A 64745-nucleotide genomic window follows, 5' to 3' on the forward strand; every position below is an offset into this window, starting at 1 on the left:
AAAAAAAAAAAAAACGAGTCCGCTACGGACCATAAAATGGCTACACTTCGTTCTTATCGCCTGTGTGTGTATATGTGTTCCGTTTTTCGAGCTTCGTATTGGTTATTATTGTTCCCCTTTGATATTCTCGATCGAAGAAACCAAGGGGCGGCGGTGAAACACTGTGGTTGGCACCGAAGTTGGGGCTATGGATAGACGAAAGTATTAAATAATGATATTCTCGTCCGATTGATACAAGCAAAAACGCTCTACGGCTTGGTAAGGACAGTGACCGTTTATATTATTCTATGGTAATATTTATATATATAATATATATATATATACTTCAACGTACAAACTATATCGTACCTTAATAACTTCTAACGCTGGGTGAGGGGCGGGCGAGGGGGTAGGGGGTACAGGGTAATTATTTACAGTGCCTAGGACCATTTCACACGGCCCACAGGATTACGCGCGCGGATACCGTTCCAAAGAGTCTCTTCGTCCTCCAATAATCTCTTTGTCCTGGCACTAGACGCGATAATACGCGATCGTTAACGGTGACAAGTATCTCCACATTCCTATCAACTAGTTATCAACATTTATACATAATACAACCAAGTTCCTCGTACGCACGTACGCGCGCGCGCGCACTCCGCACCACTCGTAGGATTGCGTAACGTCCTTAGGTCCCCATTTTCTCATCAATCGTTTTTATCCCCCTGGTATTGGTGGTTGTCAAGGATTTTATTGTTTAAAATCCAAAGAAATTTCCGGATATTTTTTTTCGTACAGTTTAATACGCCAAGTCCTGCTAAATAACACGAAATAGATCCTATTTCAATTTTTTTACTCTCACAAAGATCGATGGAACCTGGATTTTATATTTAATTACAGTGAACACAACCGAGAAGAAACTTTACTCTATAATAAATCGGTAAATAATTTTTTTTTTTTTGATACATTAGCCTATATATTTCCATAAAACGCTCGCGGACTACCGATCAATTTGGAGTACGATCGAACAAGAAAACAATCGAATACAGTGACTGATTCGTTCACAAACTTCTGAAATAACAATTCGGTGTCAGAACTTGTACGCAATTTCTATTTATATATTCCCCTTAATATCACTTTTCTCATCATTTTGTAATACATTTTCCTTAACTTTGAAATAAAATTCTTGGTAAACAATCTGGTCAAACAGAAGTGACAGCCCTTCGTGAACAAACTTTTGCGAGTCACTGTAAATTGATCCCGATATACACTTTGTAATCGTATTCATAAATTTTTTACGGCGAATTCATCGGCGAAACGAATTTTTCTGCGACAAATCTAAGGAGGTCAATACGGGGTTTCGACAGAATGATCATCCTAACGTTCCGCATTCCTACCGTGATATCGGGTGCACCGCCGGTGATTCCAGGATCTTTTACGCAGGAAGAAACGGTTTCTGCCCCCGATCTACAAACAGCTTTCGTTTCGCAAAAGGATCACTGCCGTGACAGTAGGCTCGTCACATAATGTACCAGGGAACGGTTTCTTCGTGCATGAAAAGCGCATAAGGACGTAAGGTGGTATGGCACGGTACCTTAATCATTAAACGAAAAAGAGAAGAGGGAACGGATCGATCGAGCCGTGGCTCAAAACCCTGTGCACTCTAGACCAGCTTCACCTTCCAAGCAACGAAATCTGGAATATAAACCATCGATTGATCCATCTCAAATGAAAAGGACACGAGAAATCGGAATGCCCGAGGAAGAAGCAGCAGAGTTTCAAAGCCGTCTTCCTTCGGACGATTCAACCCCTCAACCTTTCATCAGTCGATTGATCAATTTCTAGGGTTCGTAAAAAGACGTTGACTCGCGATATTCCAATTTCCATGTTTGCGAGAGAAAATCACGTTACTGGCATGTATGTATATGTACGAGTGCAAAAGGTTCTTGTGAAATATCGTAAGACGTGTCGACGGAAAAGGGATCCTAGATTCGCCTGGTCTCGATACGGTATATTTACAGAGACGCCTGTAAACGGACACGTCCGGTGACCGTTAATTATTTGTAATTCGTGGTACACCCCTGGCGTTGTCGCGTGAACGGAGGCAGTCGTCGATTATCGGAATATATTGATAATAATAATATTAATATATTATAATCAATATATATATTAATATATATATATTGATCGACGAGGCTCGTATTTAAACATTTGTCGATCTTAAGGAGCGTGTCCAATTATCTTCCTTTTAAACTCAATAAACATAAACATATTATTACCGAATGCGTAAAAGTGATAAACATAAGGAGATGCTTTGCTAACATTCACCATGAAATCCATAACAAAACAGGTTTTCACGAACTCTGTTTCCGTCTGCCACCAACCACTGGACACGAGCATTACGCAATGTATATATGGTTCAGTCAACGTGAGAGAGCTCGGCACGCGTCACCCTACCTCTAATCCTCTTAGCTGTCTGCGAAGGTCTCAGTAACTATTATTTTATCTACCATGGGGGCGGGGGACTTGTTCGAACCCTTCGCCGCCAGTGCTAACAGAGCTAAAGGCGAGTTTACACTTTGGATGTGCATCACGGATATAATTTCTATCCACAAATCCATTCAATTTATCAAAAGCAGAGTGGCTGAATCTTATTCGTGTTGAACATCTAAAGTGTCATATTGTAAATACGCGTTAAGCTGAATCCCACGTGACCGATCTACACAGCTGCCGAACCTACAACCTACTTTCGATATTTAGTGCTAAAATCTTGAGTGCATTTATTGCTAACATAAACTCGTCTTATGAACGAAAATAAATAAAAGCACACACATATATATGTATATAAGAATCGAATCTCTAAGGAACGACATATAACATTATACGATATTTTTGGTTCACTCAAGAACAAGAATAGGCCTCGATTTCTCGTATATTTCTGGGGATTACTAAATTCCCTGTTAGTTTCACGAGCGAATAAAAAATATTTTTGCAACAGAAATCAAATAACATAATACGAGACGTGACGGTTTCATACGAGACTCGATAACGATCCAAGATAAATCGACGAAACTGCTCGTCCGTATCGCAAACGCGTTCGTTACCAACGACAGTCGGCGCGTGTGTGTGTCGTTACATTAAAATAAGCATATAAAATTATAAAACTATCAACAAATGTACACATCAGTAGAAAACGTCTATGAGAATAATAAAAACTTCAAGGAAACGAGAAGGGACGCGATCGACTTTCGGGTTACCGTGATATTTTGTTTTTGTTTCATTCTTTTCGTTCTTGTTGCCGTGGACTTTGTCTCGATAAGTGTTCGGCCAACAATAAACGTACACCGTGCCGTAATGATTCGATTATTGTTCGTTCTTACTTTCGAATCAATCGGCAGAGCGTTCGACATAACACGAATAAAATTCGATTCAATAAGCATAAAAATTTCTCGGATCTCCGAGCCAAGAATTTCGTTAACGAATAAAATAATAAAGACTGTATCAATAACATAAAATGTATAACTATACTATAAAGATACTATTTCCGTTTCGTTAAAAAAAAGTTCCGTCTGAGCGATCCCCTAAGATGGATGCAAGCAATTGGATCGTGGTGACGACATATCACGAATAAAACTGATAATACTTAATAATAACGATTCTAACCCAAAAGTCGACGGTTGCGACGACGTCATCGATAAACGTAGATTGAGCTTTGGTCGACGGGGGGGACCAGTCCTACGACGAGAACGCATTTGTGCATAGAAAAGTAGAAAAGAAACGAAGATAAACGGGAGAAGGAGAGAGAGAGAGAGAGAGAAGAAAATTGTTGGCGTGTAAATTTTTGGCGCATGTCTTCACCGATGTTCACATTTCGAGGGTAACTACTTTTCCTTCCGTGTATCGACTTTCAAGTCCGAAAACCACAGATATACATACATATGAACGCATCGACGCTACATAATACAGCTACTTTGACTGCACTTTCCTCAAATTCTTTGTGCTATTGCTGCTGAAAAAAAAACAGTATTTTCTCGTTACAAGCCACTCTACGCCGAAACATATTTTCTCATTCACTTTTTATTCCCCGGTTAAACAAGTCGACAACGATAGTATCGTTAATAAAGTGACCGGGGCAGTGAGCCTTGTAACGAGAAAACACGGTACTGTAGACTCGCGATAACTGCCTGCTGGATAAATATCGTTAAGAATGCCCCGTGTTCCAGAATTTCCATATACACCAATATGACTTATGCACACCATACGATGGATATTCTGGTAAAAAAACCCCTCTTGTACCAATCTCTACTTACGTCATTGTGTTCCCTACGCGGCTATTTTTTCCTTAACTTCTGATAACGCTGCTCTCTTTCGTCAGTAATTTGGTTGTATGATGTTCGTTAATTGGCTCCCGATAATTACCCGTTTCCTAAAACTGCCCGGTTCTGGAGCCCCAAATGCGGATAATTATCGCGAGTCTACTGTACTTTATTTTTTTTTTGTGTTTACTTTGTTGAAATATCGTCCAAAAGGGGTCGATCTAAATATTCTTCGGCAGTATATCACCATTCGTTACGCACGAGCTAAAACCCTGAGATGCGAATTCGCGTTTAGCGTGAATAATTAAAGACTTCTCCCTGTGGAAAAGACGACCGAGTGATGTCAGAGGTTTTCGCGTGTTTTTCCTTTTTTTTTTTTCTTTAAAAGTGTACCCTTTGAGCACGCAATAAAATCGTTTTCCGTACAGTCGCCAAGATCAACATTCATATCGAGGTTGGCGTCGGTGCAATTCGACGAAGTAAAAAACGCTCGTATAAAAGAAGAAAAATTGACAGAGTTGTCGCGCAAAAGCGAACACGGATGACCCGGGAATTTTCACACGATTTTATCGCGCGCTGCGGAATATAATGTTCAATAAATAGTCTCTACCGTATAAAAAGTGTGAGATATTGTGCGCGACGCAGCTAAATACATCATCGAACGTTTGTACGACCAACTCGGGATTTCACTCGGTTATTCGTTTCGCGAATCGTCGTTTCGGCTCGCCTTTACAATACAGACAAACGTAGAAACTGTCCCGGAACGAAATCCTATTTAAAAAAATTAGATACAGTCAGAGCGATGATAACTAACCGTGTGTATGTATGTATGTATTTATGTAAATGTGTGTCTCTTCGGCGGCGATGCATTAGTAAAAATTGTCGACAGTTAAAACTTTTCACGTTTACGATAGAATATAGATTATGTTGGCTAATTGGTTACCTTTACGTAGTAAAAAATCCGTTAAGCTACACGAGGTCTACGACAAAAGTGTATCAAATTCTTTCCTCTTTCTTTTCTTTCTTTCTATCTATCTTTCTTTTTTTTTTTTTTTACTTTTTCTCGGGAATAGACACCAGACAGAGTTGTGTATACATGTAATATAGTACTCCCAGGATGATCGGTCCGGTTCGTAGCAGAGCATGGCACCTCACCGACGCTGCCGTTCATCCGGTAATTAACATCGTCCGTTCTCCACTGGTAAAAAAGCTCAGGACTACCCCGTTTCCGAAGTCGTTGATAAAAACAACCAATGATACTATTACATCTGTCGTCGTCGCTTCGACGCTCGGCTAATACGACGCACTAAATGCGCGTATATACTTCGTTCTGGCAGTCTGTCGATTTCGATGGTGTCCGGGAGGATCAAGTTCGAGCGTGCGCATTCGGTTAGCTGCGCAGATATGCGTTTCGTTGGTGGTAAGTATAATGTTACGGTTCCGCGAATCAATCTCTCGTTAACCCTCTCTGATCATCGATAATGCTCTGTGCGTATCGTTTCAAACGGTATCTTTATATCATTCTCCCGTAAATCTCGTAGTTACAGAATCGGCTATTTGTGCCGTTCATTCCGTCGACGAGATAGTTTCCCATGTGGAAAAAGAAGAAAACAAAGACGATCGGACTTGCGCGATCGTCCTTTGGACTGTGTGTGTGTGTGAATCCTTATTCAATATTAAATAGGAGCTTGTAGCTTTGACGGCGAGAGCGCTGGTAACCGTGTGACTTGGGGTCTTCGATACGCCTCGAAGTTTCTCTTAACCCTTCGATATACGTAAACGCTACAACGAAGAATTTCAGTACACGCGCTCCTCCTACTCCTGTATCTTCTCTTAGAGGAGAAGCAGAAAACGTTTAGGGACGACGTTCGTTTTAAAAAATACGTAGAGTCCTTGCGATACGTTCCGGATTAAACCTTCCCACGCGGGTGGATGATCGTTGTCTTCCTCGAGGAAGAACGTAAATTCCAGTTGCAGCAGCTTGCGACCCCGGGGGCTCTTCTCGAGGACGATAGAGGGCGTCAGGCGCTGAAACGAGAACGAGAACCAACGCGCGACCGGAGTGTACGATACCAGCCAGGTATACAAACGACACCGTTCACATGTTATACGCGACGTAGATGGGATCCAATTGGTCCGCCAGGAAACCGTCCCGTAGGTGCATACGTTGCTTCTCGCCACGTGAATTTATCGGGACCACACCGGGGTCCACTACGACCACCACGCCCACCACTAGGTGATGCTCCTCGAGAACGGCGCTGGTCACCAGAGCGACGAGATCCAGAGCTTCGCTCTCGCTTCCGTCAAGCTCGACCACCACTACCAGCAGGTTGGTCCATGTGAATACAGCGCTGCGGATAAGTAAGAAAACATCGTTTGATTGGCACTCGAAAGAACGAACAGTGTACAAGAGATGTGTTCAATATAGATGCATTATTTATAGACAGCGGATTTTATGCATTTATGTGCCTATTCTCTTCCCTAGTTATAAACCGATCTCTGGAGCGTCCGTTCACTTACCATTCTGCTATCTTCTTGTGACACCTCATCACGCTATTCTCGATATCGATCGGGTGGTATCTCATTCCCCGTAGCAGTATAGCCTCGTCGAGAGCGCCCACGACGAACACAGCGTCATGTAGCTCAGCGTCACCAGGAACGAGATCTGCTTCCGCCGCGGTCGTGTCCCCGGGAACGTCGCTGATAACCGATTGTTGAACGCTTTCGGTACGCCTCAAGAAACCAAGATAACCGGTCCTCGCGTAGACCTCATTCGTATTTCCGGTCACCAAGCGTGCATTGAAGTGATCCGCGTAATCGCTCTCGTCCCCATAGATCGTGAAGTAACCGCTTGCGTTGTGAGCAGACTGCACCCAAATCTCGCCCAAGTGCGAGTCCCCGCACTGTCCCTTCGTTTCTGGGTTGGCGATTATCACTTTTACACCGGGCAGCAGTTTTCCTGATTCCATCAGGCACAGAGAATGGGGGCTGCCCCTTTCGACCAAGGACACGCGATCGTTGCGCAGGGCTCGAAGATCAACGTACACTGTAGACGGTTCTGGACTCGATGCACCCTATTTCGAAAAGATTCATATGCTTATGACAGGAATCCTTCATACGAAATGTACCAATACGTCTTAACAGGTGAAGAAGTAATTTTTCCTTTACGAACCTGTAGGCAAATGGCCGTGTTCACTCTGCAACCGAAAGAGGTCGACACGGCACGAGGACTGAGACCCAAAGCGGAGAACAATTTACTGAAGCTCGTAGTGAGGGCGATTCGCGGCCTTTCCTCGGCGACGACCACGCACGTCCTGACGCATGCTAAACTAACGCCTCGCGCCTTCAGAGCGTGAACAGAGGATCCGAGACCCTTCGTGCATAATTCCATCACGCCGTACGAGCAGAATGTATCCCTTACTCTAGACTGGCTAACGGCGGACAACCATAATGCTGGATTGGCTTCAACCTGTAAACGCGAGGCATGGAGTGAAAAATATATCCGTGGAATCTTGAACGTTTGAATATTTCTGTGGAAGACGAACCTCCGATGGGGGTATAAGTATGGAATGATGCCCGCTGTATATACTGCTCAAACACCACAGGGCGAATCCTAATCCAGAATACGGGTCCAGGCACAGAGCGATGTGCCTGGACGGATACAGCTCGCAGGCGAGTTTCATGGCACGGCACAGAGACGTGACAGCCGCGTGGGACATTTTTATACCGGCCAGCATACCCGTAGTCGAGACGCTGAAGTCCAAGTAGGCCAGCATCTCGGCCGTCGGGGCTCGATACATAACAGGTAGCTTCTTCTTTGGCATGTCGTCCATATCGAGAATCGTCGGCCAGCTCTTCACGTCGACCACGTTGTTCGCCTCCTGTGAACAGTTATTCGACGCAATCGTTCGATTATATTTAAGTCATTTAATACATTGGCGCCCGATTGTATGGCTGAACCTTAACTGGTTCCAATCGAGTATTTTAAAGCATGTGTATGTATTATTTTTCGTTCCTTTTTTTTTTTTATCACCATTGGTAGTGACGTCACTAATTGGAGGTTAAGTTACCACCCCTGACGCAACAACTGACGCCAACGTGTTAAGGTGGATAATGGAAACTAACGTTATCCTTGGAAACAAGCATAATAATCAACAGTACGACGATATGTACCTTTGTTTTCAGAAGTTTCAAGAGGTTCTGATTGGTGAGGACCAGTACGGATTTACTAACGTCCACGATCATGCGAACGGTCGGCAATGTAGTTTGAAGATTCTGGGGATGGGGCGGCCTGATCGTGACTGGCACCGCTCCAACGTACAGGCAACCGTAAAACGCACATATCAGGTCTGTGCCAGGAGGAAATATTAACGCCACGTGATCCCCAGTATTGATCCGTCCCCGATCCAACAACAGATTCCCGATTCGCTCAGCCTTCTTGTGCAGCTGCGAGCAGGACAGTGATGTCGCCACCGCTCCCTTCGCGTTCAACGATGTAAATATCACATGATCGGAGGTGCTCACTGCCCGCCATCGAAGGATCTCCGAGATGAACTGGTACTGAAATACACCATACGAATGAGAAACCACTAAATAAGTAATGGGACATTTGTAGGAAGGAGAATGACAAGTACCTGTAGATTCTCGAGTGTTTAACCAAGAAACAGGGGAGGAACTGAACAAGGGAACAGAAAGAAGAAAAGCTCCAGTACTGTGAAGCTTGTTGAATAATACTATTTTGTCCTCAATCGTGCCACAGTACTCTATATCTACCAACTTATCGTTCTCCTTTTTTCTTTTACGCAAAACTGCACAGAGACAAACCTTCTTAGCGTTATCACTATCCTCGTCCAAGACACCCATATCCCGTCCTTGGGCGGAGGCCAGTCTATTACCCTGAACAATGTTGCCCACCATGACACTGGCCGGTCCAACGTCTGCAACAGAATCCCCCGCTACACGCCCCCGCACCATTCCGTTAGTAAACCAACACAAACACTCAACCCAATAATGAGTAGCTCACACACTCTCCCCTGACTGAGGCCGGAAAATCAAAGCTATATATATATATATATATATAGAGGCTCGTGAATTGGTTCGTTATTATCGGAAAGGTGATTAAGGCGCGTCCTTGTACATAGACGCGCACGGAGCATTCCATTGGACTGTGCATACACGGTAAAAAAAAAAGAAGAGGAAAAATAATTGGGTGCTTCTCAAGAAAGTACGATGCGTCAGCGATGTGATATTAATTATCGAAGCGTGGAACACTGAAATGGGACATATTCGATTCAGAGTTCTGTAAAGGTTTGTTTACAAATGTATCAATTGTATGTACAAGAGCTGATCGAAAAAATAATCTCACATCGCCTGGCACGATTCGTTTTTATAACGATCTGGATCACTACGGGGTGTGTCGGAGCTCAGCCAAAAGAAAGAAGAGCGTAAAATAATAGAATAATCATGCTTAAGCGTTATAAAGTAATTGTGGTATACAGGGTTGGGTTAACAATACATGATATGCAGCAAGAGACGGTTATATACTTTGTACATCTGTGCTAAGTCGCTAAAAGCCTACTGACTTCGAAAGAGAAGCGCAAAGAAAAATAGTGTTGTTACGTTTCCTCCGGTGTTAATAGGGAGGATTCTCAACGGAATTAAGTCCGTACAACTGCTCATTCATTCTCTCATTAATCATTCTCATAAACATCCGAGCGGACACGCGATCCAAGAGACCGGTGCAAAAGTCTCGTTCTCCCACGAGGGTGTCGCGTGTATACGATTTTTTCCCGAAAAATCTTTTCGCCGCGACTTGAATCGAACATCTTTTGCCGATTTCTTGGATCTCCGCTTTGATTGGAATGCGCAAGAAGTATAACAAAGACAAAAGAAATACAAGAAACTGTAAAAATGTTATAACCAAGAGAAAGAGAGTTGTATATAAATCCTTGTACTTGCTGACATTCATGTAATTTTCATTTTGATTGTCGGTGACTTTTAGATCGGTAATACCTGGTTTCGGGGACATTAGGTACTCGCGGATGAAAGCGCGACCGCTTACCTGAATGGATTTCGCGTGGTTTCGGTAGATTGGTAACGCAAGTGTGCGGACAAAGCAGAACATTAGCCGGGTGTAGGGTACCCTCTAGAAATCGTCGTTTCGTTTCAGACAGGTGTATACCGCCTAGAGGCGTCTTCGGCAGGTAATTCGGCGGGACTAGTGCTAAACAGTAAATACCAACGGCGTGGATCGAGTCAACCGCTTGAAGGACACGTGACATCCATTGGAAACTCTAAATATGTAAAGAGAACACATGTTGGAATTGGTTACATGTAGCGTCGATCACGTGGTTACATGTTAGAGGGTCTTTTAGACGAACCGGTTTGGTAGTTTAAGATGAACTATAAGAATATATAATCATACTTCAGGTCTCGTCTAAAAGCCCGATAATATTTGGTCACGAATACGTACTTCCTCCTCGCTGCAATCGGGTCGTTGTTCCGCAACGACGCATATTCTTTCGTCCCTCAGGACGCGTACGCTGAACACAGCTATTCTTCCGCGGTAAATGAACTTCATCGGCTCCACGGCTAGAACCGTGGCGATGATATCGTCGGCGTTGTGCTTTCTTCCAGTGACTGTCATCAGACCGTCGCGCGAACCGCAGACAAACACAAGACCACCGGGGCCCAGAAAGCCCAACAAACCGGATCGAGTGTACTCAACGTCCCCGAGCGGTGTCCCGTCCGCTTGAAGCGGGGACACTTTGAAGGTGTTGTTCGTTAACCCTTGCAATCCCCAGTACTGGTTCCCGGTCGTTGAACTGTGCACGCAGATCTCGCCGACCTCGTCAGTCTTGCAGATGAACGGTTGACCTTCCATTTTGATCACGACCACGATACCTGAACACGATGAAGAACATTTTCAATACATTCGATTCTGTACAGGATACACTTTGATGCTCGTGTGCCTGTGATTAGCGAAGGTCCTTCCAGGCATTTAGTACCGGGAGAAACAACAACTCACTTGCAGGCATGACCTGACCGCAGTCCTGAAGCGTGAGGGAAGTCAGGGAGTTTTCTTGATCCACTCTGACAACCCCGTAGCTCAGTCCAGACATCGACAGCACCCCTCGACCGGTGGCGTTCACACCGGCTCGACCTGGTCGCCTAACGGATACAGTCAGAGCCTCGCTGGAGGACGCGCAAGGGCACACCGCGTCAGGACGCAATCCTTTCGATTGGAATACGGAGAGAAACTGATCGCACGAGGATAGGGACCAAGGATTCGCCCCGTCCGCGACCAACAGCAGCCTGAGCGACGCCAAAGAGATGTCCTTGTGATCTTTTGTGGCGAGCAGACCCCAGTGTAGATCACGCGACTTCACCACCGCCACGCTCGCCCGGTGCTTCGTGATCATTTGCATCCAACTGGCAGGATTCACTTTCATCAGAGCGTACGGAATGAATATCACGTGCATTCCGTTCAGGACGCAGGTCAGAGTGCTGTGCCATAGGCCGACCTCCCGTTTGAAATCTAACACGCAGACCGCGTTCTCCCCTTCTGTGTAGCCGCAGGCTTGCGTTAGGGCACGACAATGAGTCAGCATCGCGGACCTGGTCACCGTCACCCCCATCACCGAGCCATCTTTATCGGTGGTGTACTCTATGTACGCTGGTGTGTCGTCGGTCAAACGGGGCGGCGGTAGCCAGTCTTTCGGGGTCTTGCCTAGATGCCCGGTGACGAACCAGTGCAGCTTCGGCCATCCTTTGAACGCCACCACTTCGCCGGCCGCGGTCTTCGGCAGCCCTTTCAAACAAGCTTCGCTGGTCAACGCCACCTGGGGATAATTTTAATGTGTCAGACGTAGAGGTTCGGACGACCTAATGCCTGGTTTACACTGGTAGAGTAAGTGGTAGATTCAGTTTCAATAAATAGCTATTTTTAACCATGAACTTGGCGGAATATTTGTAAAGATCTAGGGGTCTTGTCTCGCGTGAACAGACCATCTGCGTCTTGTCATGATTTTTCTGCGCGAGACAAGATCTAGATCTCTACGAAAATTCGCCAAGTTCATAGTTAAAAGTACCTACCCCTGGCAACTCTGGCTAGAGTAGCTAACGGTAGTACCCAAGAGCGAGAAAGATAGTCTTTTAGCTATCCTTTTCGTCCTTGAGTACCAACACTAGCTACACTACCACTTACTCTACCAATGTAAATCTAGCCTAACAGATCCCATTAGCAACCACGTTGCTATCGCCTCTGCAATTTATAACCCACCTGAATCCCGCAGCTGCCCAAGAGAAAGCCGATCTGCTGGGAGCCAGCATCCCGTCGAGTCAAAGGTACCTCGATCGGCACCGGCACGATGCCCGCCTGAAGGCAACCGTAGAAGGCGCACATGAAGCTTATCGGATCGTTGTTCGGGTACACCAAAGCGATTCGGTCGCCGGGCTTCAGACAGCAATCCCCGCTGCGACTCAGAGCCTTGTTCAGCAACGTATAAGCGATTTTGTGCGAACGGCTGAGAAGCTTCCCATAGGTGAGCATCACGCAGAACTTGCCGTTCGGATCGAGGACCGTCGCCACTGGTGCTTTACACGTTGCCGTGCCATACCTAGAAACAAGGAACACGCATTGTTAACTCCTTCGAATATATATCTTATGAAAAGACGGCATGATTTGCAAAAAATGTATTTGCTATTTAAAGTAAAGTTTAGGTAAAACAAGAGACACTCGTAATTTTAACACATTTTAGAATATTTTAGAGCCCAAAGAAAAGACAACAACAATCACTCGAAAAGAACATGAAATATGTGGCAGTGTATGTGCGAGGGTTGCTTGATAAGGCAGTGACTGTTTCTCGACAATAAATGGCGCTCAAGTCGCAAGAACAATTTTGTCATTTTCTAGTGTTAAGTATTTTCAATTTATTAAATGTGGAAACTTGAATTTTTCTAATACAATGATATTTATTCTTGAACGAGCAAATACTTAGAAAACAATGATTTAATTTCATTAACTGTTTAAAGGCCACAACTACTGTTTTTCACTATGTATTCTCAAATAAAACTGTGCCCAACACTGGCGTCCATAAAGGCGTGGCCTACCGCCCGGGTAGGTGTGGCCTACTGCCCGCCGGTCTCAGTTCACCAAGACAGCCTGAAACATTGCCCCAATGGCAATTGTCGAACAGCCACTGCTCGACAGACCATGATACAATTCGACAACAGCGGAGGTCATGGAACCGCCCTCCGGTTTTGGGGCGTTTGGATCCTTCGGATTCGCCGCGATCTCGAGCTCGATGTCATCGTCCTCGTAGAACTCGGGCAACGGTCGACGTTTCGGCCGTTTCAGGGTGTTCAACAGCTGTTGGATCTTCGCGGAGACCTTCCAACGGCCGGTGGTCCCGGTGTTGTTCTGATCCTCGACGACGTGATACCGATTCACACGATCGGCACCCGGCCTGCGCGTCGACTGTTGCGCCGCTGGTGTGTTGCTTGTGTGCGTCACGTCGGGAGGCTGTATGTTGCAGTAGGCATGGGGCGTGTATTCAGCGATGTCCGTGATGTCCGCGCCAGGAGGTCTCCTGGCCGGTGGTCTCGGTGGCGGGGGCGTGTCTCGCGCCGAACCGGTGCTGCTCGTGTCTGACAGTCCTGTGCCTGAAAGCCCGTTGTAAAGTCACCTTCGATCGAGAAGTCTCTGCCTTTAAACGTGATAAGGTAACATACCCGTCGGACCACCAGCGCCTGGACTCTCCTCGGTGACCACGCTGTCCTCGTCGCTGCTCGACTCGCCGCTGTCACGGCGCTCCCGGTCGGGGCTCCTGGCCATTACGGAGGTTCTCTTCGACGGCATCGGCAACGACGGCTTCGGACGTCCCTGCATCGCCGCCAATGCCTGCTGTACCGCCTCCTGCCGCACCTCTGTGCATTCAGACGTCCAACGATCAGTGCCGCGGGAACAACAAAACGTCTAAACCCACCATATTTCTCTCTTCTTTCCTTCATTCGCGACTCGAATAACGAAATACACGCAACGGTAATCGTAGAACCGCCCTCGACTTCTGTGTATCTTTGATCTTAACGGCGTTGGAAAGCTTATTACGAGAGGTACACTTCCGCTAGGGGAAATGGTAGTTTATGGGGAAGGGCCTTCTACCACTTGGTATCGGAAATGGCTGAAATTTGCGTCGAATTAGCATTTTATTTAACTTTTTTTTTTTCAATACTTGAAATAAATTTACCTAATGGTAAGAGACCCTTCAAATTTGCTCGTGAGGGTACATGTTGCTATTCACCTTCTGGTTTCACTCTTTAACGCCCAACCCTTCTTTCGAGGAAAAAAATTATTATCACGATTGGTTCACTCAAAAATCGTCCCAATATCACATCTGTATTTTCATAATAAAACCCCTGGAAATATGATTTTCTATATGTGACGTCAAACTGGACGTTAAAAGGATTAAATGTACGATGAAATTTAACATGAATCCCGTTCGGTTGATAGACGACCAACGTCCCTTCAGGAAGCCAAGATCTCGTCAGGCCATAAGGCGACTGACGCAGCAACGGTCAACGCGTTCGCGGATTTAACGGTCCCGTAAATCGAGGGGCTCGCCGCGGGTGCATCCAAGGAACAATTTATTCCAGAATTTTTTTCCAGAAAGCACACCGTATCGAATAATCTTATTCCCGTTGCTGCACGCGGGTGCCTCGTAATAATAATACCAAATTTCGATGAAAAGTTCGGAAAAGAAGCATTCGCCAATCGAATCCGAAAATTTATATTTCTTGATCGACATTAACACGTCCATGGAAATATTTTCTCGCGTCATATAAGATAGAAAGTTACGCCGTTCGTTGTATTTGTTGTTCTGATTTAACCCGATAACTGGTAAGTGGTATCTGGTATAAAAAAAAATATTTTTTTTTAAATTTAACCCGATTTACCCCGATTAATATCGATTTTTTGGTAGCAAAGATCCGTAGTTTTACGGATTTGAAGTAGATCTTCACATTACCAGTTGGGAAATTCCAGTGTTTCTACCAAAAATAATTAATAAACAGAAAAAAAAAGTTTGTTTAATATTGATATTTTTTACTACAAAATAACGAGATACAACATGTATGTCAGTCTTTTAATTTTTAAATAACGATTTAAAGGGTTGGGGCGTTAAAGGGGTAAAACATTTATTGTTATAAATAAAGTGTTTGTTGAAAATAATACCGTTTTTTTTTTTAAAGAAAAAACATGACGAAATTTAATATACTCGGAGCAGTTAAACGAATATGGAACAAACACTCCTCGTGGACGATGTTGACCGGTAACGGAAGCTTTTTAAATCATCCTCGGACAAATGTAAACCACTGGCCAAGCAGCAGAACGAGGCTGGCTCGCCATGAACACCATCAATCACTTGAACTGACCGCTATTGCCCCATCAACCCTACCTCAACACCTAAAGGTAGGTATATGTATCTCTGACCAGTGTTACTTTCATTTATTTCTTCGAACCAGAGAAACCACCACGGGAATGGTACTTATAATTGTCACGTGAAACGAAACAAGTTGTACGATAACGATTAAAACGGACTTTTTTTTTAAGGATGGAACTAATAATGGTTGCGTCCTTGAACATTTTTTTACCGAAAAATGCCAAAGTTATTGAGTCCACAAAATGATAAAAGAAATTTATGTTTAATAGTGAACATTAAAAACAATATTTTTAAGTTAAATTTCGTTAAATAACCCTTTAACGTCCAGTGTGACGAATATGTCACATCTAGAAAAGCATTGTTCTAGGGGTTCTGTCGTGAAAATACAGATGCAGTGCACGTATTAGGACCATTTTTCGGTTAACTAATCACCACAAATAATTCCGTTCCCCACGAAGAGGTGTTTGGGCGAAAATAAATTTAGAAAATAGGTCGGTTGAATATCGATATTTTCGACTTCAAAGTAACAAGATACAACATATATATCAGTCTCGTCATTTTGAAATAACGATTTAAGAATCTGGACGTTTAGGGGATAAAAAAATTTGTTTTAAATTTTTTCTTAAAAATACTATCAACTTATTAGACGAATCAATCGTGTCCTATGAATTAAATTCAGCTAGATCGCTATTCTGGCCCATTGCGGAAGCGTATTTACGTGTAAAATCGTGCGCGCGCGTGTACGTTTCCTCGAGGATTGGCAGACGCGCTAGTTAGGTATGCTCGTCCTCTTCGACCGGTAACGGTGCGCCGCCAGGTGCGAGAATGCCTTCGCTCTGCCTCTAGATAAATGAAGCTTCTATCGGGGGACTTTTATGCATGGTTAAGAACCGTTCGGTTTTAATTCCGTTCCGACGAAAACCATGCGAAAGAAGAATACAGTAACGCCTCGATGAGTGCGACGTACCCTTCGGTACGAACAAAATGTTCGTAACAAATGTTCTCCGAAGTTAATTCCCCTCTGGAAAATGACAAGTAAGTCTTTCGAACGACGATATCGAATGGTACGTACCCAATAGCGCATATATACTTATTCGAAACCGTTAAAACCCAACAATCTGGAAAATTTTTTTTACTATTTGCGTTCATTACTTCGGGGAAAATGTTCAAAGGGGGTGGAGAATACTGTGATAACATCGATCGAACGATTAAGGGAGGGACAACGAATCGAAATAAATATTTCGTCGCAAATTTTCACGATCGAGGGGGGGGGGGGCAGGCAGAGCGGAGGGGAATCGGCGAGGGTTCGTGCAATTACAGGCAACACATTCCGGATTCACGATCTCATGGTAGATCGTTCGGTGCATTATTCTCGGGGAAAAGCCAGCTTGGTTTCTTTACCCGTCCCGCGGCTATACATATATTTCGCTGCGCGACTTACCGCGGCGACTCCCTCAAGAATTAACTACGTCCGCGCGCGTTACCCGTATACAGAGTGCGGCATTAAGTTGACAAATGAAAATATCAGAAAAAACGAAGCATTTGATAATAAGAAACTACTTCAGACAAAAGTTGTTTGGTTTTGAGGAGGAAAAAGAATGATATTATTTCTTTTTAATCTGGTAAACGTTTTGAAGGTTATTTGAAGGTCAACTCCCTTTTTTTTACACGAATAGTTATACTTTTTGAACAGATTATTAATCCACGCAAAAAGATCAACAATTTTAACAGATAAACAAATATTCCTTTCGTATCGCCTGTTGTTCGTACAACCTTGAATTTAACACGTTCAATGCGGACGAATTATTATAATTCTAACCCTAGTGACGTAAATTTTCTATGCTTTGGTTTACTTTAAAACGGTCGTAAATTCACAGTTCAATGTCAGAATTGTTAATTTATGTAATTTTATTTTTATCCAATATATATGTATCGACTTCGTCACCTGAAAAGCACCATCTTTTTTTGTTTGAACACCCTGTATTTTTCGTATACCCGTACCCGCGCGCGCAGGAAACGCTTTATCAAAGCAGAAAGCACTCGCGCGCGCCGAAAGCACATTCCTCGCACTCGCGGACCATGTTTCCGTGTGCCCCGAGCGCTAATCGAGCTTAATGCTCCCGCAATTACACGGAGTTACGCAAGCTAACGATTTTCGAGTGCCTCCAATTAGAATCTTTGACACTTGAATTGGGCCAAATGATGCGGAAACGTACCAACCCTCAAAATGACAAAAAAAGTAATTAAACACAATATGGACTTCCATAACTGTATAATTTTTATTTTGTAAAAATAGAACCAACCCGTAAAACAATTCTTACATTATACAATTATCAAAACTACCAAGCCATAAGGAATGTAAAGAAGAAATTAAAGTTAATCATAGAAAATTTAACATAATATTAATTATACTACTCACTATTAAATAAAATATTAAAAAAGATTGTAAAACTATTATTATTTAGTGTTTGTTTTTTTTAAATTCAAATGCTCAAACTAAATTTACTTCACTTCAGACCATTGAGGGTTGCTAGCTTTCTACATAACTTGGCCGAATCGACAAAACAGTGGATCGAAAGGTTGTTTAACTACTATTTGTTCGAGTTGATGTATTCTTAATTGAAAAATACGTTCTGTTTTCTTGTGATCGAAGCAAAACACGGACACGTAAAATGAAATCCTGGTGAAACGGCAGCGTCGCGTTTTATTGATCGAGAATCTGTCGCGTCTAGTTTCTACGGTTGCTGGATTTAACCCTTGGACGCCGACGACGATAACGGCTTCGTTATTAATTCGTCCAGACAATATTGGAATACATATCCTGTAGTAATTCGAGCTCGAGAAAGCTCAGGTGTGCGTAATATTTAAGACGAGAACTAAACATCGAGTTTAATCTTTTAGATAAGTAAAATAACAAAACAGAAAATTCCTTCTTTTCCGTTCGAACATTGTCCTATAATTTTTAAAACAGACTAAATAAAATAAAAAGCTTCTTTAAACAGAAAGCAAGGGACAGACAACTAGACTGTAAAAAAAAACAATTAATTACAATAAAACAATTGAAGCAATTTTTTTCTCAGGGAATTCATTGTTTTCATTCTAATCTTGAATCACTTCGGCAAAATTATTACAAGTTACAGACAACCAGTATTTTTATATACAGCGGGGGCCTCTTGCACAGTAATTTACCAACTAATAATATCAGTGAATTTACAATTTATAAAGTTGCAACCTTTACACTTCTGTTAGACGAACAATTTTTCGCTATGCCAATCGGTACAGTAAATCTTCGATTAACGCGCGAAACTCGGGACCGCTTTAGAGCAGTTATCGCATATGTACACGATTTCATGAATTGAATTTCGAGACGAGTCTCCAGTGTGAAACGTTCAAGCAGTGGGGATAAAACAGAAGTAGTTAACATAGAGATTTTTCCGCGCAGTTATCGAGACTTTACGATAATTTCCTTTTGTCGCGGTGCATATAACCTCAAAACTTGAAACAGGACAATCAGCTGACTTGTATTTCGTAAAGAGTACTCGTACTCTACTTGATACCTTAAAGAAACCTGTCACTGTTACTTAACAAAATTTACTAAAATAAATTCTGTAAAAATCTCATCGATAAGATTTAGGTTAAATTGTGTGCAAGAGGGCCCCAGCCGCATGACAGTACGAAGCATAAGCAGGACAAAAGAACGAAACCGCGATAAATATTCCTCGTTAGAATCCGCACAATTAAAGTCGTATTTAAACGTTGTCTCACGACGGGCAGACAATCGAAAACGTAAAAAAACCCGTGAAGCAAGAAGATGAAGCCGGTTTCCAACGAACGACCGCGTCGAGGACACGCAGGGGGATCCTCATGTTCGGTCCGCGAATCGTTTTCTCTCCGGTACTTTGAATAAATGAAACACTGCACACACGGGTGTGTGTTTGTGTGGCTGCGTATGTATGTGTGTGCAGTAGAACCCCGGCGGTCCTCCGAGGGTTAAGGACCCGTTAACGCACCACATCCCCTCCCCCCATTCCCCGTTTTTTCGTCCCACCTGGACCGTTTTTCGATCGTGTGTATTGTGTTCTAGTGATGAGCGATACAGCACCGATATTCGAAATATCGATACTTTCCAATTCAAATATCGATATTTTATTTCGAATATATTTTTCAGTTCAAATGTCGATATTTTCTTTCGAATACCGATATTTTTCAATTCAAATATCGAAAGTTTGTATCGATATTTAATGTGACGATATATTCCCAGTATCGATACTTAACCTTTTGCCGTAACGTAAGAAACATGGGCCAATCGCGAGCTTCCCATAAACCTTGCGATTGGTCGACATCTTTTGCACACTGTTACCTCGCCAATCTGCCTCCGTAAATATCTGCTTGAATGAATGATTTATTTTCATTTTTCGATTTTATTGCTTCCAAATGAATTACAAGTATCGATACCGATACTTTCGATATTTTACTCCCGATATTTTGGCTATGAATACGTATCGATACCGAATATCGATACAATTCAAATATGTATCGCCATCGCTAAGTGTTTACCCCAGAGCTTGCTATAGTGAATGTACTCACCGGAATGATAGCGGCTCTCATTGCGCGTTAGTCTGCGATTGCCGCGTCTCGCAGCCGCCGAGTTCGAGTTCCCGGTGTTTCCGGTCGAGCCGCCAGATCCCGGGGGACTAGCGATCCCGCCAGGTACTAGCCGGCCTCCTGCATGCAACACAACAACAACAACGCCACATAGACAATGAAAGGATGGCTACGAGGATCGGCAGGGTGTGTGTGCCTGTGTTTGTGTGTGTGTGTGTGTGTATGTACTACGCGTTTTACCAGTTCGTCACCGACGACAAAATTCTGTTTTCTCTGGCGCTGGTCGAGCCACGCCCGAAGAAACGATTCCAATAGAGTATACACTAAGGTCCGAATTTGTGGCCAGATCAGTGAAGACTGAAGGATGGTGAACCGAGGACTAGTGCTACGCGACTCCATGTATTATACTTTTATTTCCTTTTTTTTTTTTTTTAAGGGAGAGTGAACAGGGTGCATGTGGTGGTGGATTGGAGAAATGTGACGGGAATGATTCTGCTTTAGTACTAACCGATATTTTCCAGGGTTTAACGCCTGAGCTATGAATTTATACGTTTCGGGGAAAGGGGAGAAGGTAAACTTCGAATGTTTAAACAATTTATTAATTTAATTATAATTATGAAATGTTAAATGAACCTCTGACTGATTTCAAATACTAATTTCACCTCTAATTCCCTTCCTTATTTAATAGGGATCTATGATTAATTTTGTATGATTTGTAGATTGATTCTTTGGTTTCCATTTTTTAAGAGAATTGATCATTATGATTCGATTCGACAATCGATTCTTTGAAGTGAATCGAACATCCATAGGGTAAGTTCCTGCCGTGGACCTATGCATCGATCTGGAGCTCACTGTGTAATATATTCGTCGTAGGTTACTCTTTCGTGAGACTTTTGTCAGATGGTTTATCGTCAGAATAACGGAAGTTGAATAGACATTTAAGTTAAGTTAACAAAAGCATCGAAATATTTTTAGTAGCAATCAAATCACGTAAGAAAAACGTTTCCTGGCTTAACAAAGTCTCGTATAACATTTTTGTTAAGGAAAAAGTTGCTTCAAATCATCCCAGGAACCCCTCATTTCCAGGAGTCGCAGCTGTTTTGGGACACCCTGTATACATACAATTATGCTTGTTTGAATAAGTGGAAATTTCGTCCATTTATCTCGAATTTATTAAAGCCCTTATCGTAATCGAACGTTTACCGGGAACCTTGTTTTACCCACGGAACACGGACACGCAATCGCGACCGGTCAACTGCAATGAATGTTTAAATGGGAATCGTTTTCTTTAGGCGCGGCCCGAACGGCGCCACCGACGACAACGATCGGTCGCGTTCCACCTTCGGAAGCTGCGACGACAACGACGATTTCTCACTTTTATCGATTGTTCGTAACTCCGCTGTGGGCGCGGGGAGGGTCGGCCGAGGAGGTGGGTCTATGACGCGACGACGTGATTCGATTCGATTCCATCGACAACATCCCCTACTTAATTTTAACAGATTTCAAATGAACCTCAAATTGGAATTACGATTCTAAATCGAAGCAATCAATTATATATGTCACAGTAAAAGCTTGAAGTTTAGTAAATATTGTTTATTATTTATTATTTGTGCATTACAGTGTATGCATTTACGTACGATTTTAACAGAAGTATGAACTGAATATAAGAATATATATTATTTCTAGTAAATGTATTCATTTACTAGATATTGCACACATTTCCTACAGCACGCTAGTAAATGTCGAAAGTATAATTTTTTAAAATAAAGGTATATTTAAAGAACAAAAATAAAAACTGTATTTGATAACTTAGGGATCTTTTTTAAGAAAACTGGCCGTTTTTATATAATAAATATAGGCTTCTCGACACTGAACATTAAATATTTCATAAACTAATGGTCATATGCGCTTGAAACAAATATCATTGGCTTCAGAATTTCAAGCTCTATCACTGTGTTAAGCCTCATTAAAAACTCAGCGTTACACCTAACGATCCCTCCGTGTCAATGCAGAATAGCCTTCGAACACTCATCAAGATTTTACTGTACTCAACGAAAACACCGTAACAATCTGATTCTTCGGTACATTTTTCAGACTGGTCGTGAAATCATTGATAAATTATAAAATGGGAGAGACACGAAAAAGAAAGTGAAGAAAAAAAAACAGACAGTGGATAATCTTATCATAAGCCATCTCGAAGAACGTTATCACGAATCCTCGGAGATTATCATCCGTACCGACAATAGAAGGGTAAATTTATCTGGATCCCGATCAACGGCCGAGCCACGGGACGACTAATGGCCGTACGTGAAAAAAAAATCAAGGTGTTCGCTGGGTAGATCCATGACCACATATTCTCGAGTCATGTGCAGAGTCGCAAGAATGCCCGACAAATAGCCGGCTCTGCTTCGCGATATTCTCGACCGCGAGCCGAAGGTGGAGCACAACCGGTCCCGGGGGGCTACAAGTCGAATTACAAAAGGTGTGTATCTAAGGTGTAAAAGCGTCTCTCCGCTCGAGTCGGTACACGCGAGGGACCACAAGCAAGCGAGCAGCTACAGATCAAGAAACACACGTGGTGTCAACCTCTTCGAAATATGTGCTGCGTTTCGACGCGTTTTCTTCGTGGTTGTACGTTCTACCGTTTACTTGTACTACTACTACAACTATACTACTACTAGCACTGCTCTAAATACAGTATTCGTGAAGTTCAATAACTATCGACGTACTCTTATGTATTTCCTGTCGAATTCGTTTCAACACAGGACTGAAAGAAGGGTTAAGGAAAATATTAAAGGGTGGTCCATTAACGATACTCCCAGCAAAGCAGAATCTACGCGGATAAATCGATAATTCGACGTGCCACAAAATCGTTTTGTGTTTTACAAAAACTTTGTGGGGCCCAAAAGTTGAACTATATTTAAGTATACATAAACTTCTGTAAATCAGACAATTATACGGAAAATTTCGTTCCAGTAATTCGACATGAACAAGGATAATGTTTTACTCTACCGTAATCCGCACATAACGCGAAGAGGTTGAATCACACACGTACGGTTCGATCGCTACTGATGAGAATGAAATTACGGTTTCACGATGGATTACTGAGATTAATTACAAGATGAATCGTGAAACGTGAAATGATGATGGCTTAAGGCTACGAGAATCCGTTTCCGTGATCCTCTGCGATTAGTATTACACGCCTTACTTTCGTAGAGGAGATACGGATCGGACAAATGAGAAATTCGGGGTGAAAAGCGAACTGAAACGAAAACCGAAACCAATCGAACGAAATCCGTCGGTCGATCAACGATTAGAATTGCTTACTGTAATATGATATCTACGGTGTGTGGATGAAGATCTAATATCGTGCACACTCCACAACACAAGGCTCGACAATCGTGTTGTTGAACAATTCCGGCACACCTATTTACACCATCGAAAACCAATTGTCCGCTAATTTTGGAACTAAATACTTTGACGTTTTATGTACAATTTTCCATTCGGAAATCTGACTTCCTGTAACACGAATTCTCTCATCGAAGATTTACTGTACTGGTAAGTCATTTTGACTTGCTTGGTACTTCTGGCATTAATCGCGATTATTTCTTCGAGGAAAAGTTTGTTCATGACCGTGACGATGCGGGCGGATCGGATTCTCGATAAAATAGAAAAAGGAAGACAAAGAAAAATTCGCGAGCGAGTGGCGTGAAGTGCGAGTAGAAGCCGCAGCCCGAGGGTTGCCCCGCGCTTAATTAAGACGAGGACCAACGGCATCGCAATTATCCGACGAGTGCACGACAGTCTGACAGCTATTCTCGCGGCCCTCACCCTGTCCAGACGCTCGCTCGCTTGCCTTACTCGTCAAACTTTTCTTTCATTTTTCACCGCCTGCAAAGACAACTATTTTGTCGGAGACGCGCGGTGTCTTCTCTTCGCTAACGAACGCAGACTAGTTTTCCACGACGAATACTCCGACTAGTTTTCCACGATGAATACTTCGACTGGTTTTCCAAAACGAATACCTCTCTCCGCTCATTTTTGCCACGGGACCCCAATAACAAAATAGATTTATTTACAGGAAGTCCCTTTCGTTACATGAAAGTATAAAGATAAATTACAGGATATAAATACAAATTATTGGTCAAGTCCCAATAAGACCGAAATAGTTCGCGGACCCAACACACAGGAAGTCAGATTTCAGCCTGGTTCCATTTTCTAGATCGCATGAAGCTCGCGGTGTTCGACCGATCGAACCGAACAAAAATCGAACGGGTGGGGGATGAACGAAAAAGGTAAATGGAAACAAAGAATCGACAAACGAAGGAGAACATGAATGCTACGGTGGGTAAATCGAGAGTTCACACACAGACAGTCTAAAATGCACACACACCTGGTCGGTGTAAACGTACCCACGACACACCCCACAAACTAATGCTAATGAAACGGCACGTTTTCTAAAGACCACGAAAAATCCGTGTGCACTAAAAAAAGAAAAAGACAACAACAACGCTCTGAACACGGTGTGTCTCGTGGTCTCTAATGGGGATGATGATCGATGATCGGCGATGCGGCTTAGGCAGAGATGATACATGTCCCTTATCAAGGGAAGCACCCCCAATTGTCCGACTTCGATTTTAACGGAGTTTTGGGAGATGATAGTATACAGGTTCCTAATGATGTATGAGAAATATTAGGTGTAAACACCTGATAATTTTAAGAATATTAAGCAATTAAAGTTACGGACCTTCGAGACATATTGTGAATATATAAGTCAAAGTTATTGAAGTTGTGTTGGAAAAAAAAAGTAAAATCGATCCTAGGATTTTCGATATATCAGCCACACAACCTTTTACTTCGATAAGTTTGATATTCATAGTGTAGTTTCAAGGTACCGAAAGTTGAGGTAACTTTGTCCCAAGTCAGAAAATGATAACTTCCGATTTGTCAGTTCTACAAATTGTGAAAATTAAGTGAATACGTGAAAAGGTATTTCACGTAAAAAATACCTTCGGAAGAACTGCAAAACTAAAAACGATCATTTTTTAACTTTCGGACAAAGTTACCCCTGAATGAGTCAAAGTCATCCCAACCTACGGTACGTAACTTTAATTGTTCGTATCTTTAAAATTATCGTCTGTCAAAAATATTTCCCACATATCATTAGCAACCTGCACACAATCATTACACTGCGGATATTTACGCAAATTCAGAGTTCCAGACATTAATGTATAAACAAGAAATTCCCATAGAAATTTAGCTCCAGTACTAGATCCCTTATTATATTGACAGTAATATATAAATCCCATCAAATTTTCTTAAAACCTTCATTTCACTCCATTTTCCATGTTAAAATTTTCTGTAAAAGCATAAACATCCGCAGTATAAATAACTATCATCAAAAATCAAAGTCGGACAATTGGGGTCTCCTTTCCTTGTTCAGCATCAGCGCCCACATAGCTATGTATACAAAATACTCTAAATTCGCTAGGCGTGGTACACGAGGCAACAATAGAAAACAAAACTATATATATACATATAATATATGTATATACGATGATTCGTGCAATGCGTCTCGCGCGCTACCTGAATGATAGCGCTTCTCGTTGTGCGTGACACGACGTTGCGTGCGCCGTGCACGTGGCTGTGGTCGGCCACCGACACCGACTCCGACCCCGCCGACACCAACACCACCACCTCCACCACCACCACCGCTTCCATACCCCGTTCTCTCGACCCTTTCGATACCGAGGACGCCGACACCTCCACCATCGTTTCCAGCCCCTGTGCGCCACACACGACACATGTGTGCATATATATGCAAAAAGCCACCCTTTCCTCCTCCAGACTCTCTCTTTCTCTCTCTAACACATTCTCACCCTCTCTCGGTATTCTCGTTCCGATTCTCGAGAACACGAGGGGGCAAAACCGTCGTCGTTTTCCACTCCGCGTTTACGCCAGCCACCGCGGTTATATTTAATTATTAAAAATCCCGTAGGGGAACGGATCGCGACTCGACTGTCGAGAAATTTGCTTCCTCTTCGCTTTCAATTTTTGTTGAGAAATCTTCAGATAAAGAAAATTCAACCTGGAAAACAAGAAATATTCTTTTAAGTCCTAACTCCGAAACATGGAATGTTTCTTCTTTTTTTTCTTAATGGTTGTATCTCCAAATAGTAAAAATTAAAAGTTTATGTTGATAATTAGATCAAATTTTTGTTAAATATTACAAACAAAATATGTAGTCATTTAAAAAGAGAAACATAGATGATCTTAAAAATTTCGAGAGAAAAACATTTGGAAAAAAAAACGCCTGCAAGATAGTGACTAATTAATACCATTCGAACTACGTGTAAAATATTTTTTGCATTTTCACAATTAAAAAAGATATTCGGGGGGTCACACTTAAATGAAACACCGTGTATAAACCATAAACAATTTACAGAAATAAATATATAAAAATCATTCCCTAATTAGCTACAGATTACCAATAACAGGTCATTCCACGTGTGTTGCGCGATAAAAGGATAAAAAAAAGACACACTGAAGGACGATTCTGAACGCGCAACTCCACTGTTTTCTAACAGTGTTGTTGCTCGATCGCTAGCTCGCTCGCTGCATAGGAATGCTCCCGTAATACGGTTGCGGTCACGGTCCGCTCGAATACGATTCGACGCTATTAGAATAGGCTAATGTTCACGCGTACGTCACGCTCCACGGAATTTAATAACGTTCGAAGCGGACTGCGGTCGAACCGTGACAATATCGTGACCACCAATGTAAATCCCGAAGCTCGGTCCATTCTCAGTGCCGTACACCCGCGTGAATAGGGCCCCTATAAATACAGCTTATGGGGAAATTTCCGTTAATTGCATTGAAACACAATTTGAATGGGACACGAATCTATATTTGTCTCCAATGAACGTTCAAAGCAAGATGGCGTACAGATTTGTTAATAAAAATTTAGGACACTTCAAATTTCGGATTCTTCATGGCAAATTGAATTCTATACGAAAATTCAGAATTACGAAATTACGTTCGAGGTTTCGTCGAATATATGCCTGACGCGACGTGCTATTCTACTTAAGAGGTGCGTTCTTCAACTGTTCCACGAGTTGGTGACGTTCATTCCAATTTCATTCGTTAAATGAACCCGTTTATTTTCAAAGTTAAAATTTAAATTATCCAATTGTTTATAAATAGAAATTCACTCTGAAGTATATGTAAATTTTTCGTTGTCTCAATTTTTTTTTTAAATAATCGACTTATCCACTTTCAAAATAGACGGTCGAAATTTAAGTAGTTATAGCTCAACGATCAAGCCCAGGTATCAGCTGGATATCGACCGTTCAAGTAGTATAACCCATCGTGGTCAGGCGTATTTCTGTTGAATAGAACTCTCAAGTAGTATAATTCATCGTGTCAGACGTACTTCAGTTGAAGAACGCGACTCTCAAGTAGTATAATCCACCGCGTCAGACGTAGTTCGTCTGTATTTTCAACGATCAATAACTCGGAAATGAAGCCTCATACGCAACTTCGTCATTCTTCATTTTCGGCTTAGTTTGGCATGTAGAATTTACCCTGTGCGTGAAAATGTCCCTTATTTGTATTAACACCCTGTATATCGCGTGACAGGAGAGACACGGGAATCCGTGAACTTCCGACCCAGCCCATGTGTCGTCGAGAGTCGTTAGACAACTGTGACCACGCCACTCTGCTGTAACCGATGAAGCAGCGAACAACACAATAAAACCGTGGACAGGGATAATCACCAGTTACACGTAATCGTGTCGTCAGGTGGAAGCTATTGCCATTGTTCGCGGTTACGTGATTCGTCTTGGAACAGTTGTGAATCAATGAAGATGAAGAGGAGGACGAAACACTTGTTTTGCAGGAAACCTGGCGCCACCTTTTCTATGAATATACATTGACGAGAATCGATACTGTTCCATGAAATTTACGAATTCTACGACCTATAGCAAGATGGTATTAAAAAAAATTCGCCTTGCAAATATTCAAGGACACCTCGAATATCTAAAAGAGAAAACTAAGATATAAGAAATCAAACTGTATCCATCCAATGCGTCCCTTAAAATGCTCTGTAATTTATTAAAACATTTTTTGGTACAACTAATAGGTAATAAGTGAATTTAGATAGTAGTTCTTATTGACTCACCCTGTATCTATTACAGGCATTGTACATTATTCCAACGAAAAGTTCGAACCCAGTGGCAGTTCAGATTTTTTTATTAATCTCATTCACGTTCGGGGCCGGTCACTTCTTTTCCTATTTTTAACAGCGCCGCGTGAGAAACACGCGTGACGACCAACAACACGAAGGATATCGCGATGCTTGTTATACAAATCCACGCTTAATGTTTTACACCGTTAGCGAGAGCTATTAAACGCTGGCCTTGTACGCATAAGAAGCATAAAACGAACGAAGAACATTCCGACAAAAAGATCCTATGGGAAGAAACAAAAAAGAAAATCGAATTGATTATTCTATTTGTCCCAACTACTGGAAAGACTAGTGGAAAAAGAAATTTGAATTAGACCAAGCTAGAACATTCTTCATCCTGTTTCAGTCACCGAAAATTGACTTTCTTGCAACACATTTACAGAGCATCTTTTATTCCCTACAGATCTGTATTCCTCTTCGACGATACGTAGAACCTTCTTTAGTGAGGTCCTGACATGTAAATACTACAGAGTTTCATATTCGATGTTCAACCGTATTTAGAGAGCGTTTTATATTCCATAATGGTTACCGATTACCCTATTCGATGGTAATAGACCGCCTAATCATCTTAATTGCCACCGTCTGAATCATGGAACGCGTCGGATCGCTCGCGCGCAGTCTTTGAAAACAACGGGTCGAATTAGTTCCCATCGTTGAGAACAATGCATAATAGGCCGAATAAGACTGGTCAACGAGCTGCAACGCGGAAGAAAGCATTGTGTTGCTGGAATAAAATCGGCACGGTTCGAAGGATTCGCTGGTAAAATGAAAGATCGCGATAACACTCGCGACGAACTAGCGCAATATCGTCAAGTTTTGGTGTCTCGAAGAAAATAAGAATGCTGTAGAAGAGATCCATGAATCGAAAAAATCCGAAAAAGTTTCGGATGTATTATAGCTCCGAGTAGTTAACTACAATTAATTTTTATGTAGCCAATTCCGAAGTGTCCATATTTTAAAAAAATTATCCATAAAAAGAAGAAATTGGATTATATCCTCATTTTTTTTTTTACAATTTTTTTTACTAATTCTTTGTTATTATACCATTGCTTTTTTCTATACAATTGCAAGATAAATGGTTACGAAATATTATTGTTGAGCTGAAATCATTTTTATTAAGCCCTCTTATTTTTCCACTGTAACCATCCAGAAAGCTCATTTCGATCAGTTCATTAGTTCAATAGTTATGATTTATGAAAGAAAGGGTGACACTATACTGCAAACTGCTGTAAACGTAATAATTTTTTAATTTTTGAAAAATTCTTCAAGATAGGTACGTTTATATATCGTTAAAGATTACAATATATCCAAGTTTCAACGAAATCCAAAATGTTACTCGATAAAGTGTCCGACATCGCGTGGAATGACCCGTACGGGACAATACCAGATGCATATTACGTCGCGTATAACGAGCGGATAACGCGGAAGTGGCTGTTCCGCCGCGTCCAGGTACAGTTAAACAGTATGTTGACTAGGGACCGATTGCAACGGTTCGACCGATTCCAGCTGTGGCCGCAGCAACGACCGAGCAGAGCCCGTACACTTACTCGCGACCGTTCCGATTCTGTCGTCGTTCGAACCGTGAAAATTACATTCGAATGAGGAATACATTATAAAACATCCTGCAGATGACACTGTACGTGAAAAAGAAAACGATCACTCTGGCAGAAGGCTGTTATGTCTTTTCTGAAAATAGCGAGAGCACAGCTCCACGTATTAGATGAATGGAAAAGTTTCGATGGATTTCACCACCAGGTCTGAAAGGGTTAATCCAAATGAAAAGAAAGCTAATTCTAATTTTTGCTTCCACAAAATACTAGAAAACACGCGTTAGTGAAAGTGTTAAATGAGTTCAAATTTTTGTTCTTTAATAACAATTCACCGTGTCACATTGTTATCGATGTATAATATATCAACAGAATTGTTTTTTGTTTTCACAAAATCGCGGAATATTATCGAAACTTTCGCAACAGCCGCGATATACAAAGGAGGTTGCCTTTTAAAGAGAAACCAGTCAATGTCATCCATGACTTCCCAGAAAACAACTCACGCGATTACCAATGATAAGATGAAGTAGTAAAAGGTGTCGTGCTGATAGCACGTCGAAGAACCATCGGTGAAATCTCATGGACAGGAAAGTAAAATCAATCGTCGTTACAATGACCAACAAAGAAAAAGATGTGCAACACCTCTACAAGGCTTTCGAATGCACAACGTAGAAATTAAGGTGTTTCCACTTATGTTCTATTCACACCATAATCTGGTCCAGATCTAAGCTCCTTATTACAATAATCAAAAAAAGATCTTCATGAAAGACTCTTAGATTTCTTATCGCCAGATCTTCCTCGAACAATTCTAGACTTTCTTAAGATATGTTTTCACGCGACGAAAAGAATGGATTTTGCCCTTACCCCCAAACAAAAAAATAAAATGAAATTTACCTTAAAACTAATTTTGATAATAATATTATGCAATTTACCTTAAAACTAATTTTGGTAATAATATTATGAAATTTACCTTATGATAAATTTTGATAATATTATGAAAATTAGCTTTAGATAAATTTTGATAATAATATTATGAAATTTACCTTTAGATAAATTTTGACCTCCCCATGATTGATAACCTGACTACGACCATGGTTACGGTCGTTACAAATCGACGCAGAGAAAAAAAATTTCCGAAACGATGGCTGGCGACAACACGAACGTGTCGAATGCGCGCGATAATGACGGTTCTTGGTTGTTTCGTAAGAGAGGAAAACCCGTTGGAAGAGGCGACGTATGGAAAACGTCGGCCGAAGACAACAAGGATTACGCGGCGGCTTGTGTGTCCTCTGTCAGTTCCTCCCTTTATTTCCCATTACGATTGCATCTGCCGGCTACGGCATTGTGCGCACACGGCGGAAAGTAAGCGTTTTCTATGTCTTGAGAATCGGAACGCGATTAATATTATGACCGACGTCGACGAGAGAGACTTGGTTGTTGCGTTTGGATGTGGCGCAATAATGGGCGCGTGCGCGCGCGGACGAATGTTAAAGATGCGTCTACGCTATGTAGCATAACACGTTATCTAGAAACGTTATGAAACTTGTTAGAAAAATACAAACTTGCTAGTTACAGTCAAAAGTATGGGACCAAAGTTCATGACTGATGGAATAGTAACTAATGTATTTAATAAAAATTATGGAATTAATACATATGAAAATTGTTTCCAATCAGTTTTAGCACAATACTTTTATCAAATCTTTTTTTCATTATCAGACCTGGTCTCACACTTACAACCTGTAGTGTATATGTTATCTATCAAGTGTGAAGTCATTATTAATAACGAGATGCGAAATGTTGTACAAACTTATTAGAGACTTGTCGAAAAGATGTAATCTTGCAACAAATTATCAAAATATGTTGTGTATAGCAAGGTCATGTAACAATTTGTTATATAACACATGTTTCGCTGTATAGTGTAGACGCAACTTTAGATTTTATCCCTCTTCAAACACGCTCCGCGAGGACGCGAACCAATTATGGAATGATTACGAATGTATCGCGAAATCGAATAAACAAAATACAGCCATAACGAATTCTACGTGATTCAGTGAATCTTCGAAGAGATCGAAAGCTCTTCTACGGAAAATGGTTGATCAATACCGCGTGTGCGAAATTCAAACAATGGAAATGATAGAATTTAATAATATGACGCGAATGAATCGAAAATTCGATAGCCAAGAACGCGTTGTTCGATAAAGTCGAGCGAAGCCCACGTGATTTCTGCCGCCCACGCGCTCGATCGTCGTTAAGCGAAATCGATAAACGCGGCGGGAAACCCCTGGCCACTTTTCCACGGTAAAAGTAAAACCTTCCGCGGACACGAGCCAGGAAACAGCGTGTAAAAGTGACGTGTACAAGAATCGTGGATTTTACGACCACGTCGTCGCGAGGTTCTCATTCGTTCGCGCGCCCGCGCGCACCATTAGTTTCCTTTAAAATGAGTTGTCGATAAAGCATGATTCGTATATACGCTAGGGTGATTTGCGAGCATACGGAAAATCTCGACTTACCCAGCTGCTTCGAGGCATACTGCTGAAGTAGACGTGTCCGTTTCTTTTCGTACCCTTTTTGCGTTATGTCCCCTGGAACGAGAAAATTAGAGGTATGAGTTCATCACTTCTGTATTTTTGCTGCTTTGTGGGAATAGAGAAAAGAATGGTGGAAAACGGAAAATAATAAAAAATGACACTGGAAGTTTCTTCGTATTTAAAAAAATTCTTTAAAAAAAGAAATCCTGAAACAAGTCTTTTTACTATATGGTGCCAATGGTGTCATTTTCAATGATGTCTCAAAAATATTTTACTTCCAAGTCAATTTCACCCACTGTGACAACTACGTTTGATAAAACTGGTGTGACAACGGAAAATAAATTTGTTTTTCAATTTGATTTCCAATTAAACCGTCCACCATTTACAGTGCACAAAGTATTCTAAAAGCATCTTATGCTCTATCTTTCTGCCCTCCATCGACACCTGTTATTCCCCCCAAACGAAACTGGTAATCACAATTGCCCCCGAAAATGGGAGAATAAAGAGATGGATTCATTTCGAGCTGAATCGATTTTGCCCCCGTCGAGAGGCGAATTTCTCAACAACAACGACACCGAGCTACGATCTCCATCGACAACCGAAAAAGGACGTCGTCACTCGATAGCTGGACACGCGATCTCGTTCGGGATAATTTGTTTCGCGCGCGTTGCACGAGAACCCCGTCGATGGAATTCCGAGGACGATCGGTGAACGGCTGAAATCGTCGTGATTCAATTCGCAGACGACGAAACGAGTCGAAAAAGGAGAGGCTGAACGGGACTCCAACGAAAGCCTAATGAAGGGAATTCTGATGCCGAAAAACGTGAATTTCTCTGGAAATCATTGGCGGAAACGAGCCCACCATATCGGACCGCCTTTCGGCACCGATCAGCGTGAAGACTTTATCTTGTGCATTTAATTGGTCGTCGGCGGAATTGAATATTCTTGCACGGGAAGGACCCCAACTGGTCGACTTCGATTTTAACGGGGTATTGTAAAATGATAAGTACACAAATTCCTAATGACGTAGATGTATGAAATATTTGGTGTAGACACTGGATAATTTTGAAGATATTAAACAATTAATGTTACGATCCTTTGAGATATATTATGAATATACAGGTAATTCTCGATAAGTCTTCGAAGACTTCTCGACACTGAACATTAAATATTTCATAAACTAAGTCCCAAAGCAAGAAAACGATCATTTTCGATGTTTCAGCTCTACAAATTCTTAAATTAAGCTGATTTTTACGTGATAAGATATTTCACGTAAAAGTACCTTCAAAGGAGCAGGTTCAGAAAAAGAGAAAAGATTCTACAGTTTTGGAATTTAAAGTATTTCGCCGCCATAACGGGCATTAATTCATACCGGTGAGATACTCTAAATTGTTCTGCCGATATTTATCTATGGTCTGTCGATATTTATCGAAATTCCTGTATCAGTAATGTAATTTTCTAGAATCCACCGTTAGATCCTTCAACCGCGGAAGGAGATGAGGAATGCGCGCTTTCGTAGGAAGGATCGAACCGAAGCTTTTAACCAAGAATCTATCCGCCTAAGCATCACGACGACGATCTTTGATTATTTATGGAAGATCGTTCGTTGGAAGTATTCTGGGCGAGTCGACAGCAATGATACACGGCGGTGGTATTCGGTTGCATGGCGTTCACGAAACGATTCAGTGATTAATTCCACTGTGGAAAGAAACAAAACGGGTTCTGTTCGTTCGTGAAATTCTCTTCTGAACAGAGGGGGGTATGCGCATTGTACTTATAGGATTTCTGCAGCGCAACAAGCCGCCTTTTGCCCACACGTGTCTTGCACGACGGCGAAACGGGTTGGCATGCTGAACGCGCGCTAGGCGTCACGCCTCGTAACTCGAGAAAATGCCTGGAGAATCGATCGGCTAACGGCCGAGACACGGATTTTTCCAGGTGCCGAGCAACCGACACGGAACGAAACTGGGCCATGCAGCAATATCACTCGGATTCGCTTAACCCTTAAACGGTGAGATGGGGTCTAAGATTGCTCACGAAGATTTGTAATAATTTCACTTGAAAATTTCATGGAACATTCTTAAAAGCTTCAACTTTCGATTCCTACCAAAAAATCGCAAGGTCAACGATGAAATCATTGAAAAAGAAATGTTATAAAAATTTCTTTCTGACACAAGCCTTGTGGAACTGTCAATTACATTTTCATAAAAAATTATATGGTTATAGATTTTTTTACGAAGATTATGATGGCATAGAAAAAAGAAGATATGTTAATGATTAAATAAAACTAAAAATTAAGATCAAAGTATGCAAACTTAGCTTTCTTCGAGATTCATTAATATCTGGTTTCCATTTAAATAATTATTACTTTTTACTCGATGACGTTTTTTCCAAAATATATCTCAAATAACTGTTATTTTTGGTTTCTGGAAGTTAGCCTACAGAAAGCAAAGTGTTTCGTTGGATAAGGTGGACGTGGAGCTCGGAAACGGAGCTCCACGGTTCTTTATCTCCCCGGGCTATCCGACCGCTAGTTAAAAGTTATCGGTACGCGGATCGACTGGTCCTTCGGGGCAAAGTGCATATTGCGAAGCCGGACTCAGCGAGAACGAACGCGAACAACGTCGATGGGAATTATTGCACGGTCGAGTTATGCTCGTGGGGGCACACAGAGAATGAAGAATTTCTCAGCTGGGGGATGCGCGCGTGAAACCTACGCCCATTAACCGCAAACTACCCCCGCTTAACCTCCAACCCCATCCCCAGGGGCTAGGACATTGACATCTCAGCCAGACGATTAACCCTTCAGTCACGATAAAGCCACACACCGCTTCACGATGTTTTATAGATGATTCTTCGACGCTTCTTTTAATCGAAAGATAGCATAGGCCTAGAAATGATTTTTCCAATTCTGTTCCCCTCCCACCTACGGATAGAAAACGCGTTTTACATCGGACTGGATGAGACTTTCCGATATATAGAAAATTGTTCAAATTCAATATTCCATAACTCTGTTAATATTCATCAAAATTTGGTTAAATTCAAATGTAAATTCAAGCTTGAACCTTCTACTTTTTGGGCTTATTGTTCGATTTCATTTAACTCGGTGCTCATGGGGTAAAATCTTCCCTTATAAAGAGGGCCGTCAAATTATGAAAATTTGTCCTTATTTTAGAATGAATTTATCTCATGGGCAGCAGATATATTGTCACCTTGATATCTAAAAAAGACATAATGAAATCAAACTGTGTCCACCCCATGAGATTGCTGAATTGGGACCATCGCCTAAGTTGCACCATTATCCTAACTTGTCATCTGTAAGCAACTTATGCTATACAATAGACAGTATGCATATGATAGTGGTAATTGCATTAACTAACTTAGTCTAAAAACAATATACAGGATGAACCACGCATCGTTATCAGTAGAGATTACTCTGTTATTAGCAATCCGATCGAAACTCTTTTTATCAGGTATAACATTGTTTCAAGAGAGCTTTGACGTGATTATAGCAAATTTTTTGTCAACTCTTTTTTTTTTTCATGATTTTTCAAGGTCACCTTCAATTTTTTGCAAATACACCTATAACTCTTTTTATAATTTATCATATAGCGAAAATTTCTTACATACGACAAGTTAGAGTACTGCTCCAACTTAGGCGATGGCCTAAATTCGACAAGCATCCTTTATATAGTATATCTATTATCAGGAATTGAGTCCCTAACGGTACCCTCGTATATATCTGAAACACGAGTCTTACTAGGTCTCCTCCTCAACGACGAGCACTTTCGCACAAGAAACACCGGTTGCCCAGAAGCCTTTCGTAGCTGTGACTTCCGCCTAAGTGGTCTCCGCCTAAGCCCCGACCTCTGCCTCTTCAGCTGTTGCTGCCTGGTCTGGCTTGCCTGCGAAGTCACGTTCTTCCGTCGTTCGACCACCCCGTGACAATTGGTTTCCTCGTCCTCGGTATCAGTGGACGACAGACATCGGCCATAGTACGTCGACTCGGTGGTCCTGGTCTTCTCCGTCCCCACAGAGCCACTCGAGCCTTTCGACAAGAAGCTGAGAAACTGGTTGCTGGCGAAGTAGTTGGACGTGGCCGATGGCTGCCAGGTGGTCCGACGTGCTAGAAGACCGCTGGTCCGTAGTTCCTCGGAGAACAGCTTGTCCTCGTTGAAGTCGCTGATCTTCGGCGCTGGACAGCCCGAGGACGACGAAGTCGTGGTGGCGGATAAAGAGCCCAAAGGTGACGACACCAACGAGTTCAAGACGACGTCGTCACGTCTGTCGTTGAAGTCGCCCGAGAGCAACAGCTTGAGATCGTCGAACTGATCGTCCGATAGATTCGACGACCAGTCGTCGATCCTCTCGATCACGGGATCCTCCAACTCTGGGAAGTATCTGATCTCCCGCCAGACACGTCTCTGACGTCGCGAACGTCTCCTTTCTGGTGGTACGAACCACACAGGGCTGTTCGATCGTGGTGGTTGCGACGATGGCGTTGTTGTTGCCGTCTTCTTCGTTCTCTGAGAGGTTCGTCTGCCACGACGTCGAGAGCTAGATCGTCTGGAACTGTTTGTCCGCTTGAAGTAACCCTCCGTGCTGACGCTTGGCGATGGTTTCTTTGTTCGACGGTTGAAGAAACCATTCCTTGTGCCCCTGTGTGTAGCCACGTCCCGTACACACACACACAGACAGATCGAATTTAGGACGATTGGAAATCGTGGTCGAACGATGAGATTCGCGGGAATTCCGGGCCGGGTAAGTTTTGAATGATTACTTTGATATTTAAAGAAGCGTGGTTTGTGTAATACAGGGTTGAGTATTTGTGTCCTTCATTCCCGAATTAGTTCTCTTATGTACAAATAAATGACGGATATGTTAGCATAAAGACGTTTTAATTTCTTTACCTTTCTATTCCCAGATATTTAATCGATCAAAAATGGAGTCTCATATTCGGTGCCATTACTCTACAACGATATATCCTTGATAACACATCTGGTTCCTCTTTTCGAAGGAAGGTTAAAGTCCCTTCGAAAGTGACACAAAGATTCAAATCCTTTTTACCCTTTACCACAAGAAAACCAAAGGTCTAAGCAGCTTCGGATCGAATTGGAAATTCAATTTCTTAATTCACATTACACTTCGAAACATGAACATCACCTGACAAGGTCCTCTATCCCCACTCGTTTGAATTTCCCATCCGACCAACGTCACTTTCTCGTTTCCAAAAGTACACGTTTCTCGATTCACTCGTAACCTCCACCGAACACATATTTCTTCCTTACACAAAAAAAAAAAATGTTTCAAACCCCATAAAACTCCGGCCCGTCGTTCACGAAATTTCATCGATCGAAAAAGAAAAACAAAAATAAACAATAGTAACCCTGCACGAAAATCGGCCAGCTTGGCGATCCTAAGGGAGAAACCGAAAGCGGACGAGGATGCATCCTTCCCGTTCACAGTTTTCTCAGGCGCAGATACCGTCCTGGCGATCGTTGGCTGTGGTCTCCTCTCCTTTAGCGCGCTGTCCAACGAATGATGAACAGACGGCCCGTTGGAGGACGAGGACGGATACGGAACAGGGACCGCGTCCCTCCAGATCCTGCCCAGGCTGATACTGACGCTGGGCGGTCCTTCGACGGACAACGGTTCCTGGGCCTGTAGAATATCCTGCTGGCTGCTACCATTCACCTCGATCGTCTCACTCGAGGTACGAAACGGTCGCGAGGTCAGCAACACCGGTGACCCGTCCAGCTCGAGCACCTTCAGATCATCTGCCACGTGGTCGGCCGTGGATTCGTTCGATTTCTGATATCTGGTGATGACGATCTTGTTCTTCCCTGTCGCCTGAGGAACAGCAACCTGATGAAATTTATTCGACAGATGATCCTCGTGTAGCTTCTCCCTGGACGATGAACTGACACCTTGCAGCCACTCGTCGTAGCTGATCGATTCCCGACTGAGCGTGTCATCCTGAAGCTTTCGAGGCTTCTGATCCTTCAATGAATCTTCTTTTATCGACACGCTCTTTTTGGACTCTGTTATATCGTCATCTGTTGTTTTTATTATTATTATACTCTTCTCGATCGGTTTCTCGTCGTTCGGCTGGACCGACGACAGAGGGACCGTGCTCGGCTCGAGGCTCTTCTGTAGCTTGTTCCGTCGTTTGCCACGGTCCAGATAACTCTTCCTTATCGATATCCTCTTGAAGGACTCGCTCCGCTTGAAGGACGGCTCGTTACGGTCCTTCTTGCGGCCCACGAGCCTTCGCAGATTCTCGAAGGACAACGGCCTCATCGGTTCGGCCCTTCGCGGATCTTCACCGCGTGGCGGTTCAACGGGATTCGTCGCCCAGTCGCATCGGTTCAGCGGGATGAGTCGCGCAGTCGCATCGGTTCCGGCATATCCGTTCCTCTCACCTCACTCGTCGTTCTTGTGTTGCCGAACACGCGTCTACGTGACTTTTTCTTTGAATACCGGGATCTCATGTGTACAAAGTACCACACAAACACACACAAATACAGTAAATATTCGATGACAGGAACGTGAACTCTTTCTCTCGATTCCACGTCAAGCTTTCCTTGTTCTTCTTCTTCTTCTTTTTTATGGGATTGAAATGTCCCCAAAACTCTTTACCTCGACTCCACGTCAAGCTTTCCCTCTTCTTCCTGGGGTTGAAATTTCCCCGGAACTCTCTACCAACTCCACGTCAAGCTTTCCCTCCTCTCCTTCTTTCTGAGATTGAAATTTCCCCGAAGCTCTTTTCCTCGACTCCACGTCAACCTTTCCCTCTTCTTCTTCCTGAGATTGTAATATCCCCGCTGAATTCCTTTCGACTCCCCGCTGTCTCGTTCGCCGGCTCGCAGCAGGCAATCCCGGGGGGTTCCCTGGAACGGAGGTTCAGCTTCGTTTCCGCTTTTGGTTCTCTCTCCAGGCTGTTATCGCGCGGTCGAATCTCCTGGCTGGTACTCGAAGGTGGAGCCAAGCAAAAGGATTCCTCGCGAACATATACGGCTTGGCGTGGATTATATTCGGCCCTTCGAACGAGCCACACGTCCTCCTCGAGTCCTTCCAAGGAGACAGAGACAGAGAGACCTTGCGAGTTTCCTCCACACTGGTTCTATTCTGGATCTCTCTCTTTCGTTCGTATCGTTCGTTCCTCTCCTGCTCACGCTCGGTCCGCGAACAAGCGAGCACGCTTGCGCGTTTCAGCGATGGTTAACGTGTAACTCCGAGGCCTTCCAGTCGCGGATCACCGTGGCTTTCCTTTTTCGACGTGCCGTGGCCGCGTCGTTTCTCCTCCTTCTCCTTCCTCTTCATCGCCCTTCTCTCCTCCTTCCCTTTTCTCCACTCCTGATGCTGCTGCTGCCGATGTTGCCTTCGCTGCCCTGCGACCAGCCCAGGATCTGCTCCTTCGACAAAAACGTATTCGGCGCTGCGGACCACCGGGGGCCGATGTTGTTGCATGGGAAAAGTTACGCCGGGTACGACGAGAACCTTGAGCGTTTCAACGAGGAATCATCGCTTTTTCTGGTTCCGTTCAAACTAATAAAATGCGTTTCGTGGAGTCCAAACTAATAAAATGTACTTCGTAGAGTCCTCTCGAGTAATGATAGAAAAATCGAAGGAGATAGTATCGATTCCCACACTAGGCGTCAGTGCAAAAGCGATTTTCAATTTGCCTTCACGATGATTGCGTTTAACTCTTTTTTTTCGGCGGTCGAACAACAACTGGTTGTTTCCTCCAACATTCCAGCAGTAATAGCGAAACGATACCGTTTCTCCGTGTACGAGGCCTCGTTCGTAAACTATCACGGATCAGCCTGAGAAGATCTTGGGACGATACTTTCTCCGCCCTCGAACGATTACGACACCGATTTCACCCTCTCCGCCTCCCAACAGTCTCACCGTGTGTATTTATTATTTCGTGTCGGCGGGAAACGCGCACAACACAACACTGCTAGGCACGAATATATTAATTTCCCTTCCCTCCACGGTGTGCCTCGACGGACACGCTACGGAATCACTGAATTAATAATATTAAAAAAAAATATATATATATCTTCGTGAAACGGCACGTTTCATTCACCTCGTCGAGCCACAACACCTGGGAGAACCATCAAAACGTAACGAATCACGGAGGCAGCGCGAACACGTATGATGGTATTTACATTTTTCACGCCCTCGACTGTGTGTATCGTCGTGTATCGGTTTCACTGGTTCTCATTCACCGAAGGAAAATTTCCCGCTGAATTCGTGAATTCCACGTGGCATGCCACAAACCAGGTGGTATCACTGGAAACACGAAACATGGGGTCACACAGAAAACACAAACACAGACACATTGGTCTCGAGGAACACTTCTGAACCCACCGGCACCGCTTTTGCTCCTTTTTTTTTCGAAATTTTGTTTTCTTTGGAAAAATAGAGGGGAAACGCCTATTTCGAATTTTTGACGATTGCAATGGAATACTGTATTACAATGATGGCCAAACCTTGGCAGGAGAGGAGCCATATGAGTCGTTCACAGGTTAGAGTGAATATAATCTATATAATATTAAATAATGGTTTGTCAAGTTTCAATTCGTTCAATAAATAACATTATTTTATTATAAAAATTAGAATTTCCATGTTTAATCAATTGAAAATTCTTTATCTAGACGATGAATTTGCCAATGTCTAACTGCATATATGTCGATGTGCGTTTTCCAGAGGATAAAAGAAATTCGGTTCTGACCATTTTTCAGCTGCTAAATTCCGATATTTCCGGATGATCATGTATATCGGGGCTGAGGAAAAACGACAAAATATACAAACAATTTCGTGCGGATGCCTCGAGTGAAAGGCCGTCGATGGTTCGTAAATAAAGCGGAGATTTCAACCGGCTTGAAAATTTATGCCCCGCCGATGTAAATACCAGTTTCCGCGGCGTGAAACCGACTCGCGCGGGCGGTCGGTATACGGCTGAAACAGCCTTCGCCGCGGTTAAAGGGAGTTAAGGGAGTGCAGTCGGGTCGGGCCCTTTCGAATCATGGAAAACGCAGATCCTCGAAGTTCGTCGTCCATGAGAGAACGCTTCGCCGACTTCAAGTGTATATAGACAGCATATACAACCGGAATTGTTTATGTCGACCAGCGTGTTTGTGGATGCTGTGTCACGCTTTGCTCCATTCTCGTTGACACTGACTGAGAATTTGCATACTGTCGCGTATTATACCGGATTCGAGTGACAGAGAGACTCTTTATGCGAAGGCAGGAAACTCTGAAGTGTTGGACCAATGCAGGGCCAGTTTTTCGTAAACAAACGGGACTTGGTTGAATATGAAAAATTACACAGGGAATTGTGGAGAGATGTTTGTACTTGTTATATATATCATCCGATTTGTTGTATATATGTCTTGTCAGGAAAAAAGCCACGTCTCACATGTTTTCACTTGTTTCAAGTTCTGAACGCCTTTTTCTTCTTGTTAGCAATAATGTTTCCTTGTTTTCCTTTTACGATATAAATGTAATATTTCCCTCGGGTTGCATGATATTCTTCTGTGCACTTGTTCTTTTTTTTGTTTGTAATGCTATTTCTGGGAGAATACAAATATGAAATATAATTTCGTTCGTTTTATTTTATAGAAAGTAAGCTATAGTATTTTGGACTTACATTGCTTTGCCTAATGAATTAAATATTGGCCTCAAATGGTATTATTTCCTTTGAAAAAATACATTGAAATAAATACATAAATTCTATACTCTACGGCTCAATTAATGCATAAACTCAAGTTTTTTGAAATTATGACACGAGGCGTTTTTCCTTGCGGCCACAGGTACGTAATTGGTGGTAGGTCATTTCCCTAATCACTTACTAAAAGGGTTCAAAAAAGGGGGAAAACCTTATTCCTCTCTATGTAAACGCAATATTTCTCCAGACTATGAATGCTCGTTAGCCAAAGAGCAGACTACTCTCGTTAAACGTTTTCAAATGACATCGGTACAAACAGTCAAGCACTGCATCCAATCTCCTCCGGTTCACCGTCCACCCGTTTCACAGAAAATCGCACAGGAGAGCCTCACGCTGTGGATACACCCAGCGAGGGAGTCGGTACAGGGGCTCTCTTTCACCAGGGGCCAGTTTCGACGCGCGTTCACGTGCATCCAAGGTTCCCTTTGTCCTCGTACAGAAACTTCGCGACACAAGGGTCCAAAAAGTCGAACATCTACCAAAACAAACCTCGAATACCCTCCATAATTCCAATATTTGACCCCCAAGTACCCTCGAAGCGCGAACTGAGGATCGATCGAAGATCAATATAGGCAAAAGTGTCGAAAAACAACGAACCACGGGTCCAAAGACATAGCAAAACTATGAAAATCGTAGTGGAAACTACATCAGTAACGTCTATTTGGATACAGTTTGAAAAAAGGACGAGAAAGAGAGATAGTAAAAAAGGGCAGCGTCTACAGGCAGAGATGGGCAATTCGAATAACAAATAACAGATAAAAAGAAAAAATCTACTGGTCAAAGTAAAACCCTGCCTAACTTAGAGGAGCAACATTTTTATTGACCTTCTGGTACAAATCTCTGGAGGAATTACACTTCGAAATATACTACAGTTTAAAACCTAATCGAAACAATTATGGATCACAGCCAGAAGAAACGTGAATACAACTATCTAACAATTTCATATTCTGAGATCGCCATTTTTACACCCCAATCCTAATCTAGAGTTCAGATAATCTCAGACATTGCCATTTCACCATATATATACTATTCCAATAAAATTCCGCCCAACTCTGCAAAAAGTATACAACCGACGAACAACAGGGAAGCTGAAGAGCACCAACCAAGGCGCCCATATAGAACCAAGTGTATCGCAAAGCGGCGCGGTGTGTACAGGGTGTCTCTGGTGTCGTAGCGTACTCGAGGCGCAGGGGTCGTCGCCGGCGGGTCGTCCCGACGCGCACTGGTCTACCCTTATCGCGTAGGGCAGAGAGAGAGAGAGAGAGAGACCCACGAGGAGGATCAAGCGAGCTAGACCACCGGGCGAGGGCCCACGAGACGGAGAAAAACTCTCGTAGCTGCGCGTAGCTGAAGTCGCGTCGAATCACTGGCATTTCGCGAGAGCTCTCGACGCTGCTGCACCTCTCCCTGGCTCCACGGAGGAGAACGAAGAGAGAACCACACGGGGACCCGACCAACACACACACAGAGAGACTGAGCAAGAGAGATAGAGAGGGGGCAGAAGCGGCCTGAGAAGCGGGCCCCGCTGAATAAAAGTCACGCCGCGAGACGAGGATGTAGAAAGAGGGGGGGTAAAGAGAGAGGGACGGAGGGAGGGAGGGGAGTAATGGTGGTATGCCGTCCGTCCACTCTCGCCTGCACACAACTCTCTGGCTCTCCTGGCTCTCCCTCGCAGCATCCCATTCTCCTCCTCCTTCTCCACGTCTTTTCCATCTTCTTTCCTCCTCTATCTTTCTCTGTTTCTTCATCGCTAGATCGTTCCCTCTTCCTCTTTCCTCAACCGCCTCCATCGATATGTCTACTCTCTTTCTCTCTCAGCTAGCCTCACTGTCCCTTTCTCCTCTATCTGTCATCCTCTGTTGTTCGTATAATAGAGAGACGGTCTCTCTGTCCAGTGTAGGCTCGTATACACTATATACGCTCAGGCTCGTCGCGTGTTCCTCCCGAAGCTCCCTTGGATATTTTCTTTCTCATTTTCGTGTTACGCGTTCAGAGATCTCTTCGTTTCTCTCTCCCTCTCCCGCCCCTCCCCCAATCCTCTACAGGGTCGATCGCGGCGGCTCTCTGCCCTCCGCCCATGCGCGCGGGTTCTCTTAAGCCGGACCTGCAAAGATCCGTGAATCGGGATGGGAGAATCCTCGAATCCCGAGATTGCGTGTGTGTGATTATCCTCGACGAGGCGGTATTGTGGATTTTTTGTTTTTCTTTTTTTTTTTGTTGCGGAAGGATCGTACTGGACTAGACTGAGGATTCGAGAATCGCTTATTTTTGGAGATATTTGTGGACGGTACCCGGAAAAGATTGCTAGTAGAGTTAGATCTCTGGGTAATTGAGCAGTTTAGCGGATTTTTTCAATTTTAGCTGCTTCTATTTATCGATACTGAATATATATACGTCTATGGCTGTACCGCGGATTAGTTGTTACTCGAGAGATTGTGTCGAATAGAAAATCCGACTGTCCAAGAAACGTGTGTACGTCCACCAGGCCAATGGTTGACCGGTCTCGGTTGGTCCCTCTTGGGACCCTGTAACGACGGTAAACCACTTCTGACTCTCTTCGAACGAGTGCCCAACGTCGGTTTGATCTCGTACCCCTGTTTAACGTCACTCGTTGTTTAATTAAATGACTCTAACGTGTGCCTCGAATGGATAACTCGTTCTTGTGTTTGAATACTTTTAAGACCACGCTCCTGTTACACGTGTCTCCACGGTGAATTTACATTTAATCCAGTATGGTATCTTCTTCTCGGCGGTACAACACGCTGTAAAAGAGTAGAAGACACATCGCTGCGATCCAACGTTCACGATTGTACACGCATTGACTGGGATTGAATGAGCTCTAACGCTATTGTTACGTGTTTCGTTCCTCTTTAGTGTAACCCGCATACGGGCAACCCCCAGCCCGTCAAGTCTTGTAATCCCAGCCCGTCTAGGAAGCCCACCAAAAGGTGTGAATTGTAAGAGACTTAAGGAATATACACATAAGAAACATGTAAGCATGGAACGATAATAAGAATATGTAGCAGCGAATTTGTAAGAAATTGAAGTATACTGTTCAAATTTACAAGGAGACAGTAACATCAATATTCTTATAAGAAAGGTTAAACACCCTCCTACGTTCACATTCTAAGTATATTCTCGATATTATCATACCGATGTCATATCACAAAATTATAAATTTCTAATAAATAAATGAATAAATAAATTCAATGACAAGTACCAAAGTCGATCTCCTTCTTCCACAATTCGAATCGGAAGCGTTCGACGTTCTCCACTGCTTGCGAACGACGATCGTAAAGCTGTGTCTACACTATGTAGCAAAATAGTGTTATATAACTAAGTGATATACATGTTTTTATAACTAGTCACAATGTTATACCTTATGTAAGAGTCTGTAACAAGTTTGTATAACATTTTGTATTCCATTATTTAATAATGGCATCACACTTGAAGGATAACACATAACTTGCTATATATAACAAGAAAAATGTTACGTAACATTTTTCTTTCTGTTTTTCTAAGTTTCAAAACCTTGCTACAGAACATGTTATGATCTGTAGTATAGACGCAGCTTAATGCAGCTCTCGCCGAGCAGCGGCGCTCGTTTTACCGACGAAAAACAGCTTTAAATTGACGGGTTGATTGCTCTCGGTGCTCTCCGACCTCCCACCACATCTGTACCACGCTATACCAGAGGCCCTTAACTACCACGGACCCCAGAGGAAGAAAGAGATAGAGAGAAATACCATCGGTGCGTTTGTACTTTCCACGAATACACCTCGGGACACCCACGCTCTCGATCGTCCCTCCGTGCAAGTGGTAGCACCGTAGAAAACGTTCGTCACACAAGATACTACATGTAAGTCTGGGTCGTTCTATTCAATGGAACGTTCCGATTTCCTTGTTTAAATATTAAGACAGAAAAAAACAGAGATAATGAATAACATAAGATACAGGTGAATACTGCGAAACGCATTTTGCTTTTATCGAATATAGTATGCTGACTCAGAAATTGGAGCGTCACACATATGTGATGCCTTAAGGAGGAAAGTAAGCAGAGAACGTGTTACCAGGGCAGAAAAGTCGATTCTTCTGGCGTTGACGGTTTAAAAGATAAAACACGACGACGACGACGACTGCAAATACGATAAAAAGGTTTGTGAATTGTGTACGCTTGAAGGGACTACACACCGAAATTATGTCATCGTCGACAGCTGTGTACTCTAATAGAAGCCCCCCCAAAGTCCAAATGGATGACATAATCTAGCCAAACACTTGAACTGAAATCACACTGGGCGGCCTTTATCGGCTACTGGCGAGCTTATCGTCGTGATAAAAAAAAACCCTTTAATGTGACCGTTAGAAAGCAATTTTTTCGAGGACATTAACCCGCTATTTCCGAGTAGGCATCTATACACAACCGCCGATTTTAATGAAACTCTTAGAACGTTAGTAGGTTCCTTCTTCTCGACAAATCATTCCCCATATAGGGCCAACTACTCAAAGTTTTGTAAGTCAATTGCTTTTGAATTTTGACTGAAATACAAGTTATATTTTCCCGATTATTCGTAGGTATTGTACTGTTGACCCAAAGTCCATGATTTCTACCCCGGTGGTCTGAGTTCAAATACGTCCCAAAAACGTCCCAAATACGTCCAAAGATCTTTGGAAGAGAACTCAGACCGCCACGGTAGAAAACCATGGACGTTCGCCCCAACAATGCAGCGCCTGCGAATAATCGAAGGGAGGGGAGGGGGGCAAACACAACTTTGTCTTTGTAAGTTATGCGAAAAAACTTCAAAAGGAAATAACTTACAAACGAAACTTCCAATAATCTGCTGCAACACGGTGCGATTTGTACTACTCTCGTCAGGGTCTCGATTGAGTTCCATCGTGGAATAAAAAAGCTCTCCCGCTCGTTGAACCTTCGACCGAGATTGTACCGTGGTTGTAGTACTCGACGTTTCCACCTCGATACTCTGAGAACTTGACCGAGGAGCACCAAAACGATTCCCTTTCCATTAACGTCGCGTGCCGGCGAATCGTTCAATTATTTCCAATACACCGAGAGCCACGGGAACAACACGCTTCAGCGAAAGTACCGCGAGCGGCTTGCTCGGGGCTCGTTGCTTTTATTTCCCTGTGCGCGTGAAAAAATGAAATTGCACGCTACGTAGGTGGGGGGAGAATCGATATTACCCCCGTGAATATGTGCGTTCGAGCTTTCTAAAACCAGCTTCCGTGGTTCAAGGTTATGGACCCTAAAACCATTCTATACAGACATCGTTTTCCAAAACGCTGATTTCCCAAGTACTCATTAACTGTTCATCGTTATCGTTCGAGGTGTTGCAAGACACAAAAAAAAAAAGACACTAATAAAAATCGATAACCAACCGTATCTCGATATCGAAGTCGAATGACCGATAAAATGCGAGAAGGAACGATGAAAGCAAAGGTTTTCCAAAACTATAATCTTCCAAGTACTCGTTAACTGTTCACCGTTCCCGTTCAAGGTATTGCAAGACACAAAAAAAAGGAACGAAGAAAAATCGGTAATCAGTCGCGTCTCGATATAGAAGTCGACTGATCGATAAAAGGCGAGACGTCACGATGAACGTCAAAGGTTTCGATCGTGGTGATCGGGTGGTGGGTGCCGTCAGAAAGCGCGGAGGAGGGACATAATAGACCAAGATAAGCTTTGTCGAGCGTGTGCATGGAACGGCGGCCCGCGCTCGTCGTCGATGGAGCTCGTGTGCACAACTCAAGGCGACTGGAGGACGTTTACCCACGAAACCGACGACCTTGATCTTACAAACGGTCCGCGGACGGAGACGCCGGCCGCGGCGACAGACCAGCTGCATCTGGATGGATGCATTCCGCGCGAGTGCAACTGCACTGCACCTGTAACGCACCCCCGACCATGTATCTACACCGAATCATTTTTTTTTTCATCGTCAGTTTATCGATTTTGATTCCTGGGCTGTCACACATATTTTCGATTCGTATTAACCAGTGATAAGACCATCCCCTAACGATTTGAAGAAATCGATTTTTTCTTAGATTTTCTTGAAGTTTTAAGTGTACAGAATATTATGTTAAAGCGAATTTTCAAGATTTAATCGGCTGGGCGAAGTCGCAGCGATGAATACGAAGAACGGATTGTGACATGCTGAAAGGTCTCTAAATGAAACGGAGATATTAACCCTTTGCACTCTTTGTAAAATCTATGTCTTATTGATTGAATGCAAATTTAATTAAAGAATAAAATTTCAATTATAATCGTTATTTCACCGTCTGTGTGATACACAATCGTTTCATATGTATCTCACAAGAAATTAGCTTCAGTAAGAAAAATAACCTTGAGCTAATTAACCGAACGTTCGATGCTTTCTAACGGTTCACGGGTGTATCTTCGGTAGCTCGTTGCAAGTTCTGTCGTAATACTTGACACGTAACCAGTCATTATCATCATTATCCACGGCTGTTGTCGGTCTAACGTCCGTTTAATTGCAAAAGCCCGTATAAGACGATTGGAGAACGCGTCGAAGGATAAGCCGAAAAGCGGTTCTGGTGCTCGAGGGCGGACCGGAAATACGATGACCTCGTGAAAACTCCGGATACAGGCACCGTGGAGATATCGCTGTCGGCGAAGTGCGAAACCAGGTTGCACGGGCGACGTAAATCGTCGGTGACCAACAGCCGTAATCGAGAACTGACGTCAACGGATAGAGGGATCGGCGGGGCGGATGATTTCTACGCGGCTTGTCCGCTTCGATGAGCTCCCTCTACCGATAATCTGTCCGACCAGTTGTAACCGAGAACAAGTCCTGGACACCCTCGTGACGAACCTCTTCAGTTTGTAATTCACCTGACCGTTACGCTGCTACTATAACCTATTATGCCTGATTTCGACGAAAATGTTCGAACAACATCGTAAAAATAACTCAAACGCAATCGAAGGATAGATCGTGGCGTTTTTTAACCCTTGTGTGGGCAACCAAATATTATTGAGTTATTGAACAGTCGGAATATCTCTACAGACTCGTCTCGATTATCGTCTGGCTTGTTCTACACGATTATTGTCCAGGCATTAAACCCACCACTTGAGGGAGGGGGCGTGGAACCTGTCAAACGTATATTTTGTTGCCCCTTTGCTTTTGTTACAGGAGCTCAAGCTTCAGGCAAAAAACGAATTTACGAGGGTCTGAAGCATTTCTCCCTACAAGATTATTGTCCTGGCGCGGATCCGAGTTCGAGACTATAATCGAGAGGAGTCTGTATTTTGACAGATTAGATGAACATAGATAATTTTATTTTCATACTTTTCTGGAACTCTTAGTTTTCCCTTCGTATAATGTAGCGAGTGCTGTTTTAGACAAGAACATAAACAATTATGAAAGGAAAGGACGATTAGCCTGGGAAATATACATATTTCATTTTTCGAGACGAATAGTCGAGAGCTATATCGAGCCTAAATACCTTTTTAATTCTGTCTTGGAACTAGGTCATTGACCTCGCCTCGTTGGAAGGGCTCGTAAATACCTATGATCCGTCCAGCAGCTCTTAACGCTATCGCTTCGGTATACAAAAAGAACACTTCGATCTTTTACACAAAACAATTTCTCTTGTGAACTCTGCGGTGAAATACCGTGCAAGAAGAAGAACTGTGAAGGTACTCTATATTTTTTTCGAGCATACTTTCTACATTTCCAAGTTTTCAGTTTGCATGATCACTCTGGATGAAATGTGGATTGAAAACAATATTTCTTCGATGAATCATCCGCAATGATCATCCGAAATGAAAAACTATAAATTCGATTTAACGACCGAGTGTGGATGAATCATCCCGCGTGGCACATCCAAAGTGTGAAAGCCTAAAGTCACCTTAAGCGACACCCCACTTTGTAGTCATGAGGTGAAAGAAGAAATTAATAATAAAAACCACCTATGGTACCTTCTTATCCAAGTAGATTTCTCGTCTTCTGACTAGACGACCATTTTCACCGAATTCGTCGCGATAACGCAAGGATCATTCATCAATTCCTCCTCGTCGTCTACAAAAGAATTGCCCGACAGTCTCGTACATATTTTTCCACGGGGTTCAAGAAACCCTCGGGAGGGCATAGATCGCGTCTGGCTCGAAATAAAACTGTACACAAGGCGAAATAGGACGGGCCGAACCTGGTCGAGGCGACGGGACACCAAAAGGATGAATCATTTAGGGAGGCGCGGTGAATAAATTCTGTGGCCTCTCGAGCGTCAACCGAGCGGAGTTTTCTTTTCTTAGACATACTTCTTTCCCGACCAATTACACGATAGAACACAGCCGATCGCGTTCGACGGTCCAGCGCCCTAGAGTGCTGCAAGAAACGAATCGAACGCGATCAGCTGCCAATAGCAATGATTCGTTACGGCAATGACGCAACGGTGGTGCCGTTTCACGAATGTGGCTGGACGAAAAAAGATACAAGAACCTCGACTTTCTCAGAGACTCTCGGTGGAGCTGACTTCTTGCGAAAATAAACATACCAATTTCGTTTATTAATTACCATTTGAACTTGAAATTCGGATAAAAGCCAGATGACCAAAAAAGGCCCCCTATTGGTTACGTGTTTTCAACGCTACAGAGTCCCAGATAAAGTCGACGCAAAAAATAACCACTTTTTTTGTTTTAAAAATATATGTATGTACACACCTGTAGATTGTTCATAACTATATAAGTTATTATTTACGATAGCATAAATTTTTCATTGAAAAAGTCGATTATCTTATTAGAGTGATATTATTGTAATTTACTTCAACAATTTCCCCAAGATTTTAAAATACTAATTTCACGATTTCAACCAAATTCGCCACTGTCCGACGTTTTCATTGCCAGCTATTTAGTTTCTGACGTGTCTTCCTCTGTTATCATCTGGAATCGCGTTTCCACCCGCATGAAGGAAACGTTAACCGACGAGACGTTTGAGCAACAGCCGGTCTGCGCAGCGATCCGTGCGAGCATTGGAAATCGCGGACATAAAGGTCCACCTTACCTTTAACTGCGCCCGCCTAATAACACGTTGATGACGAAATTGTAGGTTAAGATCGCTTTCTATTCTTCGTTTTTTATACCCCCCACTGTACCCCTACTCGTTCAGTCGACAACACACCGATTGCCGGACACATTTTCGCGGGGGGAGGTGATGGCCGTCGGAGCGTGATTCGCGTGCACGCGATCTCCTATTGGGACACCTGAGAATTCTTACTTGCAAGGAGACTTTGGTACCCCGAAAATTTCGATATTTTTTTTTTCAATACTCCAAAACTCGGAAGATTTATTTATGTTCGCTGATATTCGATTTATCAGAGTGAAACCACCCCCCTAAAGGTTATTGTGTCTTTATCTATTTTTCTATATATCTTGAAAACTATAGTGGCTATAAAAAAGTTATTAGAATGAAAATTTCATGGCTCCTTGTGCTCTGTTAAACCATCCGATAAGATTCTTGAAAGTTGTTTTTTAAATAAATAAAGAAATAAACAAAGTTGTAACAATTTCATTATGCAGTTTAATAGAGTATAAGACGTCATTAAATTTTCGTTCTAATAATTTTTTTATATCTACTATAATGTTTGTGATATGTAAATTAGATACTAAAAATATAAATTACCCTTCAATCGAGACCAATTTGAATTTCTCTGGTCGATATTAGGCGTGTTTATCCTACTTCACCAAAGAAGATCGTTTTGCTATGAGCAAAATTCTATTGAAGTTCGTGAGAATCTTTGGACTAATAAGCGAGACTGTAAATTCTGTAAACAACCGACGCTCTGTACGAGAATAGGAGAAGCGTGCGCGGACAAAGTGGCTTTGCTCTAGAATTCAGGGGCTTTAGGGAAGAGTTGGCTCTCCAGCTGTTTGCTCACTGATCCTCGACAAATAGTACCCCATTTCCTCGAGATAATATTTCCATTTGTATTTATAGAACGATTAGAAACGGTGTTAACCAGCACCGTGCAAGATGTCCCCATTTAACTTGACCACATCGAATATATCCGCTGGCTGGCCACGATAACGCCGAAATTACCTGGAAGAAACTGTTCCTGAAATTTTACGGTAACAGTTGAAAGTTTTTCTTCTTTAGGAAACTATACAGGTGACGTTGGTCACTGTCGACAGAATTCGGATGGTTACCTATTTATAATAAAAAAACGAAGTAAAATAAAAAGTTACAGTAAAATTTAACATTATTCGTGCATTATTATTAACATATTCGAACTCACGGTATGAGACAGAAATTTCTGTTCAATTTTATTTTTCCTGTATTGCAGTCTACTAATATCTATTTCTATCGGATCAATAAACATGGTAAGAAATTTAAAAAATTACCTAATTTCTTCGTTTTCATATTGCAACGAAAGATATGAAAGATCTTAGACAATGCTTTGTCCTAACATTTCAAACATATAAGAATGTACTTGTACCAATCTTTTTGACTGTTTTGGTAGTTCCAGTGTGAAGAACAAAGGACTAATTGCCATGCATTTTCTAGACTGTTCAAATTTTACATAATTCTTTATGCCCCAGTGCAGGGCCACTCGTTCAGGGGAAAGTCATACAAAACGATCGGAGAGAAAGCAGATGTTCGACCGGCCATAAAAACGCGGCGTTAATCGGTGACCAGACCAAATAAAGGAGAACCTTTGCACCGTGTTTCGAAACGTTACTCAAGGTGGTTACATTATGACGAATTTGTCCATTCCGTAGGCCACGTTTATTAACCCGAATTACATCCACAAGGACACCTGCCAGGTGTCCCCAGTATTTTACTGTTCTTCAAATCGCACAGTTAAAAATTACCAAATATCATACACTAAAATTCAGACGATTCGACATAAAATATCGTTAATATTAAAAAAAAAATTCTGGTCATATTACAGTTAAATAATAATTTAATAAAGAAGAACTTTGTGTTTATTTTCCTTCGATACAAGTACCTATCAATACTTCTGATGCGATACTAAGTAAATATCGATATTTTTTTTTAATACAAAATATGAGTAAAAGTATCGATACCTTGACGATAGCATTTTTTCCCTTCATCGAGCTCAACGAAATCATGCATAAATCGCACCCGTTCGAATAAACAAGCCAACCATCTTCTTCGTTACATCACACTGATTACGTATTAATGTGGTCGATTACCGGCTCGATTAATTTCATTCCCGTGGCCAGTCGTTCAGCATAGGGCACTATTATTCCCGTGGACCCGCCGGACCCACAACCGGAGAGTAGTGGGGGGGAGGGACACGAGCATGAAGGGCGCGCGACGGAATTCCCGTCCGCGATTTTATCGACAAACCAGCAGCAGTTTCCCATTACGATTACGTCAACCCCGGGTAATTGGCCCGTGAAATGACTTCGTTTGTGCCTCGAAGTGGAACACTGGTTTTTCGACTTGTTACGCGATTGTCACGAACTGTTCTTTTTTTTACAAATTCTCCTTTAACCGATCGCCTACAATCTCCTTGTTTTAAACACTGGACGCGTTTAAAGGAAGATTGTCGTGTAACAGGTCAAAAAATTAAAATATATTTTTTTACATAAGAGGTGCATTATTTCGGAAATATGCTCTTGTACATTTCAAAGTCGAATACCAAAAAATAATGAGGTTACCTCCTGTTCAGTGTGTCTCATCAGAGGTCGAAATAGCAAGCGACATAACCTCAAGCCAGAGTTGGGCAAAATGTAATCTAATTACAAAACCCAACTCACGATTACAATGTAATTATAAGACAATTACAATTACATTGTAATTAACTATGGTAAATTTATCATACAAATTACAATGTAATTGTCCCGTAATGACAATGCAATTACGTTGTAATTGCAATTTAGATTTTGTAATTAGATTACATTTTGCTCAACTATGCCTCAAACGCTTTTTCCTCGAGGTCGTGTATTCGAAATTGAGGTGCAGGATAACTGAAAAACTGATCGACCGAGACATTTGTGATAAAACTCATTCAGTTCGTTATAAATTTCTCGAGGGATTGTGTCGTTGACTTTTATTTTACGTTTAATTCATCCTTTTCTCTCATGAACGCACGTTTTTGTCGTGTCGAACCTTGTCCACGACGCCTCTCAAGACGCGGCCTAGTGGTGGAGCTCGCGTCAATTGAAATACGCACGAACGGGTAATCCGCGCAATTAACCTCGCATGCAAATAAAGCGTCGCGAAGAGGAACGGCGACCCGCGGCCGAGCTGACGTCAGGCGAGAGGATATCGTCGCAGAGGCGAGAACATTAGACGTTAACATGCTGAGGGGATCCCTCGAATCTTCGTGGAAAAACGACAAACCCGAGGTTCCGTCGTCGAGGAAGGCATAGTTCATTGAAAATTTTATCGATCCCGCACGACCACCTATATTTAGCCCATCGTCGTCGATTAACCCTAGATCACTGAACTGTCGTGGAAATTACGACCCCTCGAATTTGCGATTCTCAGAAATCGGGCACGTTACCGTGAATTCTATCAACGTGTGTCCAGATTATGCTGAATAATTACTACACGAAATAATAATTACTGGACTTGAATATTAATTACTAGATTTGAATAATGATTACTAGACTGCGAACGTTTATGGCATTTACAGCGTTTCTTCGCTTGGAAAATGCAATAAAATAAACGTGTCAATGAAGTTTAATACCATTTACGTGGTATTATTAACCGTAGTGAAATCTCTAGTACAGAATTCAAAATTATGCTCAATTTTAATTTTTAGATATCAGTATCTAAGATTTTGATTTTCCATGAACTTCCATAGTCTAATAATTACTGTCTTAATTTTTCATTATTATTAAGTCTGGTTATACCATAAATACTTATTTCTATCTCGAGAAAAATAATATTTTTCTACAATAATAACGTGGTTTCTTTCAGTCGTAATATTTAGGAACGATCAGTTACCTAATAACGTGAGTCACATAGATAGTTCAGTAATCTAGAGTTAATCTCTTTCGTGGCTTCATGCCTCTCAGCCTATCGTCCCAAATTTACCTCTACCGCGTTATCGTTCCCCGATTAGAGGCTGATCGAATAATTTTCGAGGGTCTGCCCGCCCCCCTCCCACCACTGTCATGGCTTAGGCTTCGCTAGAATCAAATGAATTAACCCTTGCATGACGGACGGGTCTTAGTTTAAATAATTTAAAAAATTTTCCAAAATCCTTCGTATTGAAGACTACATCATATCAAGAATTATCATTGAAGACTACATCATATCCAAGTGTCTACAAAATCCGAAATTTTACTCCAAAAAGTGTCCGATTTCGCGTGGAATGACCCGTTAGGAAAGCAGCTTACGCGTTCCTCGATCGGTCCCATTCGCGATCCTGTATTTTTCCACCCGGAACACGGTCAACCGTGCAGAAAGTGAACGGCCATGAAAACTAGGATCCCTTTAAATTGCAAACGCGGCCAGGACAACACAACCGTTCCACGCCGTGTCGCGGCTGCTGCAGCCTAAGAAACCGGTCGGGTCGGCCCCATCTGTGTAACAATTCTAACTGCGAATGCAAATAACCGATGGATCGTCCGTGGTTAACGTGGAAAGCAGACTCGGAAACTTTACACCTGTAACGACGAGACCTCTCCGAGGACCCCGCCACGGGACACGTATGCGAAGAACTCTGCTGAAACGACACTCGTCCGCGGACACTAAGCGACCCAAGAAGATATTCTCAGGAGTGTCGGTTCGTCTAGTTTCGAAATTTATTCTGGACTCAGCTGCGGTTCCCAAAAGGTCCACCTTTCGATTTTGATGAAACTTGGTGAAATTGTCTCGAATACTTCGAAATGAACATATGTAAAAGATTTTTTGGCGCATTTGAAAATTAATATACATGAAAAAATGGCATTTTCAGTGAGCACACTTCCTAATGTAACTTTTTTCTGTATGGACGCGTGGAGGTCTGGGTTAGGTCAAAGCTGACCTTCATATGACGTCTGCAATTCTGTCGATTATTGATATCATTTAAACTCTGTTTACGTAAACAACGAGTTATTATGTGTAACGTACCACGACTAATTTTCCATACGGAATTCTGAACAATTGCTAAACAACGTTGCGATCAAAAAACGGCGGGATATTCAAATCAGCCATTTACAATATTCTCCGCCTTGTATTAAGACACTCGCCTCTTATTGGAGACCCAATAAACCAGAAAAAACCGGAGGTCTTGTTAAAAGGCTAAATTGGAAATGGACCGACGGGGATCGCATCTGAATATCTAATTTCCGGGGACCAGGAAGTCTAATGCAAATTACCCAGGCAAACACGTAACCACGCTACAGAAGCTTAGAATTTCCTCCGCTTACTGGGAAGGAATGAAAACATTAAAATTGTCCTTTCGAAAGTTTCGAATCAGCTTGTTTGACGAGAAACAAATTTAAATTTTGGTTATTCAAACAATAGGAAAATTGAAATAATTATAAAGAAAAGTGTACGCGATTAAAAGTCTGCAACGTTGAAAGGACGAAGATTCCAGAAGACATATACCCTTGAAACATGAAGGTCACTTTGAAGTCCTATTATATAAGACACTGTGTATGACTTGCTTTCGATAGGCGAAAATAGTACATGTATATATTGATCTGAATATATTTCATGAATCTACCATGACTTTTCTTCAAGATCGTTTGGAGGTCAACGTATCTGTGCTTCATAGAAAAATGACTTATTCACGGTTTGAACGCGTCGTAAATAGAGGTACACTGTGTATACAGAAAGCCATTATACAGGACGCCATGAACGCGTCGCCGTTAATTTGTGGACATCCGCGGAATTGACGCCACCACCTCAAAAGTTTGAAAACTCTTCGCTACTATAAGCCGTTGTCGCTTCCAACCGAAAGTGAGATTTAAATGGATCTCGGAGACACTTCGACCGGGAATTACAGATGCGACAGAGGTCCAAGATTCACGTCAGGTTTTTCTACGCGTCGAAGTGTGCCAAGTATTCGGGGATGACACGAGAAAACCGGTCGATAGATTGTTACGAAGGCGGAACTGCAAATACACATAATGAACGCTCTCCGGATAACCTTTGATCTTGTCTATTCCGAATGAAATCGCAATTGAAAATGCTGTGCAAACGAATAATCTTCGAGACTCTACCTAATCCTATCTTCATGCAGTGTGTTTATTTATTTAATGTTTATCTTTGAACGTTACGACTACCGTTAGGCATTATCTGAACGTGTAATATTTTCGATAGATTTCAATCTCAGCCACGATGTCTTGTCGAATGTTTCGACGGAATCGGTGTCGCGATAACATTCGATTAACTTTTATTGTTACATTGTAACTGTCGAACAGCGTGTTTTTTATCTTTCTCCGATACAATTTCATAGACCACCGCACTTTAATACCACCTATGACATCTCCAACAAATTACACATACATATGTACCAGCGTCATTTATTTTTCTTACGTGTCCGTGACAGGTTAGTCCTGTATTTAGTTTCCTCTCCGTACGAGTAGCCAACTATTTTTATTCCAACGATCGCGACACTCTCAAGCGTAGTTTCACGTTATATCGAAAATAAAAGGGTTCAATGAAAAAGATATCGAAAGATCACCAGAGCAGGACACTGTAACATCGATGGATTTGATCGTCCAGACGTACGCCATGCAAAGAACCCAGGTTACGTGTCCCCCCATAGAATTTCCTCGTAGACGAGCAACCTCTCCTACTAGGGTATCGAAACGTGTAACCATTTTAACAGGGGGAGGAGGACGAGAACAGCATAAACAAACAGCGAATCTCGTTCTGTCGGGTAATTTAATACGATAAACTGGGCACCGGTTTCTCAAAGGATGCGCGCACGAACAGGTTTCCCGAGATTCGTTTCCAAGCATTTTAACGTCACCAGGGATCATTGAAGTGTAACGGCAATCATCGATTCCGAAATCCATCGAGAAAACCGGAGAAGACGAATCATACGTGATCGGTGGTCCAAAGGGGGGAAAAAGTAAAGAACGATGTGTATAGAGCGAGGCGCGGTCGATAGAAACAGTACTCGAGTGTCCCGTCGTGATCGGGACAAACTAGTTTGCAGGAATTTCAAATCTCTCTCTCTCTCGGCTGTAATAATTAACGTTTGACAGGGAGGGGAACAGGAAGAAGCTTCCCTCGGACATGAGAAGATATTATACGGTACAGACTGGCCGGTTTACGGGGGAGTGAAACGGCGACAGCGAAGGTATTATCGATTTTATCAACTAAGGGGGCTAGGGGATTCTTTCTCTGGTGTGCAGTCACGGGGTGAGTCAGAAAGGGTTCGCGTACAGCGGCGTACCGAGAAAACGCTTGTGTGTTACCACTCACCTTCGGATAACTCGAGATCCAGCTCAGCAAGTTTCTCCCGCACGTCTTCCGGGAGCTTGCCGATGTCGATGTTGAACTCGGCCATCGCTAGGCCATCCGCGCTGCGCCGAGATCACCAATTCTCCAGCCGTACATTCCACGACCCGTCACCACCGTTCGGCCATCTTGCCTTGACTGATGCGACTACCGATCGCCAGCTGGCGACACCGTTTGACCGGCGCCTCGCGCAAGCGTGCGTGTTCGATCAGCGATCAAATAATGTATTAGGGTTGCCGCATGCATATACACACACGAAATGCTGTATTTTCGAAAAGACTGTGACTTTCGTGGCAATAAATTAGATAAAACGATATTCCCTTGTCAACATTTCTATACCCGTGTTAAAGGGGAACTATTCATCGATTTGATGTATTACGTCACATTTTTTTTTGTACCTTGTACGATATGACTTTACTCGAACAAAACACCTGCACTGTGTCAGTGCTGCTTATTCATACAATCATGAATATCTTCTTCCATTTTCATTGATACTGCGTCTAATCAATGGTCTTCGTAATCTGTAGTCAGATTGTACGATAAAATTTCTTTTTGCGATAGAGACAACGTATTGAAGCGAGTGTAAAAGCTTGTAAAAAGATTAGGCAAAATATTCCGGATTCAACTGTTCGTAGGACTGTTTGACAGATGTGTACTAGTCGTACGTTCAATATGTGTTGGGTGGGAAAAGATGATTGACACATTCTTTATCATTCGAATCGCGGTCAAAAGCACTTAAGTCAATGTTGTACACTTCGGAGCTTACGGATCTTTTCCCACTCCATTACCCGTTTAAAATGTACAATGAACTCTGTTGATGCGCGGCGAAACGCATACATGCATACGCAACACACACGCGCAGCATGACGTGTAGAAGTAGACAAGACCACAGGGGAGGCTACACCCGTACTTATTAACTTGGTATCTTGTATATCATGAAAAATCAAAGGAAATTACGTTAATTTTCAAAATAAATTGTATCGTTTAAGGCGAAAAAGATTTAAAATAGTAATAAAATCTGTAACAACAGCTAAATGATTAGTAGAGACATATGTAGGGAAATTATGTAAAAAAAAGTAAAAGTCATAAACAGGATTTATGTGTAGTGGTTTTCTGACGATTTTTCAAACGAATGTAACATAAACACTTATAATTAACAAAAAGACGACACGCGTATAGGTGAAACCTGATCTTGTTGCATGACAACTTGAGACCTTGCGTATCAAGGATGATGATGGAGAAACTCAATGCAAATCACTATATTTCAATTTAGAACAATGTACTGTGCAATTGAAACATACCAATATCTTTAATTATGAGTGCAATGTTTTATTATTTAAGAGGTATAATTGTAATTTTCAATGTTATATCGTGAAAACATGTCATGGAACCTATACCATATATAAGTACAAATTGTGTCGTATAAATAACAAAATTGGACTGTAAAGACCAAGTAGCAACTGGTAAAAACCAACTGTAGAGGGGTAGAATATTATTGAAAATGATATATTAAATAATTTTTTTTTTTTCAAACTTACCGTATCTGTAACAGGATTGACATCTGTCATGCGCATTCATCTCCCGAGCTTATAGTATTTGCGCGGGATGGCTGTGTAAAGTTTACAATCATTGCGGGTCCTAACCTCCGGTGTTTGATAATAATTGTTGTGAAAATATAGATTGTTATAGTTTCTCTAATATTTACGCGAACATGGGTATACTAGAAGATCCCGAATTTCAATCACAGTATCAAAAATACAAGGTTCGTGTCAAGTTATGGGAAAGTCGCTTCACAGAGAAACATGGACGTAAACCAAACAAGGTATTTAACTGAAGTTTGTTATTATTACGAATTAAATCGATTCAAATAAAGCTCTGATGCATTACAGAAATATTAATAAAAATTTCTGAATATTGTTTACCTGCCGATTGGTGTTATTAATCGTATTTAGCAAAAAATATGTTTCTTATATTATTTGTAATTTAAAACGCTTTTTTTAAAATAAAAATTATACAGTCATATATTTTATTATGACTTAAGATCTGTTATATGTATCTACCATTTTGTATTGACTACTGTAAGTCATAGAATGTACACGAATAACAAGATATAAGTTCTTCATCCCTTATATTGTAAAAATAAAGTAAATTATAGAAAATGGTTATTTATACTTTTCAGAATGATATTAAAGAGGCAGATATAAAAATAAAAGAATCATATAAAATGTATTGGAAATTGAAAACACGTGCCTTGGAAGAAACACTTGTAGATATAACATTTTCTGACGAGGTACAAGATATTATATCTAATGAAACCTTAACGCAAACTACAATTGAAGAAACCACAGTTGACAATAAATTATTCAGGGAAGATAGTCAATGTAATACAGAAATTATAGATAAAGAAGACGCTCAAAATATAGATAAGAAAAATGCAGAAGACAAACAAAATGTTGGAAATGCAGATAAAAAGGATACAGAAAATATAGATCCACATTGTAATGAAAATAAACTTGCCACTTGTGATCCAATAGAAGATGTAGCTGAATGTAAAAATGTAGAAGGTGTGTGGGGTGATCACTTAAGTAAAAGCAATGAACAAGTGCCTAAAAAGAAACAAAATTTAATCATAAGTAGGTCATCTTCTTTTCAACTGTCACAAAATAAATTTATGAGTTCAAGCTTCACAAAACGAAATCCGAGAAAATCATTGTCTACATCAAAGTTAAAAAGTAAATCTGAAAAACAAATTGACACTAACACAAATGACAACAAAGAACGAACTACAATCACGAATGCAAATATTAATAATGCACTTGACATAACTGAAGAAACGAAACCCATCTTTGGTGATCCAGTGAAAGTTACATACATTGAACACGAATCTGCAACTCATTCGATTGGTACAGTGCAGCAACTAATTGAAGGTCATACTATCACTAGAAATCTGAATGTAGGCTGGTTAGGTAGGTGTGCTAAGCAAAATAATTTGGAGTATCCTGCACTCGATTCACAGAGGCTTTCTGGTACAAGTGATTCTGGAATCGAGTCATTGGAATCCAGTACTCAATCACTTAAGGGAAACATTGTAGCACCTGAACCATTTAAATCAGTTCAAGTATCAGATGAAGAAGATTTTATTTGTAATAGTGATTCAGAAGAAGAACGAAAGAACAAACGTATTAGAAACTTTAAGAAAACATTTAGTGATCAAGATAACTATCCTGTTAAAAGGCTGTGTACTGATAGTAACATTGGTATTCCTATTGTGTGTTTTAATGAGAGTATTAAAATATCCAATGAACAAGAGAAATGCAATGATTTTAATGCTTTTAGTATTCCTGCAAGTAAAGATAATAGTATAAATGAGAAATATGTAAACAATCAGGAAAATATGACTAGTAGTAACAATAATAAAAACAAAATAAATGATACTTTAAGTACAGTAAACACAAAGGCAGATAACGAAGATACTGCAGATACAGCATCTATTAAAAAGCAACCACGTCGTCGTAAAGTTATTAGAAAAATTAAAGATGATTCATCTGATGATGAAGACCCAGATTACAATAAAAATAATGAAATATATGCAAAGAAGAAAGAATCAAAGAAAACACGAGCAAGTACTAGCAAGAAGAAGACTACTTCAGAGAGTACAAATATAATTAGTGAGAAAAAAACACGAGCAATTACTAGCAAGAAGAAGACTACTTCAGAGAGTACAAATATAAAAAGTGAGAAGAAAACACGAGCAAGTACTAGCAAAACGAAAACTACTGCAGAGGGTACAAATATAAAAATTGAGAAGAAAAATGCTCCATCTACAAGAAGGTCCTCTAGAACGAAAAAGAATGTACAGAATGATGAAGAAGACGTATTAGAGGCTGAAGGTACAGAGGATAAAAAGTCTGCAATCTATGCAGTAGAAACATTACAGGCTGTTCCACGTTTTGTCATTGATAAAAACAATCAAGGAGATCTCATCGAACAATGTGCCAAATCTGTCTTGTCTACAGCTGACAATTCAACTATTCGTTCTGTTGAAGTCAAAAAACCGAAAGGACAATTAACAGATAAAGAAAAATTGGAGAAAAAGGTAGCCGATGGAAAAGTAAATGACAATTTTGTCAGAATAAATTTAAAAAAGAAAGTGTTCGTGCGCGGTAAGAAAAATTTCAATTTCTCCAAGTACAAGAAAAATCAGTGGAAACAAAAGAAACAACAGTTAGGATCCAGCGAAGGTAGTTTAGAAGTAGCTGATTTTGTTGAAAAACGTGGCGTCATGACTTGCTTCAAATGCGGCGACGTTGGTCATTTTTCAAGGTATTGTCCGAATAGAAATGGTGATAACCTGATACCGTTAGAAGAGATAGATGATAGTTCGCAATTTCCAACATTAGAAGAAGCAGAACAAATGGCTTCTCAGAATGCAGTTAACGCACACGCTAATAGAATTGATCGTTTGCCACAAAAACCGTCGTTTTCTTCCAAGGCGGAAGATCAGTCGGTAGAGAATGAAACAGAGAATAAGAGTGATTATGATGATTTATGGGAACCCATAGAGGATGAAGTAAGGCGAAATTTTTGCAAATTTTACTTTATAACTGCGCAACAACTGCTTTATACTTTCATCAAAATTTTGTAGGAACTTCTGTGCGGACACAAAATACCCGAAGAGTTGATATCTAAATTACTACCGCCAGAAATTGGCGCTGTGCGTCCTTTATATAATACAAACGAAGATCAGTCGTGCATAGGTACTGTCGTAATATTCAAGTAACATTTCAAATTAGTTCACAAATGACATTCCATATCGTAATTACAGAAACACCATTCGAAGTTTTTGAAACGTTACAAAAATTTGGCCACGAGACTTTCAGACCCGGACAAGAGAAGGCAGTGATGCGAATACTTTCTGGTCAATCAACGTTGGTCACTTTGTCGACTGGTTCTGGAAAATCATTGTGCTACCAATTACCTTCATATCTTTATTCGAAATACTCTCACTGCATCACTTTGGTGATATCGCCATTAGTGTCTTTGATGGACGACCAAGTAACAGGGGTTCCAGAATTTTTAGCCGCAGCGTGTCTGCACACAGCCCAAACTCCAAAAGTACGGGACAACGTAATGCAATTGGTCAAGCAAGGTAAAGTGCGTGTACTGTTGATTTCTCCAGAGGCTGTGGTCGCCGGCGAGAAATCAACTGGTTTCGGTGCCTTACTCCGGCAGCTTCCACCGATTGCATTCGCGTGTATAGACGAGGCTCACTGCATATCGCAGTGGTCGCATAACTTCCGTCCATCCTATCTTATGGTTTCTAAGGTTCTCAAGGAAAGATTAAAGGTCAGAACGATATTAGCTCTTACCGCCACTGCAACAAAAGCTACCGCTGAAAGCATAGTAAATCACTTAGGTATACACGATGGAATGAATGGTGTCATCTCTGATATCCCAATACCGAAAAATCTGCTGCTGTCAGTCTCCAGGGATGAAGTCAAAGATCAGGCTTTAATGAAATTATTATCAAGTGAAAGGTTCCAGGAGTGTGATTCGATTATAGTCTACTGCACCCGTCGAGAAGAATGCGTAAGAATTGCCGGTCTGATGAGAATTCATTTACAGGTATAACTTTTTGTATTTTAATAACTTTGGTTAGGTTAGTATACTGATCATAATTGTATGTAATTGTTTATCCTTCAACAGGATGTGCGTAATCCCGAGAAACCCGGTAGTCAATTATCTTCCATTGCGGAAGCGTATCATGCTGGTTTGTCAGCTTACCGTCGGAGAATTGTTCAAAAAGCATTCATGAGCGGACAGATTAGAATTGTTGTAGCTACCGTTGCTTTTGGTATGGGCATCAACAAAGCAGATATCCGTGCTGTCATTCACTATAACATGCCTGGAAGGTTTGAAGGTTACGTCCAGGAAGTCGGAAG

The 64745-nt window shown here is 42.0% G+C and overlaps 2 protein-coding genes across 2 annotated transcripts in view; one reads left to right on the top strand and one right to left on the bottom strand.

Annotated features, from left to right (window-relative positions):
• Positions 1-4464: 4464 nt before the first annotated feature.
• On the bottom strand, positions 4465-38958 carry LOC107186620 (disco-interacting protein 2 homolog A). The gene is given in 18 exon segments (XM_015574514.1): positions 4465-6643; positions 6813-7366; positions 7465-7761; positions 7838-8173; positions 8466-8852; positions 9117-9247; positions 10354-10585; positions 10765-11195; positions 11320-12133; positions 12574-12940; positions 13502-13955; positions 14025-14219; positions 20318-20455; positions 25922-26119; positions 32641-32712; positions 36419-37317; positions 38045-38672; positions 38739-38958. Coding segments are annotated over 18 exon segments (6606 nt in total). The 3' UTR covers positions 4465-6390.
• A 21482-nt stretch (positions 38959-60440) lies between these two features.
• Positions 60441-64745, top strand: part of LOC107186621 (ATP-dependent DNA helicase Q4) — a 6499-nt gene continuing 2194 nt past the window's right edge. The window contains exons 1-6 of the mRNA XM_015574515.1: positions 60441-60625; positions 60983-62456; positions 62556-63373; positions 63449-63560; positions 63629-64428; positions 64510-64745. The exon at positions 64510-64745 is cut by the window's right edge and continues 61 nt beyond it. Coding sequence (XP_015430001.1) covers positions 60515-60625; positions 60983-62456; positions 62556-63373; positions 63449-63560; positions 63629-64428; positions 64510-64745 — 3551 coding nt within the window. The 5' untranslated portion in view covers positions 60441-60514. The remainder of the gene's footprint in view (positions 60626-60982; positions 62457-62555; positions 63374-63448; positions 63561-63628; positions 64429-64509) is intronic.

Source organism: Dufourea novaeangliae, unplaced genomic scaffold, assembly GCF_001272555.1.
Source record: "Dufourea novaeangliae isolate 0120121106 unplaced genomic scaffold, ASM127255v1 scaffold65, whole genome shotgun sequence".
Classification (NCBI taxonomy): Eukaryota; Metazoa; Arthropoda; class Insecta; order Hymenoptera; family Halictidae; genus Dufourea; species Dufourea novaeangliae.